This window comes from Pinus tabuliformis, chromosome 6 (assembly GCF_031772625.1).
Source record: "Pinus tabuliformis cultivar Carrire ecotype Pingquan chromosome 6, CPIR1, whole genome shotgun sequence".
NCBI classification, from domain to species: Eukaryota; Viridiplantae; Streptophyta; class Pinopsida; order Pinales; family Pinaceae; genus Pinus; species Pinus tabuliformis.
In genome coordinates this window covers 1,746,183,620-1,746,255,708 of record NC_142292.1, presented here as the reverse complement: position 1 = coordinate 1,746,255,708, position 72,089 = coordinate 1,746,183,620, and the positions used below count along the sequence as shown (strand labels likewise).

The window sequence follows — 72,089 nt, the reverse complement described above, 5'->3', positions numbered from 1 at the left end:
TTTTAACAATGGACATAAAAATAACCATTTTTAACATAAATATTACAAAAAAACTAAACGTTTTGATAATTTTTTGCTAGAATTAACATGTCAAAATCACAATTTTAATACAAAAATATTAACTAAAAATGGTCAAATAATAGTTTTTTTTATGAATTTCATGTCAAAAAAATAATAATAACTTTTTTTTCAAAAAATAATAAGTAACTTAAAAATCAATGCGAAAATCACAAATTACAAATATTGAACACATAACAACTTTAATTCATTGATCATTCTTTTCATGAAATGTCAGAGTCAAAACATTGCAAAGCTTGATTTCTAGGTATAACTTAAATTTAATCAACAATGTCACGTAATCCAAACTCTTCGTCCTCTAGAGTTTCATCATTGTCATCTTCCACAATATTTTCTGCTTCCTTTTGCGCAATTTCCTCTTCTAATGGGTCTTTGATGTCTGCAAATCTCCCAATATATGTCTTTCCAAACATTCCATGTAATGGTGGTTGGGGTTCCTTTGCCTTTTTTGCCACACGTGATTCATTAAAGTCCCCTTTCCTCAACCCAATTTCTTGCATTTCATGTGGAAGAAATTGAAGAGCATTAATTCTTTGCTGAATGAAATTTCATTGTAATGGATCTTTCTCAATTGCAATGCAATTTCTTCCTTTTTGAAGGCAACATGCTAGTGTTGTACCTAATTATCAAGCACAAAAAATAATGAAGTAAATTAGTACAATGACATATTAATTAAAAAAAAGAACATATTGAAATTCAATTCCATGTGGCAAAACCTACCTGAGCCAGAAAATAAATCCAGAACCCAATCTCCTTCATTTGAACATATGTCTATAAGATAGTTAATCGATAATTGTGGTTTCTGATAAATGTTAACTATCTCTCCTTTCGTTTCTTTGTCTTCATATGTTAGTTTTCTCACAACAACATCATAAGTCAGTGTTTGGCTATGACTCTTTCTCTCCACCCGATTAAAAATCATAGACATATGGCTATCATCTTTTGCCCAACTATCAATATGAATGAACTCACAGTCATTTATAAATTGTCGATCTTCATTGTTAAGAAGATTTGACTTTTGCCTGTAACATAAAATAGTAAAAGTTCAATTAACTTGTACATAAATGAATTTTTCAACATTAATCAAATATATGTTTAAACATCTTACCATGTAAGCTGCATCCTTGAATTTGTTTTCCCCTTGAAGCTTGACAATACCATTGCCAATTGTGTGTCTGAATGAAATGTCACAAATCTCCATAATGGTGATGACGTCACTTCCATAAATCCCGCCACCACTTTATTAAAATCTTGATAAGTATAAGGGTCACTATCATAGTAAATGTTTGGAATATTGAAACCATGGGGAATATCTACAATAACCAGGGCATAATCCCTTTTTGGTACGAGTTTAGCAATGTCTTCACAGTCGCCTTGTATTACTTGATATTGAATAGTGTCTAGCCCATTCCAAATGAAATGATTAAGAGTTGGATCAAGTACAACATTCTTAATACGTTGCTTTCTCAGTCTTTCAATCTTTATTTTTTCAATAAAAGTCTTGAAACCGTCTGGTGCTCCATTATCTTCTTTCTTCATCTCTTACCAAACAAACAAATGTATGTGTAAGTTTTAAATTAAAAATAGTACACAGATGATTAAAATTGAATGTATAAATCAAGTTACCTTTTTAAATGCAAGATAAAAAGATTTTAATGTTGATGTAGAACTTGAATATGGATAGTTGCGTACAACATCATCCCAACTATCTTCATTCAACAGTTTAACCATTTGTTCCTGAATTTTCATGTAAACTTTGTGACTGCATAGATAAAGTAAGAAAAAGTTAATATAATGATATGTATAACAAATACTACCAATAAAAACATGTTTTATTTAAAAGATAACTATAATCCTGGAAATAAGTAAAAATAATTCAGCAAACTTACTTTTGAAATTCTTCAGACATTTCTTCCAATGATAATTCCCCTGACCTCACACGAGATAATATTGTTTTGACAATTTTTTCATCTTTCACTCCTTGCATCGCCCTCCAAGTCGTGATGGTCATCTCGTCTGGAAGTTGCTTCAGTTTAGGAGTTGATTTATTGTTGCTACATATCAATGGCTTAGACATTTTGACCCTCTCGTTTTTAATGCCAATGTCTTCCCACATGCTAAAAATGTCATCAATCAAATTCCAAATATCTCAAGTTCTAAATGCCAATTGGAAAATGTTATCAATACCTCTGAATAAATCACTATATCTGCTGTCTTTTCCACCTTTTTAATTGGTTTTCTTTTCAATTTGATAGCCTATTTCCATACAACATTCCTTTCGGAAATCTGCAGTAATATTTATCTTATCCCCACCACATTTTTCTAGGAATTCACTATGAATAAATCTAACCTTTTGGATCAAAGTCATAGACATCCTATATTCATTATCTGAATTATGATCCAATGCCACTAACTTTTCTTCTGTTTCATTTAAACCAGCATAATGACACATTACATTATTTCAAAACGTGGGTTATTAGGATATTCCTCCATCAATTGTCTTTGAGCTTCAACAGAATGGTTCCCCCCAAGCACATAATAATTGTATTCAAAACATTTTGACTTATCAAATGCTTCTTTGTTGGGAACTTGAAGTGGATCAACAAGAAGCACATAACTAACCACATGAGAATATGGATTGTACCTCATCAATGTCTTCAAGTTGTGAACATGCAGATGATGTGGCTTTCTGATTTGATATTGGCATTGTCCTTCACTTGCCTTATAGGTTTGTCTGACATTTAACTGAAATGTACGACCACCATCAATTAAGTTTCTCTTTGTCAAATTCTGTCGAATGGCATTTTGTTTTGTTTTGATTATGCCATCATCTAAATCAGCTCCTAGTGTAATGATTTCTCTGCTTTCTTTTGAAGTTTCACTAGGTTCTTGACTGCTGGTAATGACTACTTCAAGATCTTCAACTCTACTTTTTTTCGTCATAACATTCTCAAGAGATCTATTCTTGGGCATTGTTACTTTTGGTCTTTTACGACCTTCTTCAGTTCCAATGTCATCTTCAGTAATGGCAACATATGCTTCATTGTCAATTTCAACTTCAACGTCCTCAAAAGTAACTTGTTTACCCTTGCTAGATTTATCCACCAGAGGCCTTTTTTTCTGATTCTTTGGATGTAGTTTTGTAGCATCATCAATTACTACATTTTCCATGTTTTCCATATCTTCTTCTGACACTGAGTAAAAATGGCTGACAACTTTCATGATATCATGCTCTATGAAATGAATGCCTCCCAACCTAATTGAACAGCTTTCAACAAAATTCTGCCAAACAAAATATCATATGTTAATATAAACAAAGTTAAAAAGATATAGCGAGATACTTTCAAAACGCAAAATAAAAATACAAATAACAATACTTACGATGTTTTGTGTCATCTCATTTACGATTTGTTTACACAACTTTGTAGATACCTCTCTCGTGTCATATAATGAATACGATAGTCGGTATTTAATCCTTTCATGTGACTTGGGAGCTTTTGTAAGTACGTAAACAACTTCAGTGTTTGGTACCGAACACATATCTATGACTCTTCCCATCACCTCCAAATTTTCATTATTTTGGGGTATATCAATGTATAGATATATATTCACAGTTGTGCTCTCTCTTTCTTTCACATACCAGACTCTTGATGGAAATTTTACCTCTTTTGAACTTTTCCAATCTGAGATTAGCTTCTTATCACTTGAAGCACTTAAAATATTTGTAGGCATGAGCTCAGGTGGAGTTCGTTCACCAATGTTTTTTGAAGATACACCTTTAAGACTCTTTGGTCCAGAAAGATTCACAGAAATTTTCCTTGATGCCATTTTCCTAAAAAAAAACACATAAATTAGTAAATAAAAAAACATATTAACTTAAATTAATAACAAAAATATACCATAAATTTTTTATTTGTATAATCAGAATTGCCCAGCCACCTCTAACGAGCAGGCGGGTCGATGGGCGAGTGGGAGGTCAGGTGAGGGATAATGAGGCTAAGTAGACAGTTAGGCAAGTATGGGTGAGCCCCTACCCACGCCCCCCCACAACCCCCTAAGCTTCCCCCCTCCCCGCCCCCACCCTCACCCACCCCCTACCGTCCCCCACACCCCCACCCCCAAAACCCCCTCCCCCCCATCCCCCACCCCCAAACCCCCTACACCCCCAACACCTCCCCGTGGCCGCCCCTCCCCACTGCGCCCACCACTCCCCCACACCACACGCCCCCCCTACCCCATCCCCCCCCACCATCCCCGCGCCCTACCCCACCCCCCCCCCAACCCTTATGCCCCCCCTACACCCTACCCGCGCCCTACCCTTACCCCCCCCTACCCCCCCTATTCCCCACCCGCGCCCTACCCCATTCCCCCCCCGCCCCCTATCCTACCCCCCCCACCCTACCCCCCTCATCCCCCCCTCCCCACCTTACCCCCCCACCCTACCCCCCTCATCACCCCCCCCCCCCCCCCCCCCCCCCCCCCCCCCCCCCCCCCCCTACCCCCCACCCTACCCATTCCCCCTATCCTACCCCCCCCCCCAACGGCCCCCCCCGGCCCCCCTCCCCCCTATCTACCCCCCCCATCGCCCCACCCTACCCCTACCCCCCCTACCCTACCCCATTCCCCCCCACCCCCCCGCCCCCTATCCTACCCCATCCCCACCCCGCCCTACCCGGCCCATCCACCCGACCCCGCCCACCCGCCCACCCGCCCACCCGGCCCACCCACCCCACCCCGCCTGACCCGGCCCACCCGCCCACCCCACCCACCCGGCCCACCCCGCCCACCCGTCCTACCCCCCTACCCCGCCCACCCGGCCGACCCTCCCCCTCCGCCTCCCCCTCCCCCGCCTCTCCCCGGCCCCCTCCGCCGCCCCTCCCCCTCCCCCTCCCCCACCCCTCCCGGCCCCCTCTGCCGCCCCTCCCCCTCCCCCTCCCCCCGCCCCTCCCTGGCCCCCTCCGCCCACCCCTCCGCCTCCCCCTCCGCCCGCGCAGGGCCACCCCTGGGCCGCCCTGCCCCGCCCGACCGGCGGTGGGTCGATTCCTTGCCTCTAGGGGTCGAGCACACATGTTTAGGAGTTGTTTCAACTAATTCTAAACTGAGAACTAGAAATTAGGCAACAAAATAGCATACCTCTAGAAACAAGGGAACTGATTCATTCAGCTTCAAACAACCTTTAAACTGACGAATCTACCTCTACAAGTGAAAATTTAACATATTTACATCATGATATATAAATTTACATCAAATTACATCACAAATTTTCCATTAGGAAAGTGAAAAAGTCAAACTAGCCAAAGTTGGGCGAAAAACAGAGCAAAACTTGGTCAAACTGGCAATTTTTCCTCTATGCGCCGTGCCTAATTCTCTATGCGTAGCGCCTGTTTGGACCCCCTTTTGGAGGCCTTCCCGGTGTCTAAATTCACTCCGCGTGTTCTTGTTGGAAAGGTTTGTCTCTCTACTTTCCAACCCAAGTGGAATTTGTCAATTTGACCTTCATTTGCCTCTCCAAAAGTCCATTCTCCCAACACTACTTCCTGTGTGTTAAAATAGGAGCAGTGAGGTCATTTTTTGAGTTTTTTTGACCTTCTTGAGGGCTCAAAACCTGCCCAAATTTCTTGGCCATAGGTAGGCAAGCATAATTTTTCATGCCAAATCCAAAAATGTTGAGTTTTTGTGATTTGGAGGCTCCTACCAAAAGCAAGCGCCACGCGGCGTGGCGCATAGAGCAGAAATTCCTGTTTTTTGAGGAAAAAAGTTCCAAAAATGTAAAAAATGCCCAAATTTTTTGGAGTTTGGGTTGAGTCTTCTCCATCAAGCATTGTGTTGAGCCAAGGAAACCTCAGCGAAGATCTGAAGTTTGTCTTGCACTTTTTGCCTCTTTGATGCCTTCTTCAATTTTGCTTTCAAATTCTTGATTCTCGCCTTGCAAACTTTGTTCCTCGCCATGTAATGAACAGCCATGTGTCTCAACAAGTTTTTCTCCTTGTTGGCCTTCTCCAACAATCTCTCTAAGTGGATATTGACTCTCTCGAGCCAAGACTCTCGATTGGCATAGATTTCTTGCTCTAGTGAAGTGAACTCCACCCTCCTCCTTTAAGCAGCTTGGCGATTCTCTCGAATGTTTTGCCACCTTTATGAGGTCTCCTAGGTGCATGTACCTCTGTAGGAGAGTCACTGTGTGTCTCTTCATCATGGTCATATGAAGGATCAGATGCCATCTCTACTAGTGGATGAACTGTCTTGGAGCTGCCTTGATGAGAAGTAAGTGATTGTGATGTTTCTTGAGTTTTGCCACCAAGGGAAGAGTGATGCAAGGGACTGTGGAGGGAGAAAATCGTGAGGGATTTAAGGACTGTTGGGGTAGGGTTTAGTTAAGGGAACAGGGAATTAGAGAATATTTTGGGATTTTTTAGTATAGGACTAGGGTTTGGAAATTTGCATGTGGGATTTTGGGAAATGGGATTTGGGATATGGGATTAGTGAAGTTAGGGGTGTGTGAATTTAGGGAATAGGGAAATCAAAGGAAAAATGGAGTAAGGGAGTGGTAAGTGGATTTGGTAGCCAAAACAGTCAAGACTAACCCTAGGCAGCAATTTCCTTTGAGAAATTTCAAGAGATAGGGTTTGGTTTCTTTTAAACACCATAAGGCAACCACCATCAAACAAGCACCAAAGTTGGATGAAAAACAATAATAGAAGCTGAACTTACTTGTACAAGTGATGATCCACGAGATTAGGCCAATTTAGAGCAATTTTTTGAAGTTTTCGGGCTCGTCGGCTGTATGCGCTTCACATCAAACCCAACGTGTTGTGCCTTCTCTTTGTGCCGCGCCAGTGTATTTTTGCCCTGGAAATTGCAGTCCAATGCATCGCGCCACCACCCAGTGTATAGTGAATTCTGCAGGAGACTTTTGGAGGCCTTCCTGGTGTCAAAATTGGACATGTGTTAGCCCATTCGCAAGGTATTTGAGTCTACTTGCCAAACCAACTAGAATTTGTCAATTTTGAGTTCATTTTCCCTATCAAAAATCAAATCTCCCGAGACTAGTCAAAATGTGCAAAATGAGGTTGCCTAAAGGCAGAGTGCTGTTTCAGTCAACTTTTGAAGGTCCTCCTCAACTCCAAATTGAGCTCATGATATCTCATTGGAAATATATGTGTGTCTAGTTATCATTGGAATCACAAAGTATGTCATTTGTGTTGGCATTATGATTCAAGTGTTGTCCTTGATGGCAACTCACTCAGAGGTTGGTACAGGTGCTCAGAGACTGGTACAGGTGATGACAACTTAACTAATGGACAGATCTCAGTACAGCAGGACAAGAAAGAGATATACGCAGGTTCAGCAAGGCGAATCAGCGTGTACACGCAGATTGGCTTCAGCAAAAGCGCGTGTATGTGGAAACGTACCTTTGGTCCATGGCGGTTAGTCCTTGGAAGTTGTGCCTATGGTTTCGGACCATTGTGTCTCGACGGGCGTGTCGATCCCTAGTATTGAAGTTGATGGTATTGTGTTACTATGGTTTTGGCTCTTGTCATTGAGCAAGGCCTAAGGCTATATAAGGAAAAGATCACTAGGCCAAAGTGTGCAAGTGTGAGCAAGTGTGAGTGATGAAGATCTGAGAAAGTGTGTGATCCAAGTGCTGGTTATGGGTTGGTGATCTGAACCAAGGTTTCACCCATGTGGAGGATGATGAATGATGGAACGAGATCTCAAGGCTTGGAACGATTATCTTCATATGGTTTGACTCTGGATAGACTAGATCTACTGACGCATGTTTATTATTATGATCTGGGTATGCTTTGATGTCTGATATAGCTGCAGAGTTTTAAGGTTGAATTTATAGATCTGTACGCGAGTTGGTTTTGGTAAAAGAGCGTATACACGCAGGTTGGGGTCATCCAAGTAGCGTATACAATGTGAAGTATGATATTTGAAGATGGAGTTGGATCTGGTTGTTGTTATGTTGTCTGGTTGTTGTTGACAGGGTTACAGTGATTCAGAATTGGGTATTTCAGTGATTGATGATGCAGGTTGTACTACAATGATGATTGTCTTATGGATCTAGTATGAAAATGTATGAAACATGGTCCCGGGAAGATCGTAGGCCGGCACCTACGTACTGGTAAACATATCAGCCAGTACAAGAGCCAAGGGGGGTTGTAGCTCCCTTCCAGGAGCAGCTGGAAAACGAGTGAAGGTTGTAGCCTTCTGTAGGGTTGGCACCTACGTACTAGTAAATGGATCGGCTAGTACAAAAGCTATGAGGGTTGTAGCCCTCTGCAGGTTGCAGCCTGCGTGCTGGTAAATGACTGCACCAGTGCATTGTAAAAGAAGTTTCTTATTAAAGAAGAAAGAGACGAATTGCAGCAGGTGGTTTTCACCCACATTGGGTTTCCACCTTATATCATGGTGTTCATGTGTGTGGCTCTTGTGTGATGTTCTGTTCTGTTATTCTGCACCTGTTTACTGTTAATATGCTTAATAATGATCTGATGCATTTACTGAAGATTAAGATAACTGAATTATAAGATCTCTGGATATACGCGGGTTTCATTAGACACAGTAGCGTGTACACGCGGGTTCACTTAATTGAAGTAGCGTATATGTTTCTGAGTATGAAATAGAAAAGTTTGATTGATCTGATAATACTGATTCACCCCCCCTCTCAGTATTATTTCCAACAATTGGTATCAGAGCAGGTCCTTCAGAGAAGCTTGATCGCTTGAAGGAGATTCGTAGAACAATGGGGAAGAAAGCACGTCAAAAGAAGAAGACAGCTCAAAGGAACAATGACAACCTGTCGTTGAGTGGAAGCAAGTATTCAGATCCTGAAGCACCTCAGATTGAAGATGGACAAGCAAATGAAGCATCAGATCAAATCATAGATCAACAAGATCTACCTAGCAAAAGGGAGAATGCCCTCAAGGAAGAAATCATCAGATTAGAAGATCAGTTGGAATGTGCCTCCAGAATTCGAGAAATGCTGCTAGCACTGAATAAAGAGCAAGAAAACGAGATCCTCAAACTAAGGCATCAGTTGGATGAAGAAAGGAAAGTTGGAGAGACCTTGAAGAAGCAATGTCTTGAAAAAGAAGAACAACATCAAGTTGAGGTAAATATCTTGAAAGGTAAACTAGAAGAAAAGGATAAGCTTTTACGATTTCAAGATAGTTCTAAAGTCTTGGATGATATTCTTAATAGTCAAAGATCTCCTGCTATCAAGACTGGTCTTGGTTTTCATGAATATGTTGAAGGTGAATCTAGTTCACAAGGTGAGGCAAGAAACTCTAATGAGAAATCTGAAATGCCCAAAAAGGAACAACCAAGGAAAGAAATTCCTCAAGGAAGATTCTCTACTCCTAACTATGGACGTGATAGACGATTATTTCCTCCACTGAATAATGTTGAATGTTATGTGTGTCATAATCTTGGACATGTTGCAGCCATATGTAGAAGAAGACGGTTTCAAGACCATCATGCAGAAAGATCATCACATTCAAGATACTTTAATGGATATTGCTTTTCTTGCAATATGTTTGGCCACAAAGCTGCTGATTGCTACAAGAGGAATATGAAACATGTAAGATGCTATGCATGTAACAAGTTTGGACATAAAGCAAGAGATTGCAGGAACAAAGCTCATGATAAGAAGAAATCATCAACATGCGTGAAGATATGGAAGAAGAAGGAAGTTCAGTCAGAAAGATGTGGCACAGCACAGGGTACTCAGCACAGCACAGACATAACAGACTCAGGGGGAGCTGAAGGTATAGAACTTCAGTGTTCTGATTCTCATACGCAAGTTTCATGAAGACAAGTCGCGTATATACGCGAGTTACAGGCTGCAAAGTCGCGTATATGGAGAAAGGGGGAGCAGAACAGACTCAGGAAATGGTTCAGACATGGTTGGCTCACACTCAGGGGGAGAATATTCTTCGAATAATGCATTGTTGGCATTATGGTTAGAAGGTGTTGATAAAGTCTATGAAGCTAAATGATACATCTTACTGTTTAGGAATGGTATTGCAGGCTGATGCTTATGGTACAGATCATGATGCTGTTGGTGGCTTTCATAAGTCTTGGTCTAGATATTTCATCACTATGTCATGTATCTCTTTTATGATGTCAAGGTCATGTAACGGCCTATGTTGGTTTCCCCACTATGCCTGGGATGAATGATGAAATGTTCATGTATTATCATGTATCTTCACATGGTTAGGTGAATGAGTCAATATTGGGATATCCCCACTAGGTTGGGTGATGAATGTATGTTGAGTCTTTTGATGATAGGAAGGTCTTCTATGATGTATAAGTCTTTGTTCTTTTTGTAGAACATCTTTTACAGATCTTGCCTACAGTCAAGGGGAGCATGAACAACACAATTCAGCAAGAGCAGGATGGATAGATTGGTACACTTTGGCATACACAAAGGGGGAGCACATTTGGAGATTTCAGCATGTACTCAGGGGGAGTATGGACAGCAGTATGGACAGCAGAAGGTATACCAAGGAAGAGAATATCTTGGTCCACCCTTTGCCCTTGATGTCAAAGGGGGAGAGTGACTTGGTGTGGTGGTTGCCATCAAGTCCAAAGGGGGAGATTGTTGGCATTATGATTCAAGTGTTGTCCTTGATGGCAACTCACTCAGAGGTTGGTACAGGTGCTCAGAGACTGGTACAGGTGATGACAACTTAACTAATGGACAGATCTCAGTACAGCAGGACAAGAAAGAGATATATGCAGGTTCAGCAAGGCGAATCAGCGTGTACACGCAGGTTGGCTTCAGCAAAAGCGCGTGTATGTGGAAACGTACCTTTGGTCCATGGCGGTTAGTCCTTGGAAGTTGTGCCTATGGTTTCGGACCATTGTGTCTCGACGGGCGTGTCGATCCCTAGTATTGAAGTTGATGGTATTGTGTTACTATGGTTTTGGCTCTTGGCATTGAGCAAGGCCTAAGGCTATATAAGGAAAAGATCACTAGGCCAAAGTGTGCAAGTGTGAGCAAGTGTGAGTGATGAAGATCTGAGAAAGTGTGTGATCCAAGTGCTGGTTATGGGTTGGTGATCTGAACCAAGGTTTCACCCATGTGGAGGATGATGAATGATGGAACGAGATCTCAAGGCTTGGAACGATTATCTTCATATGGTTTGACTCTGGATAGACTAGATCTACTGACGCATGTTTATTATTATGATCTGGGTATGCTTTGATGTCTGATATAGCTGCAGAGTTTTAAGGTTGAATTTATAGATCTGTACGCGAGTTGGTTTTGGTAAAAGAGCGTATACACGCAGGTTGGGGTCATCCAAGTAGCGTATACAATGTGAAGTATGATATTTGAAGATGGAGTTGGATCTGGTTGTTGTTATGTTGTCTGGTTGTTGTTGACAGGGTTACAGTGATTCAGAATTGGGTATTTCAGTGATTGATGATGCAGGTTGTACTACAATGATGATTGTCTTATGGATCTAGTATGAAAATGTATGAAACATGGTCCCGGGAAGATCGTAGGCCGGCACCTACGTACTGGTAAACATATCAGCCAGTACAAGAGCCAAGGGGGGTTGTAGCTCCCTTCCAGGAGCAGCTGGAAAACGAGTGAAGGTTGTAGCCTTCTGTAGGGTTGGCACCTACGTACTAGTAAATGGATCGGCTAGTACAAAAGCTATGAGGGTTGTAGCCCTCTGCAGGTTGCAGCCTGCGTGCTGGTAAATGACTGCACCAGTGCATTGTAAAAGAAGTTTCTTATTAAAGAAGAAAGAGACGAATTGCAGCAGGTGGTTTTCACCCACATTGGGTTTCCACCTTATATCATGGTGTTCATGTGTGTGGCTCTTGTGTGATGTTCTGTTCTGTTATTCTGCACCTGTTTACTGTTAATATGCTTAATAATGATCTGATGCATTTACTGAAGATTAAGATAACTGAATTATAAGATCTCTGGATATACGCGGGTTTCATTAGACACAGTAGCGTGTACACGCGGGTTCACTTAATTGAAGTAGCGTATATGTTTCTGAGTATGAAATAGAAAAGTTTGATTGATCTGATAATACTGATTCACCCCCCCTCTCAGTATTATTTCCAACAATTTGGCCAACCACGCTAAGATAAAACTTGATTTTCCCAAGGTCACTTCAGAGGTGCATCAATTCTCCTGAGGCAACTATATTTTTGACATTTCTCTAAAACCATGACACCTGTGTAAAAAGTGAAGGAGGTTTTTCTTCCTTGGCCTATTGTGGAAAGAAACCTCTCTAATTTTTCCCAAATTCATCTTTTATTGCTCAGAAACATCATTTGAGTAATACCTACCACAATGTGTGGAACAAGGGATTTGTCGAAATGAAGCGAAATGAAGGGGATAAGGGGCTTATAAATTCTTGAAAAATTTTTGAGAACTAGGGAGGGATGTTAGGAAGTAGGGGAAAGTATAATTTCAAATATTGAGTGAGGGGAAGGGGTCCAAAAGGGCAAAACACAGGTCTAGCCTAGAAAATTGCCAGGTTGTAGCAAGAAACTAGGGTTTGTGCGAAAATGAGGAATTAGAGGGATATCAGTGATGGAAAGTGTTTAATAAGGTACATGAAGGATAGGGGAAGGTGTATGAACATCTGGATACAATTTTTGCTAATTATTTGATCATCCAAGAGAAATTACCTTCAAAACCCTAGGAGAGGGAAATGAACTTTACCTAGGCGCAACTGAAGCATGAACAAGGTGTAAAATGACCCATTGGACCTTGACATGATGATGAAAACCCTCTGAATGATGGTGCACTCAGCTGAATGGTGACATGGACCGACATTTGGACAACTTTGAAAGGAGTAAAAGTAAACCCTAGACCTAATGCCTAGTGACCAAATTTTGCTTGAAGACTCACTGAAATGAAAAAATTTGACCTTGACACCCTAAAGTCACTTTGTAAGGAAGGCTACAAAGACTGACACTAAGATTGGCTCCAATGGGGATGGTATCTCCTTGTAGGTTCCAAGAATGGCAGATCTTTGGGAGAGCAGACCAATGCCTTATCCGTTGGGAAATGGAGTCAAAAGCGCAAGCTAAAATGCATGATTGAAAACTGATGACTTGACAACACAAACTGACTCTCACTCAACTAAAAACTAACTCGATACTTAAACACAACCAACAAACTAGAAATTATGCTCAAAGTAGAGCTTATTCATCAAAACCTACTCTAGTTGTTCCATTCATCATCTGATCAAGTGAAATGAAACAACCAATGCAACCAAGTAAGCATTCCGGCTACTGTTTGAATTCTCCGCAAGTGCTCGCTTATGAACAACAAGAGAGAAATACTGAAAGGCAACTCCCATGAAAACTTGTGAATAGATCTGTTGAATACTATGGATTCTCTATCCGCCTCCAAAAACACTGCATAAGGATCTTGAAATTCATGCACACTGGGACTTATCCCATCCAATGAATTACTTCTCTTCTCCTCATACCATGAATGCAAACTTTGATCTGAACTTTGTGGCAACACTCCTGCTGAAAATGACAAAGAAACCAGCTACTGGATCAAATTTATATCAGCACACGTTTCAAGCTCACATGTAGTCAATGGAGAAGGACTTTGGCTGAAGACATCATCCAACACATCAGCTATTGGATCGAGAAAAACTTGAAAACACTGTTGCAACCCATTTTATATTGACTCCGATGAGATTACATGACTTCCTACAGGCTGCTCAGCCTTTACTGAAGATGTACTATGCAAATTTTCCTTCAAAAATTGAATTGATTCAAAACAAAAAGGTACGGAATCATCTTGCATCATTTGATCATATGGTCCATCTTCCATGTTTTCATCTGCAACTTGACAATCAATGGGATTTGGGGGCTGCAACTCTAGATATGAAAAGTCTTGAACAAGGTTTTCATTGCTCTCAAGATGGTCCAGACCAAGACTTGTCGACAGTTGATTTCTGATTGCATGGAAGTTGTCTCTGATGAACTGAAACAAATCGAAACAAAAAGGAAAAGATCCTTCACTTACTTCAAAATTTGCTACACTTTCCTCATCACTGTCATAGCTGATATGCATCGGTTGATCACTGTACTCAAGCTGTTGAAAGTGAACTTCTTCCTCCCACAAACTCGCTGTTGGTTTGTCTGCAAGATTAGCTTCTGTGTGGAGAACATAATCATCATCATACTGATCAAACTGAGGCAAATCATCAGTATAAAAAACATCATCAATAATACATCTCATATCAACAGATATATCTTCTACAAGATGATCTATAAAATAATCATTATCAGATCTATGAAAACTGGGGTAAGAAAGAAGATGTTTTGGATCAACAACTTGCTCCTTTTTAATCAGTGAGCCATGATTGTGAACATCATAATGATTCCTTGTGGTGATATTTTGCATCATCTCTTCTACTGCACTTACCAAAATGTCAAGATTTACCTCTAGAGATATCGATTGCTCCAGATCTATATTTTTCATCTCTTCTTCCTTCAACTTTGCCCTTCGGGTCAGCAAATGAGCCTCTACATCTACTGCACTGTTCTGCATCTCTTCAACTTTTGTAGGATTCCTTTCTCTAAGCTGAAACTCCATTTCCAGATCAAAGGCAACCCATTAGTGCAAGAGAGCGGATCCAAGAGGAGGTCTTATATTAACCGGCATTGAATAATAAACTTGGTTAAATCTGGTAGAAAATTGTTGTACTGTCTCCCCTGGCTGTCCTTTCAGCTAGTTATATTGTTCTATAATCAAGAAAGGGTTTTGTCTTACCACCCACCTATCGAGGAAAACTTTGACGAACTGCTGGAAATTTGAGATGCTCGCATCAGGCAGGGTTTTGAACCAACTCTTAACTTTGCCTTGCAGAGAAAGAGCAAAAAGCCTAATACTGACATCTTCTTCATCAACTTCAAAAAGGTCAAGGAAAGACTCAAAATTCAATACATGTCTCTCAACAATGACGTTGTCGCGTTCACCATCAAATCTTGGTAGATATAGGTCATGATTTTTAGGGAAAGCATGGAATATAGGAGGTAAAATCATAGGTTTGTATCGATCTGGAATTTTACAAGGTATAGGGGTATGTACAAATGATGTAGAATCAATCTTGGTCTCTTGAAGCTCATCATTTTTAAGACGGTCATCACAAGATTCAGAAAAAGGGTCTTGATCAAGCTCAAAGGCATGCAAATATTTGGTATTCACAATTTTCAAAGGGAATGAATCAAATGCAGGCTGAGGATCTTTTCTCAAATACAATATACCTTGCAAAGCCTTCTTGACATTCTCAGGAAAAGAGAAGAAATAATTTACAACAAAGAAAAAAATGTCTTGAATGAAATTCCAACTTGAATACCTGATCTTTCCATATTGTCCTTTCATGTTTCTGCTGGTCAGGTTCATCCTCCAGTGGAGTCTTTGGATCTGATCTTGAAAATGATTTGGAATCGCCAGGTGAATGATTTTAGCCTTGCTGTGTTTGATCGTTTTCCACCATCAATAATCAGATCTGAACTTGATACATGTTACTGGGGAAATTTGCAAGTCAGATGTTCAGCTTATAAGACTAGACCGGAGATTGACTGAAGCAGCTTTTATCTACTTGCGCTAATGCAAAGCAAAAGCGTTTCGAAGGCTACCTAGCTAACTTCAGGCTCCATCTGTAGTCTATAAAATGAAGAACACTAAAAAACAAACAATTTCTTCCCCAGTATGGTCGCCACTATGTTAATGCCTAGATTTACCTCAGGCTGAAAAGGTATGATCCAGGGCCAACATCTAACCACACTCAGCCTGGTAGCTAGCCCTACCAGGTCAGGAGAGGGCTCTCTCCAGGTCAATCTCAACAAATTATGGTCGATGAGGGCTTGATATGACTGAAATATCTTCTGATCTTAGGCTAGGTATATGTGCAAGAGAGTTTGATTGGATAAAATAGTATTTTTTTGGCTCAGAGGGAAAGGCACATTTTGGGGTGCAGGGATTGAGGCTCAATTCTGCAGAGATCTCAATGGGGCAAGGTAGGTAATCATTTTGGCACTTAAATTTGAGTGAGATGGAAGTAATAGACAGGTAAGGTGTTGAAGAGGGCAAGATCAATCATGAATCCTCCCCAAACAGCCGAAAACATCAAATAACTAAAGCAAACTTCAATTACAGCACTGCACTTTCAATGGATTCTACTTACACTCTTGTTTGTTTAGTTCAGAAGAAATAAGATAGATAATGGCATACAATCACATAAAAAATTCACAATTACAAAGAGAAGCATTGTACGAAGACAAATTTCCACATGTATCCCATAGAGTGCTGCAAATCCTGGTCTCAATTCCTTAGCCAAAATGAAAATATGAGTGTACAATGAAGCTCAATGCTTTCTCTGGAGTCCAACCATGCTAATGATTGAAAAACAACAAAATATAGACAAACATAGCTCATGCTTGCTTCTATGGGTCAAGCACACATGTTTAGGAGTGGTTTCAACTAATCCTAAACGGAGAACTAGAAATTAGGCAATAGAACATCATGCCTCTACAAACAAGGGAACTGATTCATTCAGTTTCAAACAACATTTAAACTGATGAATCTACCTCTACAAGTGAGCATTTAAAATATTTACATCATCATCCATTAATGTACATCAAATTACATCACAAATTTGCCATTAGGAAAGTGAAAAAGTCAAACTAGCCAAAGCTGGGCAAAAAACAAAGCAAAACTTGGTCAACCTGGCAATTTTTCCTCTATGCGCCATGCCCGATTCTCTATGCGTAGCACCTGTTTGGACCCACTTTTGGGGGCCTTCCCAGTGTTCAAATTTTCTCCAAGTGTGCTTGTTGGAAAGGTCTGCCTGTCTACTTTCCAGCTCGAGTGGAATTCTTCAATTTGACCTCCATTTGTCCCTCCAAAAATCCATTCTCACAACATTGCTCCCTATGTGTCAAAATAGGGGTAGTGAGATCATTTTTTGAGTGTTTTTGACCTTTTTGAGGGCTCAAAACCTACCCAAATTTCTTGGACATAGGTAGGAAACCATAATTTTTCATGCAAAATCCAAAAATGCTGAGTTTTTGTGATTTGGAGGCACCTAGCAAAGCGAGCGCCACGTGGCACAGCGCATAGAGAAAAAATTCCTGTTTTTTGAGCAAAAAATTCAAAAAATGCCCCAATTTTTTTTGTAATTTGGGCTGAGTCTTCTCCATCAAGCATTGTGTTGAGCCAAGGAAACCCCAGCCAAGATCTGAAGTTTATCTTGTGCTTTTTTCCTCTTTGATGCCTTCTTCAATTTTTCTTTCAAATTCTTGATTTTGGCCTTACAAACTTTGTTCCTCGCCATGTAATGAACAACCATGTGTCTCAACAAGTTTTTCTCCTTGTTGGCCTTCTCCAACAATCTCTCGAAGTGGATATTGACTCTCTCAAGCTAAGACTCTCGACTGGCATTGATTTCTTGCTCTAGTGAAGTGAACTTCACCCTCCTCCTTTGAGCAGCTTAGCGATTCTCCCGAATGTTTTGCCACCTTTATGAGGTCTCCTAGGTGCATGTACCTCTGTAGGAGAGTCACTGTGTGTCTCTTCATCATGGTCATATGAAGGATCAGATGCCATCTCTGCTAGTGGATGAACTGTCTTGGAGCTGCCTTGATGAGAAGTAAGTGATTGTGATGTTTCTTGACTTTTGCCACCAAGGGAAGAGTGATACAAGGGACTGTGGAGGGAGAAAATAGTGAGGGATTTAGGGACTATTGGGGTAGGGTTTAGTTAAGGGAACAGGGAATTAGAGAATATTTTGGGAGTTTCTAGTATAGGACTAGGGTTTGGGAATTTGCATGTGGGATTTTGGGAAATGGGATTTGGGATATGGGATTAGTGAAGTTAGGGGTGTGTGAATTTAGGGAATAGGGAAATCAAAGGAGAAATGGAGTAAGGGAGTAGTAAGTGGTTTGGTAGCCAAAAAAGTCAAGACTAACCCTAGGCAGCAATTTCCTTTGAGAAATTTCAAGAAATAGGGTTTGGTTTGTTTTAAACACCATCAGGCAACCACCATCAAACAAGCACAAAAGTTGGATGAAAAACAATAATAGAAGCTCAACTTACTTGTACAAGTGATGATCCACGAGATTAGGGCGATTTAGAGCAAGTTTTTGGAGTTTTCAGGCTTGCTGGCTATATGTGCCACGCATCAAACCCAATGCACCACGCCTTCTCTATGTGCCGCGCCAACGTATTTTTGCACTGGAAATTGCAGCCCAATGCACCGCGCGAGTTATGTGCATCGCACCAGTTGCCCAATGCGCCGCGCCACCACCCAGTGTGTAGTTCTTTTTGCAGGAGACTTTTGGAGGCCTTCGAGGTGTCCAAATTTGGCGTAGGATAGCTTGTTGGAAGCATATTTGAGTCTAATTTCCAACCCAGCTATAATTTTTTAATTTGGATTTCATTTTCCCTATCAAAAATCAAATCTCCCAAGACTGGTCAAAATGTGCAAAATGAGGCTGCCTAAAGGCAGAGTGCTATTGCAGTCAACATTTGAAGGTCTTCCTCAACTCCAAATTGAGATGATGATAGCTCATTTCAAATATATTTGAGTCTATTTATCATTGGAATCACAACGTAAGTCATTTGGCCAACCAAGCTAGGAGAAAACTTGAATTTCCCAAGGTCACTTCAGAGGTGCATCAATTCTCCCAAGACAACTGTATTTTTGACATTTCTCTAAAACCATGACACCTGTGTAAAAAGTGAAGGAGGTTTTTCTTCCTTGGCCTATTTTGGACAAAAAAATCTCTCATTTTTCCTAAATTCATCTTTTATTGCTCAAAAACATCATTTGATTAAAACCTACCCCGATGTGTGGAACAGGGGATTTGTCGAAATGAAGCGAAATGAAGGGGATAAGTGGCTTCCAAATTCTTGAGAAACTTTTGGGAAGTAGGGAGGGATGTTAGGAAGTAGGGGAAAGCATAATTTTAAAGATTGAGTGAGGGGAAAGGGTACAAAAGGGCAAAACACAGGTCTAGCCTAGAAAATTGCCAAGTTGTAGCAAGAAACTAAGGTTTGTGCGAAAATGAGGAATTAGAGGGATATAAGTGATGGGAAGTGTTTAATAAGGTATATTAAGGATAGGGGAAGGTGTATGAACATCCAGATACAATTTTTTCTAATGATTTGATCATCCAAGAGAAATTACCTTCAAAACCCTAGGAGAGGGAAATGAATTTTACCTAGGCGCAACTAAAGCATGAACAAGGTGTAAAATGACCCATTGGACCTTGACATGATGATGACAACCCTCTAAATCATGGTGCACTCAGCTGAATGGTGACATGGACTGAAATTTGGACAACTTTGAAAGGAGTAAAAGCAAACCCTAGACCTAATGCCTAGTGACCAAATTTTGCTTCAAGACTCACTGAAATGACAAAATTTGACCTTGACACCTTAAAATCACTTTGTAAGAGAATGTTTGATCACTGGAGGAAGGCTGCAAAGACTGACACTAACATATCTGAAGTGTAAGAAACAACAAACTCTTGTTAGGGTCACGTGTCACCTAGTGACTTAAGTGAAGTGTTTGTGGTACACTTTCCAAGAAATTTCACACTAACAATTTACCTCATTGTTTTCAAACTATTAGGCAATTTCAAGTTTACATTGTTCAAGTTCATGATATTTTTTTTCATATATAACATCTTTGTTGGCTTGTGTTATATTCTTTCCACGACTATCCCACGTAGTTAACTGGGGAGTTAGAAGGGGGACGGAGCCCCCCCTTCGTTTCATTGATTGCGTAGCGGGGGGAGTCGCAGGGGTTTTGAGGGGTGCAGGTAGCCCCACTCTATGGCATTCGAGGCAGTGCCCTAGAAAATTTTGGTTTGGACCCTATGTTAGGTTGGGCGGACCTACCTATGGTTTTGTGCATGATTTTCGCATGTAGTTTTGGACGTGATGATTTTCGGTCCATGGTTTTGGACGCGATAGTTTTCGGTCCATGGTATTGGATGATTCGACATGTATAAATATGTATTATAACATTGAAAGGAACATAATGAAAAATCAAACTGGTAGTCCCAGTTTTGGGATCCAGGCGAAAATCTTTGTGTATATGTGTTTTATGTGTTATGCTCTCACATTGTTTATTTTCTTTTTTTTTAGAATTCGTATGCAGGTAATTTTTGTACCTGTGTAAAACCTACATTTGGTATCAGAGTTGTTTTGGCTTCAAGGGGATGCCTTTGTTGTTGAGGGGTTTCGCTCAAGCCTATGGTAGACCCTATTTAGTGGGTGTTCTGTGAGATCGATTCTGGTGGTGAAAGAATATGGTGAGGAGTGGAAAGATAGAGATCGAGAAATTTGTTGGTCAGAGTTTTGATTTTTGTAAACTCAAAATGGAGGATCTGTTGGTGGATAAAGATCAGTGGATCACGGTAGATCCGGATACTAAACCAACATGAGTGTCTGATGAAGAATGGAAGAAGTTGGATCAGAGGAAAAGAGCACAATACAATTGTGTGTCTCAGATTTAATATTATTGAATGTATCAAGGGAAGCTACGGCGAAGCCTTTGTGGGACAAGTTAGGGACTTTGTACCAATCTAAGTCTCTGGTGAATAAATTGTTCCTACGAAGAAAGTTGTATAACCTAAGGATGAAATATGGAAACTCTATGATAGAGCATCTGAACGCATTTAATATTGTGGTAAGTCAGTTATTATCTGTTTATATTAAAATTTTAGATGAAGAAAAGTGCATCAGTTTGTTGTGTTCTCTACCATATTCGTGGGATAGTCTAGTTATTGTAATAGGTAGCAATACAACTGCCTTGCAGTTTGATGAAATTGTCTCATCCTTGTTGACGGAGGAGATGAGACAGAAAAATATGGAGAGCTAGAATGGTGACACCTTGTCTGTACAAGGATGGTCCTAGAACAGAAACAAAAATAAGTCATCGAGTAGGAGATATAAATATAGAGGGAGATCTAAATCTCCAGGAAAACCTATAAAGGTGGTGTGCTGGAAATGCGGAAAGGAAGGGCACTACAGAAGGGACTGTAAATCTAAAGCTCCTGACAAAAGAAAGGGATCTGATGATGCTCCTTTTGTAGAGGCGAAAACCACCTCAGATGAAGGTTGGGATGTGTACTTGTCTTCTTCAAGTACACATGTAGATCATGAGGCATGGTTGATTGACTCAGGTACATACTTTCAAATCGCTACGCATAGAGAGTGGTTCTGCGAGTATGAGAAATATGATGGTGGTGATGTCTTCTTAGGGGATGATAGGAATGCTAGAATCGTTGGTCACAGAAAAGTAAAGTTGAAGTTTCAAGGTGGAAGGGTTAGAACACTTCCGGATGTTCTACATATTCCTGCATTGGCCAGAAATCTGATTTCTATAAGCAAGCTGGACGATGTAGGTGTAAAAATAGTGTTTGAGAAGGATACCTACATGATGGTTCGGGGAGCATTGGTATTGATGCTGGGAGTTCAGATTGGAACTCTATACAAGCTGCAAGATAACACTGTTGTTAATGGGTGCAACAATTCTGTGGTTCCTGAAAGTGGAGCAGAAAATCTAGTGGTCTCTGGAGAGAAGACCATGTTGTGGCATCAAAGGCTTGGTCATATTGGAGAGAAGGGTCTTCCAATACTTCATGGTAAAAGTACGGTAGAAGGTATAAGTAATATCTCTTTGGATTTTGATTTCTGTGAAAATTGTGTATATGGGAAGCAAAATCGTGTGAGTTTCCCCTCTGGTGGTAAGATGGGGAAACAAATATTAGAGCTTGTGCACAATGATGTGTTTGGACCCGTGAAGGTTCCATCACTAGGTAAGTCTGTGTACTATGTATCATTTATAGATGACTTCTCAAGGAATACATGGATATATTTCCTTAAGAAGAAACTTGAAGTCTTTGATAGGTTTAAAGAATTTAAGGCTTTGGTATAAAACCAAATAGAGAAGAAGATAAAGGTGTTGAGGACAGATAATGGTGGAGAGTTTTGTAGTAAGGAATTTCAAGAATTCCGTAAGAAGTGTGGTATAACATGGTAGAAGAATATCCATATACACCTCAGCAAAATGGAGTTGCAGAAAGAATGAACAAGAAATTGATGGAAAGGACAAGAAGCATGCTCAGTGGTGCCGAGTTAGGACAGGAATTCTGGGTAGAGGCAGTGGAGATATCATTTTACCTGGTCAATAGATCACCTTCACCAGTGTTGGAGGATAAGACTGCACAAGAGATATGGACTGGTAAGAAACCCTCTCTTTCACATTTGAGGGTATTTGGATGTGATGCATATGTACATGTTCCAAAGGAGAAATGAACCAAGTTGGATAGTAAATCTGAAAAGTGCATCGTTATTGGGTATAAGGATGGTTTAAAGGGTTATAAGCTTTGGAACACAGTAAAAAGGAAGGTTGTGTATAGCCGAGATGTGGTGTTCAAAGATATGAAAGATGTTATTAAACATGAAGTCCAACCAAAGGAACCTGAGAATATGGAGTTTGATCTAAAGGAGGAAGAATCAGACTCTACAACAGAGGAGGAATTAGAAGATGAAGAGCCACAAACTCTGGGTGTGAGAAGATCAGTTCGAGAAAGAAGGCAGCCAGAAAGGTATAGTCCATCTACTTTCTATTAAAAATTTTCTTTATCTATTACTGATGATGATCCCAGAACTGTGAAGGAAGAAGTAGATTCAGAGGATGGAAAACTCTGGAAAGAGGCCATGGTTGATGAAATGGCATCTCAGCACAAAAATGAGGCTTGGGATTTGGTGGAGTTGCCTACTGGAAGGAAACCCATTGGTAGAAAATGGGTGTTCAAGAAGAAGACAAATGCAAAAGGAAAGGTGGAGAAATACAAAGCTTGATTGGTAGGAAATGGTTATTCCCAGGTGACGGGAATTGATTTTGGTGATATTTTTTCTCCTGCTGCCAAGGTAACTTCTATTAGATTACTTTTATATGTTGCTGGTGCTTTTGATTTTGAGGTATAACAAATGGATGTGAAGACATCATTTCTTCATGGGGATCTAGAAGAGGAGATCTACATGAAGCAACCTGAAGGCTTTGTGGTGAAGGGTAAGAAAGAACTAGTATGCAAGTTAAAGAAGTATTTGTATGGGTTAAAATGGTCACCAAGGATGTGGTATCAGAAATTTGATACATTTATACAGGGACTTGGCTTCAGCAGAAGCAAAGCAGATCACTATGTGTATTTTAAATTAATTGGTGACCGTGTTATTTATCTGGTCTGGTATGTGGATGATATGTTGCTAGTTGAAAATGACAAAGAAATTATCCAGGATTTGAAGACCCATTTGTCTTCCAAATTCGACATGAAAGGTCTTGGTGCTGCAAACTATATTTTGGGCATGGAAATTAAAAGGGATCAAACAAAGAGGAAGCTCTGGTTAAGCCAAAGGAAGTATGTCAAGACAATATTACAGAGGTTTAATATGCAGGATAGTAAACTGGTGAAGGTGCCTATTCTTGTAGGTGTAAACTTATTTGTTGAACACTATCCCAATACACAAGAAGAGGAAGAGGACATGTCCTGTGTTCCATATGCAAGTGAAATCGGTAGCCTGATGTATGTGATGGTCTGTACTAGACTAGACATTGCACATGTAGTGGGAGTATTGAGCAGGTTTATGTCAAAACCAGGGAAGGAGCACTGGACAGCAGTGAAGCGGGTTTTCAGGTATTTGCATGGCACTTGTGATTATGGTTTGTGCTACCAAGGGAGACCAAGACTGGACAGAGGGTTGGATATTCGTGGCTTTGTTGATGCAGACTAGGCTAGAGATTTGGATCGGAGAAGATTTACAAGTGGGTATGTGTTTAACCTATTTGGAGGTGCAGTCAGTTGGATGAATAAGAAACAATCTGTAGTGGCACTATCAACTACAGATGTCGAATACATGGAAGCCACTCATGCAAGTAAGGAAGCAGTTTGGTTGTAGAGATTGTGTTCAAGTATGGGGTTAGTACAGGGAGTTATAAGGATAGAATGTGACATCCGAAGTGCAATATTCTTGGCAAAGAACCCTGCATATCATTCAAAGACAAAGCACATTGATGTTTAGTATCACTTTGTGAGGGATATGATAGAAGAGAAAAAGGTGTTGTTGGTAAAGGTGGACACTTTGAATAATACTGCAGATGCATTGACAAAATCTGTGAGCTCTGAGAAGTTCTCTTGGTGTAGAGAAACAATGGATGCTGCAGGGTTGGATAAATGACTAAGCTTTCTTGTGGCCCCCTATGGAAAGAAAACAACAAGTGAGAGAATGTTAGGTTGTGTTATATTCTTTCCATGACTAGCCCACGTAGTTAACCAAGGGGTTAGAAGGGGGGCGGAGCCCCCCCTTTGTTGCACCGATTGCGTAGCGAGGGGAGTCACAGGGGATTTGAGGGGTGCAGGTAATCCCACTCTATGGGGTCCAGGGCAGCATCTCAGAAAATTTTGGTTTTGGACACTATGTTAGGTTGGGCGGACCTACCTATGGTTTTGTGCATGATTTTTGCACATGGTTTTGGATGTGATGGTTTTTGGTCCATGGCTTTGGATGCCATAATTTTTCGGTCCATGGTATTGGATGCTTCGGCATGTATAAATATGTATTGTAACATTGAAAGGAACATAATGAAAAATCAAGCTGGTAATCCTGGTTTTGGGATCCAAGGGAATATATCTGTGTATATGTGTTTTATGTGTTATGTGTTCGCATTGTTTATTTTCTGTGTTTTAGAATTCATATGCAGGTAATTTTTGTATGGGGTTAAAACCTACAATCTTAATGATTTTATTATCCTGTTCTTAGTATTATTAGTCATTTCCTTCGACTGCACAGGGACTATAGTGATTGATAGATGTTGACCCAATATTAATTTATGTTGACTTATCACTCTATTTGAGTTCTAGCCATTGTTTTAATAAAAATATTTTGGCAAACAAACATTTTTCCAAAGTTTCAACTTGAACCTCTTGTTGTCGGAAAAAATGTATGATTTTCATGATACATATGATAAACAGTTTTGAATTTTTATTTGATGTAGTTTAATGCTAGCTTGGAGTTAGCATTAATTAAAAAATATTTAATGTTCAGATACTTCCCATTAAAACATAAACCAAACTTTCCTCTCATGTCGTGATCCAAAGGGTGTCATCTAAGGGTGTCGGTTGTTGGCATGTTAGCCATTTTTTAGGCTTCTCATAGCTACTAAAAAGACACAAGATCTTCAACAACCCCGCATGGCATACAAGAATCACTCTTCACAATTGCGGAGAGCATCATTAGTACAACACCATACACTACATCATCAATACCCTAGCATTGTGTTTAACTTTTTTTTAGGAAACTCTTTCTCTGGTGTGCTTTCTACAACCTTGAGCGATATATATTACATGTATCATGAAAAACTAGTAAAAAATTATCTTTGGTAAGATTTCTACAACCTTGAGCAATATACAATGAATATGACGATATAATCAATAAATAGATATTTTTCCTCACATGTCTAAGAAGTGCAATACATTCCAAGTTACAAATTGTTGTTTCTCTTGGACTTATACATTTAATATCTTTTTTTCATAGGTTAGAAGATTCGATGGTTCCCATATTTTGCTTCCTCCTTTTTATGTTACATGTATCCTGTTGTAAAAAAATGTAGGAAAATTCATTTAATTTTGGATAAGGCATTCATTTGAAATTGCATTTAAATGGCATTTAATTTCACATTAATCAAACTTCAAATCCATAAATGGAATTGTGTACCTTGAAGATATTACTAATCTTGCATTGAGTTGTATCTGTGGCACTTGCAGGTTTCCAATGAATCCCTATCCACCCACCAATGAAACTTATGTAGAATCATTGACTTCCTATCCTAGTATTGAACCAAAACCACCATATGACTATAATACCTATTAGAGAGACCACTTTTCTCCAGCCAACCCTTGGAAGGAAGGCCCCATCAATAAATCAATGGCAAGAGATGTTCTCCACCCTTTTCGCCCTTCCTACTACCAACATAAATTACCAAAAATATTCACATAATAGAATCATTTCCCAAAATCTGCTATGAAAGCTAGACCGAGAAACACGCTAAACACACCAAGAAGCTTCTAAGCTTCCAAAATATAAAAACAAAGCTTTTGTGCCATGGCTCTAAGTACATGGAAAAAGCACATGCATTAGGAAAAATAACACCATTACTCTTTTCGTTCATGTATTAATTGAAATTATCTCTTGAATACCAAAAGAAGTTGTGTAATGAGCATTATCGAGATGAAGAACTTGAAGGATACTTGTTACTTTCTTTTATTACTTGAAAAGACATGTTCCTAAATGAGATAACCCAAGAAGGGCACCCACTATACTATACTCGTTGTGACAAACATTGGATGCCTTATTCATTGACCTTGCAATATGATGATGAATTTACATAGGGAAACTAACTCCAGAAGAGCTTGCCACAAAGAACACTTCATTCAAAGAAAAGTTGTTAAAAATCCCCTCATGAAACGCCCTCATATAAATTAGGAATTATGAATGTCTAGCCTGAAGTATGAACCAAATCCACTCTTTTTAACCTTTGCATTCATTCCATCGACAAGCAACTCGAATCCCGGCCTAAATTTTTTCACTGTTATTGCAAAGAAGCAGGGTGCCTGCCAATGTTTGGCTTATATGTGTGCCCTGCATTGACACTGAAATCCTTTAGGAATCCTGCACTCCAGGAATAGCTGGGATGCTTATTTAAAGAATTGGTTATCTTGTTCCCTACTTTCAACCTCACAAATTGATTCTGTCATTAAAATAGATTGAGGGGTATCATGCTTTCCAGTTTGAACATCATAAATTGACACTTTCATTACTGACAACTAGTTTCAGATTCATACATTTCAGTCATGCATATCAAAAACGTAGGGGTAAGAGAATAGGTACCCATAGTGAGAACACACACATCAAAGGACAAAGCAGGACGAGTGCAACTACCCCGTAAGCGACCTCGAGTCTAAAATCTATACGATGCACTCGGTGCCAGTGATCGACTGACTACATCGAAGAAAAGAGAAAAACAAGTGCAGCTTCATCATATGTGATCCAGGTCCAAAAGTGATATGATGCACTCGATGCAAATGATCAACAAAATCGGGTTAGCTTTCGAATGATGTGTGGCTGAATGGGGTGACGGCATGTGGGCTACATGAAAACCTACCCTACACGTTATGGTTTTTTTTTTTTTTTTTTTATTATTATTATTATTATTATTATTATTATTTATTTTATTAATTTTCATTAATTTTTTTGTTTTTTCCTATGTTCTTAGCTACGTGGTAATGAGCAACACCGGTGTCATTCATAGTGTCTGACTTCTAGTCCCTAAGCTGGTGGAGGTCATCCCAGGCCTGGAAATTTCTCTTCATTTTTATCTCTGGTCCTTATTGATCTCCATTTTTATGTGTAGCATTGTGGGGATCGATATTAGCCCTCTCGCAATGGGAGTTTGGGAGTTTATTAGCCTCACCAATGCAGTTATAACTTAAATTTTCGTGCCTGGGAAGCATTCAACCTTCATGAACGAGATCATCTAGCTGATCGTCATTTAGTTTTCCTTTGTGTCAGGCTTTGTGAAAAGGGGATTGGGGGTTCGAGTAGCATGCAATAAGCTACACCAGGTTCATGGCAAGGATACATTTTGGGCAGAGATGAACAAAAAAATAAAAAGTCATTGGAGACAATGTAACCCATTTCCTTTAGTCTTGTTCATTTTGATTACTTTATACTTTCATTTGGCCAATTTTCGCATGATTACTCTACTTCCATAAAAAATCACTGAGATATGAGAAACTATATTCTTTGTTTCATACTGGTGCATTATTACGAGGATGAAACAAAACCAAATCCAACATGTGATATTCTTGTGGTTCGGAAAACAAAACGAGAAACGACAACAGTACGAGAAACAGAGTTTGGAGGTTTCGCACTCAAGAAACGAGGAGAGAGAAAATTAAAATAAAAGTGAAAATTACAGAGTTAGTTTCAATTTTCAATATAGTTTCAACTAAATTTCCAGCGAAAATTTTTATTAAAAAAATAAATAATTTGAATACCAAACTAATGTTTAGCAAATTGACTATTAAATATATACATTCTTATGCTTCTTAGTCAATTAAGTGTATACATTCTTATGCATTTTGGGCCTTCCACTAATTATTATTTCTTTAAAAAAAATCCAAATAATATATATATATAAACAATAAATAAAATTTGCAATTAAATGTGAACTTTTTGAGCCACATATAAAATAGTGTTTAAACTATGAATTTTAACAATATACATATTAGAGGAAAACAAATCAACTTAAAAAAAGGAACAATAGTACAAAAATGATCAACTTTCATGCATGAAATCTACAATAAATAGTGAAAATATAGGGCTGAGAACGACCTGCAAAAGAACCAACTAAGACCTGTAAAAATATTTCCCATAAAATATATGCACCCTTTAACTAATAAAATATATACACACCGTAGAAAATGGCGTTTCCGTCTCGTCTGGTTTCTTACACGTTTTTTTACGGAGAACGGTGGCAACCGTCCCGTTTCTGGTAACATAGGGTTGGGATGAAAATTCTATCAAAAGTTAAAATAACTCTAAAATCCAGAAGAAAGAATGTGTTAACACATACTGTAGAACAATGTAAAATGAACTTAATATATGACTATCTAACCCTGTTACTTCTTTTCAATAATTTTGAACATGAAAAACGTGCTACAGGGAAAGCCTTAAACTGTTAACTCAGGCCTTCATGCCCTAAACTGTTAACTCAGGCCTTCATGAATGATGATGACTGTCAGAACCTGTCACTATTGTTCATTAATTCTGAACATGAAATGTCATTATTGTTCATTAATTATCGACATGAAAAATATGCTATAGGAAAGCCTCTAAAGTGCTAACTACTAACTCAAGACTCATTGAATTTTCTGTAACTTTCCCCGCTTTTTTTAGAGTTGAGAAAGGCATACCGTGGTTTACAAAGAATATATGAGAATCCTTTTTGGTAGCAATATAACATTAATCTGTGTGCTTAAAATGGTCCATAGGAAATACTAATTTCAAAACTAATCTCAAAAATAATATAGGATTTGTCAACGTTTGGCTTTAGATTTTGTAAACCTCTTGTAGTGACTCTTCATAGATAATTCAAACTCCTTGAAAATGATGGACAAGTGTAGGCTGACGATGGTAAAATAAATACATGAACCGACTTGGTTACCAAAATTATGTTCATATCATAGTGATATGATTACTAATGAGTTTTGCAAAGAAAAATCGCTTCTCTCCATACTATATTCCCAAAGATTGTAATTAATCCTATCAAGTTGCTAAATGTGTGTTATCATATCACTTCTTCATTGTGGACTTCTAAAAATTCAATAAATAGACTCAGAGGAGTTAACCTTATTTTTTTCCATGATTAATCAACATGGACATCTCTTGTTCAAAAATCTCCTATGAAAATTATTAATCATTTAGCTTTATATATACAACCCACAAAACTAGGATTAATCTGTCTTTTGTATCTCTTGGATTATTTTCTAAATCTTCAACAGCCACTTGAGAGTAGGCTTATTTTTTAAATGTTCAACTCTCACTTGACAGCACGGTCTTGTAAGAGACCAACATTTTCACATTCTCTTGATTGTTGTTTCATATTCCTTTATTTGTGTTTTAAACTATGGACTATGCTTGTGTCTAAGATACATACTAGGATTGTTTCCATATCTACTTTAGAGTTAATATTAAAATTTCACAATGTACTATCTTGTAGGTCTTCATTGTTATGCTCTTCTAACAATTTAAAGTTATTTATAGTTTAAATCGGTCTTTTTTCCTTATAATAATGAGAACCATTAATTTGGCAAGGATTACTATGACATCCGGCACTTGTTTTACTTCTTACATCTAACTGTATTTTCCATTGTGTCATATTTAAAGAATTTTGATTAGTATTGAATCCCATATTAAGGTTATCTTGTGGTCCACTAGAAAAATACTATGTTAAATATCTACATTAGAAATCTATTTTCTTTTTCAATGAATTGGTTTATTCATAAGAAGAATTGTATACAACATACAATTATTGATCATGCAAGTAGTTTTTTGGAATGTATAATATTATTTTCTAGTGGCTTGTTGTAATATTTTATTTAGTGCCATAAAAATGATCATTACAAAATCATTTGCGGGGCACTTATACATGTGACTATGCCTCACTATACTTTTGTAACATTGCACATGTGCATGTGGAGATAGTTTTTGGGGGTTTGTTGATCCAGAATTCTTTTTGCTTATAGATGCATCATAATTATATGAAACAGAGAACTTAAAAACCATGTAATATAAGCATATAAAATGAATATAAAAGGGACATAATCACAGATGAGATCTAGACACAGAGATTTGAGTACAGAGTTCATCCAACTTGGACTACATCTCAAGGTCGTGCTCAATAGTGGGGAGGCCTTTATTCATTAAATGGCATGGAAAGGGAGAAGTACAAGTAGATTTTTACATAACATCTTTAAACCTCCAATCTGGAAGATAGATAGAAAATGGAGAGCCCATCTTTAGAGACAGACAACACCATTAACTTTTTGCTGAAAAATCGTGCAAAAATGCCTATCCAAACACCCAATTTGGATAATCGGGCCTTCTGCACCTCCTCAGAACCTCCCTATTGCTCACACGAGGTCCCGACCTACTCCCAAGTCAAGGTCTGCTACACAATGTATTTTGAATTGATTGGCCAATCCTCTCCCTTTCCCCAATGCAGACAGTCCATTAAATAATTGGGTGGCTACTCCTCAATTCTTGGGAAATTCTCAATCGATGACAAGTATAGACACAAGTTTGTTTTTAGGCAAAGATTCTTTGGCCCCTACGACAACTATCCCTATCAAAGATAGGAAAACCTCTATCAAACGGTTCATAGACTATTTTCACATTTAAACCTCAAATGACGAGATTTAAACCTCAAACGATGAGATACTACAAAGAATAGGTGTTGTCCTAAACTCAATGATTTCAATATAGTGAATCAGTGTTTTAAACCAATGGACAGATCAACGCATTAATCCTTAACCGGTGGCTTTAATATCGACGCTTCTCATCGGTGTTTCAAATCAGCGAACAAACCAAAGCCCGTACTTTTAGTGCCCTACGATAACCATGGACCCGACCAACCATTAACCATGATATATATTCTATCAGGTTCTGGAGTCCATATCACATATCGTAATTGGCGCAAACCAAAGTTATTACAACATGCAATTGCTTCCATTTGAGAACTGCGATTGTGATATCGCATATCGCAACTATTGGGGCTGACAACTGCATTGCCTCTACCGGGGCCAATCACTGCATCACCTCTGCCAAGGCCGCTAACTTGCATCGCAACCTCATTTGCTCCCCAGGCCAATTATTTAACTCTTACAGCCTTTGATTTGTGATTTTGATATCGCAATCACACCCGGTAGTGTTGGGGACCAATTTTCTTAAGAGGCAACCTCTTCCTTCGCGATCTACAATATGTGAGACCAATGGAGGCCTACCACTTGGTGCTTCCCCATTCACTAAGAATTTTTCCATGTCATCTCCTCCTACCACCTGGAAAAGTCAATCATAAACTTTGACATGCTCTAACTTCTTCATATGAACTTGGATACGAGTGTCGTTCGCACCACTGGAATCAGGGTGATAGGCACTTTGATATGATGCTAAGTTTGTCCATATTCTTCCACTTTGAGTGTTGATCCTTTTACCATGCCACTGGTAGTTTTTTGAAAATCCACCTAGATCAATCATCCAGGATCCTCCTAAATCCTCCTAGATCAATCCACCCCTCTAATAGAAGCTTTTGGTCCTCCAAAATAATTAAATAATATGAAACTAATCTATACTTTGTTTACACCGCCAGTGTCCTAATAGGTCATCCTTCCTTCTCCTTCACCTTTTTCCTTCAGAACCATAAGCGATGAGTTGACACCTGCATCCCCTGCAAAATTGTAGTACAATATCTTGCATATTACATATTTCTATATGTGACCAAAAAATGAGCCAAGCGTCCCATACTTACCACGAGTTTATAACACATGCTCTATGGTGAATTTTACATAAAAATGAAAACAATACTCAACCTATCATTACAAGGCCAAACATTGTTGTTGCTTCAACAAGTGATGGAAAAAACATCACCGTTACAACACATGATTTACAAAAATAAGGTTGTGACGCTATGGTTCCTTCACCAAGTGATGGAAACACATCATCACTTTCACAATTTAAAATGCAACACAAAATAAGGCTAAACATCATTGTTTCTGCGATAAGTGATGAAAAACACATCATCGCTTTTACAATTTAAAATGCAACACATGATTTTCAAAATAAGGCCATGACATTCTACCACACCTAGAAGAATCATCTCTCACTTATCAAAGTGACTGGGTCATCTCCTTGTTGCACCTTCGTTGGTCGAACAACGGTTTCACCTGGTTCATGCATGAATTCTTTATCCTTGTGACACTACGCTAGATGGATCCTCCAACATGTGGTTCTTTTATGACCACATTTGTGACAATGAATACAATAAGCCTTCTTCCTTAAAATCTGCCTTACCTTCTTCTTCGTCTGTTGTTGAGAGGGTCTTTCATGCCTCACCTTTTTCCGTGAAGCTATTATTTTCCATCACTCAGTAAACATATGGTTATGAAATCCACAAAAATTACAAGTTCTTTTGTGCCATGATTTTCATTCATTATTAACAATACGACTGTAATTAAAATGAACATTACATTACCGAGATTGTCTATACCTTTCTTGTTGGTCTCTGGCATGACCATGGGAACAAGAGATTGCCTCGGCTCTTTCTTTGCATGCACGCTGCCATATATTGATGGTCATGTGTTCCCATCATCCTCTTTCCTCGACAATTTCAACAATGTCATGGAAGTTTTTGACATATTTCAGAATTGACCTTCAGTGCACCCCAGCCTTGTGAATTGAGGCCTTTGCTCAACCTCCAATGGATGATTTATGCCTTGGATTTTAAAATGAAGTCCTTCTTGTTTCTTTTACCTCGTCCTGGTAAGGAGTCACATGTTTGTCCCTGTAATTGGTATCTTTGCATTTCCAACAGAAATTATACTATGTGAAGATGAAACTGAAGGGAAATCAACATATTTTACCTCCACTTTCAAGTTTGAAAGAACTAATGAGGGCTTCTCATCATTTTTCAATGGTTGTTCGCTGGATGTTTTACTGCATTCTCGAACTTCCTTCCTGACATACCCAAGTCTTACCTGGCGTGGTAATTCCTCTACTTTGATGGGGTTTATGATACCTTGGCCATTAATGTCGAGGCCCTTTCCCTCATACTCCATTCTCCTTAACAGTTGTAGTCAATTCACGTGGTATGATTTTCAAAAATAGTGAAATCATCATCAGGAAACATACACGAAGTCAAAAAATTACTTTTTGCCTCACAGGGATCATGCTGCATCTTTTTCAAGGTCTCATCCTTAGCTTGTAGTTGGTGTAACAGCCTCTATTTTTCCTCTTCCTCTTCCTCTTCCTGTAGAAGCCTCCTTAACCCAACAAAATCTTCTTGAATACTCTGGTCACTGGGCTTCAAATATTCCAATGTTGTCTTTGCAGGTTGCAATTGAAGCTTCAACCATTGCCTCTCCTCTTTCTCTTCTCACAGTAGCCTTCTTAATTCAACATTCTCTTCTTCACGCTTTTGATTAATCCCCTCATTTGAGGAAGGGAAGGAATAAAATCCATAAGCTCTGAAAAATGTGGATGACACATCACTCTCCAATCTCTCTATCTCCTCCTCTCTTCTTTTCTCATATGCTTCATACATGATGTCCACCATGTTGGACATTCGCAGGAAGGTCTCATGCATTTCTTTATCATCCTCCATGGTTTCACACTTGGTCATTCACCCTCGCAATTCTTAACATCCACAAGACCACTTCTCTTCCCACCAAGCTTCAACATCCTCCATGTCTCCTCTTCATGATGCACGTCCCCTGAGGTTGATTTCTGGTTAGCGCACTCATGCAATGTGCATCAACTAGGCCCTGCTTTGATACTACTTGATCCAAGTTTTTTTTTTTCTTATAGATGTATCAGAATTACATGAAACAAAGCACTTAAAAACCATGGAACATAGGCATATAAAATGAAGATAAAAAATACATAATCACACATGATATCAAGACACAAAGATTTGATTATAGAGTTCATTCAACTTAGACTACATCTCCAAGCCTTGCTCAATAGTGGGGAGGCCTTCATTCATTAAATGGAATGGAAAGAGAGCAATACAAGCAGATTACATAACATCCTTACACCTCCAACCTGGAAGATAGCTGGAAAATGGGGAGCCAACTTTAGAGACAGATAGGACCGCTGATGTCCTAGCAAAAAAACGTGCAAAAATGCTTATCCAAACACACAATTTTGATAATTGGGCCTTCTACACCTCCTTGAAACCTCCCTGCTACTCAAGTGAGGTCCCGACCTGCTACCAAGTTAAGGTTTACTACACAATGGATTCTGAATTAATCATCTAGTCCTCTCCCTTTCTTTGATGTGGGTATTCCATTAAATAATCGGGTGGCTACTCCTCAATTCCTGGGCAGTTCTTGACCAATGGCAAGTATAGCCACAGGTTTGTTTTTCAGGAAGAGATTCTCGGGCCCCTGCCGCAATAATCCCTGTCAAATATAGGAAGTTCGCTATCAAACCATTCATGGACTGTTTTCACATTTAAACATCAAATGGCGGGATACTACAAAGAATCAGCATGGTCCTGAACCTGGTGGTTTCAACATAGCAGATTGGTGTTTTAAACTGGAAAACAAATCGATGCATTAATCCTTAATGACGGGCTTTCATATCGGTGCTTCCCATCGGTGTTTCCAATCAGGGGACATACCAAATCCCATAATTTTAGCACCCTATGATAACCATGGACCTGACGAACTATTAACCATGATATATAATATATTAGGTCCGAGAGTCCATATTGCAAATTGCAATTGGCGCAAATCAAAGTTAGTATAACATGCGACTACTTCCCTTTACGAATTGTGATTGCGATATCGCATTTCACAACTATTGTGGCTGATAACTGCATCACATTTGTAAGGGATAATAATTGAATCGCATCTACCAAGGTCGATATATCGCATCGCAACCTGGCTTGCTCCCAGGGCCTATTCTTTAACTCTTACAGCCTCCGATTTGCGATTGTAATATCGCCATCGAACCGGTAGTGCTGAGGGCTGATTTTCTTAAGCAGCGACCTCTTCCTTCTATGATCTACAATATGCGATACTAATGGCAGCCTGCCACTTAGTGCTCCCCCATTCACTGAGACTTTTTCCACATCATCTCCTTGTGCCACCTGGACAAGTCAATCATAAACTTTGACTTGCTCTAACTTCTTCATATGAACTCGGATTCGAGTGTCGTTCACACCATTGGAATCAAGGTGACCAGCACTGTTATCCAATACTAAGTTTATCCAAATTATGCCACTTGATTTTTAATACTTTTACCATGCGAATGGTACTTTTTATTGAAGTTCCACCTGAATCAATCCTCCAAGATCCTCCAAGATCCTCCTGGATCCTCCTGAATCATTGGTGGTGACTTTTTTTTCAAGTAATGGTGACCTGCACTATCAAGTCATTCTTGTCTACCAGTTCTCTCATAGCTCAAGATGATCTTGATGTTCACCATTGTGATTGTACATTTATTCATTCTTGATTATACCTTACGATCAATCGTTTTAGTTTATCTTAGTTACAATAAATTAAGGTCAATAGGTCTTGAATTGATGCAGGCCCAAATTAGACATGTCGGCCAATAGTGCCTAGTTCTTTGTTGTTTCCAAAAAGGCACTTCCTTCAACCTTTTCTTGTTGTCTTTTTTTGGGATAATAAATCTCTTTATCTAAATTGCAGTGGGAGATTTAAATATAAGTAGGAGGGTTACACATTCAAACCCATATATATAACATTAATGTAGACCCATTTTTAACATTATGTTAATATAAAACCTATCATTTCCTGTTAGTAGCCACCAAAGCCAAGGTGTTTCCAATGCAAGGTGTATCATGTAGCCCTTACCTCCTATCAATTCCTTTGTAGCCATACAAAATGCGACCCAACTATGTAGGTGATAATTTCTACCAACTTCGGCCAACACGACTCTTCTCCTGGAATTACATATACATAAATTCACTAGAGTTGATCCTGGCCACCTGGATGCCCGAGTCTCTTTTTAAATGCACTCTTCAAAACTCTAGGGTTATGGGCTTCTGGCCTGACTCACTTCTATCTTTCGTTACTTATAATTCCCAACTCTTTATTAAAATAGATTTTGGGCTTGCGGGGTTCTAGTCTGGTCCACTTACTGTCACCGCATTAGTGCTTCCAAATACTTCCACTTCTCTACACATATGGAACCTCTAACTAATCCACGTATGCATATATTGGCCCCACTAGTAATGTGAGACGCTCAATCAAAATTACTTCTGGGTTTTAAACCTTCCTATTAAGTTTTGTTATATGAAATGAAACATTCCTCGTGAACTATTAGACTTCGTCAATTCCTATTTTTGCTAGCTTGGTGCCTAACTCTTGAAATATATTAATTAATGAAACTCGCGAGCTTCAAGGGGCCCGAATTGGCACTATTATATGACACCTCTTCTTAGGTTTTATCTCTCACACCATCAATTGAAAGACTCCCGCGAATGTTACCCAAGTAGGTGTTGAAGTCTTCTGGTCTCGTACTGTTAATTGGCGGTTCTGTTTCTTAGAGATGTGAACTAGTGGGTTCTTGTCAATCCAAAACGCTCAAGTATTTCGCTCCTTTGTGCTTCGATTCCACCTCCACTTTGATTCTATTTCTCCTATATCCTTTGTGATCCTAATTAACTCATAATCATTGATCATAAAATTGATCAATGATTGAAAATATCACTCCTTCCATTATGAAAAGGGTTCTCACTTGAACTGTAATGAATCATTTGACCCTCTTAACAATCTCCATGCTTCCTCTGCATTAATTTGATCCTCCAAAAGATATATATATATATATATATATATATATATATATATATATAATCCTTCTTGAGCTTAATACTTTCAATATCAAATAAATATGCACACATATATATCAGGCTAGCAATTAAATAACAATAACTCACATTATGGTTCCATACACTCCAACAAAGTCTCAATACATATACAATAATTTACAAAAGGCCCTTGACCTAAAAATACATCATTTGGCCCTACTTATCCCTTAATTCCTCTCTACTTTTCTCAAATCCCCTCTATCTATTGGTCACTATTTCATGAAATTGATTACCTAATTATACAAATGGGATTCTAAAATAATTCAAGTTCAGATCCACTATTTTCTCACCTAAACTAGATCCTTTAGATCCACACTTCTCTCAAGAGATCTAACTAATCCCCAAATCTCTCTATCTCTCTCAATATTCCCGAGAATTCTCCCAAAGAATAGATTTTATTACAATTGTATTTCTAAATACATATTTTTTCTAGAACTCTCTAAAACATAGGAAATAAAATAATTAAATAGTTACATTGGATTAGGAAACCAACTTCCTTGGTAAATGAAAACCCCTATGTCTAGCCAAAATACAAGTTTTACTTCGGCATTTGAATGCTCTTGCATCATTAATCCAAGAGCGTAGATAGTGGCTTATGGTATTGATCATTAGCCTAGACCCTATGGGTCCTTAAGTTAGTTTATAATTCATATGCTCGAAAGTTATATGAATCCCATTTAAACTCCTTAAATGTGTGTGCTCTAGCAATTGTAATTGGGAAGGTTATATAAAGAACGTAATTCCTTGATATTTTGGATGTTTTCCCACATTAGGGCTTTACCACATAAACTCTTTTGTCTAACACACTCACTTGGCATTTACTGATGGTACTCTTAACATTTGAAAATGTTGGAACTAATGTGTCCATGTTGATATATTGTTGAAATTTTGAAGTGTAATATATTGGTATTGTGATACACATGAATACTATTGGAATTGTTGAAATATTCCATGTGGAACCATATATGTATTCAGTTGTAAAAATTGTAACAATTCAATGTCTATATCTTGACATAAATAAAGAATATTGGAATTGTTAAAATATTTCACATATACTATATTGTTTTAGAACTTTACTTTTAAAACATTAATGATATAATGTCGAAGTCGTGACAGAATATCATCATTCATGAGTTTGATTTGTATCAATTTAATGTTGATTTTTTGATGAAATTTTTTCACTTATGTGTCAAAATTACAACACCCTCGAAGGCTATTAAAATTTTTAGGCTATTAAAATTTTTCAGACATTACAAACATTACATGTGTTACTAAATATAAGTTTTAAGTCTAATGATTATAATTAGAACCATGAAAATTAGTATTTGAATATTTGATTTCATTTCATTATTAATATGAAAACATGAACATTGATTCCAAATGTGTAACCCAAATTTTGTATTGGAGCGCTAGAAAGTCTAAAAAAGTTCTTATCTTTCATATATTAGTGTGATTAAATTATTGGTCAATTAAAATTAATTTATCATTGCTCTGCGTAACTCTCCATTACATTCAAGCATCAGACCTTTTCTTCGAGAATAGTCTCAACATAAGGCACCTCATGTAACATAATTCCAACTTGAAGACAATAAGGTCCAAGAATCGAGATACCATAGGTAAATTATATGTGGAGTGATGGGAAAGTTTATTTTATTAAAGGGGACGAGAAAAGGATAAGGATGGAAAATTATCCAATGCTGAGTATGTCATACAATCTTGATTACCTAATATAACATGGTTCAAAAGATAAAATTTATATTTTTCTATTTTTATTTTTTTTGGTAATATCTTCATGCAATTTCAGATACAGGTAGATGATATTAAAAGGTACTCCACTAACTTAACCTACATGAAAAAACAAATATATTTCGTTTTATCTATTACACACAAATAGATGGTGATGGTGATATGCGAACAAAATGAATTTGTCCCTAAATTCATTCATGCTCTTTGTCCTGTTTTTAACCATATGTATTTTATCTTATTTTTTACCCATATCTTACGTAGGTTATGCCTTCCTTTATAATTATAGACTTGACAATTATAGACTTAACATGTCAAGTGATTGCAATAACTTAGAAATAATGATAAATTATATAAGATTTATCATTCTCTAGTTACACCATAAGTTCTCTATGTGGAGAGAATCCATACATAACATTTATATCAGAGAAATATATAATATACAAGATATTTATATCATTTAAACAATGCATAGAAACATAAAGCACGTTTTTAAAAACTTAATAAATAACCATGTAATTATTCATTTATTTACCTAATATAATAAAATATTTACTAGTAATCAAAACTAAGGTATTATAATTAATAAAATAATTTCCTAAATGGTACATGATAAGAGTGGGTCATATGGGATAAGTTGTAGTTTTTACCGAGTTGTGGATTTTTTACTCTCATACTTGTGAAGTATTAAATTTATTGAAATTTTGTACGAGACTTTAAACCATAATGAGTATGATTGATAGACTTTGCCTTGCAAGAAGAATGTTAGAATAATTTTTCAGATTAAGTACTATTAAGGTGACTATTATGTGGCAAGCCAAGTTTGGAAACCCAAATGTAATAAAACTACTCTTATATTCAAAATTCATGTGCAAAGCCTTGAGCCATGATATAGGTCACGTTATGGTGTTTACAATCCCCATAAGTATAAAAAATTAATTTTATAGGATTAGGTATGATAGGAATGTCCTTGTACTCTAAAGCCATGATTTTGGTATTTAAGTTTGATGTTTTCTATTTAATACATTTTTTTATGCTCACAATATATGTTCAATATCGAAAATAATGATTTTAAGTCTTAAATATGGAATTAATTTCTTACGATAACATTAAGGGTTTCAAGCTAATTTAGAGGCCTAAACTTGATCCCGGTCTGGGTGTGATGTGTTAAATTGCATTTTTAAAAGAACATAAATGAATACATCTGCATATTGTAAAGAAGAGGAACATGTCAATCATCAGCAACATAAAAACATAAGTTGTTGATAATGGAGTTTGTCTAGGAGGGATTACGTCTCCAAGCCCCAGTGTCAAGATGGTGTAGGCGCTACATTAAGTGTTGTCAATAATGGTGATGTACATAGAGGTGATGTCGATATCATACAAGGAAAAGTTCCCTCATGCAAGAGTGGCTCTAAGAGATGTTCCGCTACAGGAACTTTCAATCAAAATACTCCTATCAGTATGACATAAAACTCATGCATGATGAGCATCGTGCCAACATGGCGTAAAAGGGATCTAAATGCAAAAACATGAATGATGACAAGAAGAGTATCCCAGCAACATACAACAAAGGAATCTCAAAATATAACATGACGAATCATGACTACAAGTATATCACATACATGATTCCAGATCACATCAAGCAAGGAATCGTGAAAAAATATAAGAAACAAGATCTTGCATCAACATCAATCAAGGATTTGTGCAGCATAATGCATAAAGAAGAAGTACATGAACACATCATATACCTCACAACCAGCGATCATCTAAAGAAGTGGATTTGAAACTGCTGAAGATGTTCAGACCATCGATCTCACGACATCGATCACATGGAAATGACTGCTCGAACATGAATGTGGACATCTGCACTGGCACTTAGAAAAGTGGCAGGAAAATGAAATGAGAAAATGACAAATCTGAATGCACCATCAGATTTTTGGCATCAATTAGTGCAAAATCGACTATGCAAAATCTGAATTCTGAGAATTTGAGAATCTGGGGCTTAAGGAATCTTTTAGATTCCCCCTAGATTCCTCAAAGATTCTTCTCCATGGGTGGACTGGAAATTTGCAACTCAAATGGAAAATCTGACCTTACCATTGTGATCCCCGTGGAAAACCATGGAAAATGGGTATAAACTTGACTCATGGTTATGCTCCCTTTCTCTGCAGTGATCATGGTTCCACCTTCATCTTGAAAATGGTCGAAAAATGCAGAACTTTGATGGAGACACGGATAGCGCCATTGTGTTAATGGTGACAAGAAGTGTTGAATCTATATAAAATTTGTCAAAATCTAAGAACATGAAATTTCACCCCTCCTGCAAAATGTTGCCTCGAATTGCGTACACAGTGTCCTCCTATCTCGAAATTTGTGCCTACTCTTGGTTCCTCCATTTGCTGGGTGCATTGAAAAATGTGATTTATATAAATTTGTTGGCAAAGATTACAAGACAACCGGTTGACGTTATGGTAAAAATAGTGGTTTGTTGAGGAGGGGTTGTGTGGTCAAACCCTGCCCCTCCCTTTTTTTCTACACATTACAGTTAAAAAAAAATGCATATTCTTAGTTGGGGTCGGGTTCGCATTGGGCGGCCCACCCCATAACGCCCACAGGTGTATTAGCGCACGACATTTGGTTGTTTATTATTAAATGGGGGTGTAATGGTTATGGTGTTAGTTACATGCTTTAATGGTGGTTGGTTATGGGGCTGCCCGATGGGTCGGCCCACATGGCCAGGCGGGTTGAACTCCCGTCGGCCTGACTATTAATAGAGTGTTGTTTCATGTGGGTGGTGGGGTTGGTGGACCCACCCCCTTTTATTATACTTTTTTTGTTTTTTTTAATAACAAAACACATTTGTTTGAAATTCAAATTTTAGGGGTAGGAGTGATTTTAACGACCCCACAATTTCATCGGAAAAATTCCAAATTGTCGCCTCCTTAAGCCTGCCCAGTCATCAAAAAGTCAACCCAACTTTGACTACTTTTAACTTTCGCATACGGACTCGGATTAAGGAACCACTCACACCTCCGCAATCAGGTCGACGAGATCTACACTCTGGTCCTGGTTCAAAAGAATTATGATCACTTTGATTTTTGAGCTCCCCTGAGTCCTCCTTCTCTTGTGTGTGTCTCTGGAGCCACCTAGATCAATCCTCCCCACTGAGGAGCTTTGGATCCTCCAAAAGTATGAACAATAATCTGCAACTTTTTTGTACCCTATCTGCATCACAAGAATCTTGAAAAGGTCTCGCTTCCATCTCCTTCACCTTTGTTCTTTGGAGCCTTAAGTGATGAGCTGACACTTGCTACCTCTGCAACCTGTAGTACATTGTTTTACAAATTACATGCTTGATTGTCATGACCAACTAATGACCCAAATGTCCCACACTTGCCACGAGTTTATAACACATACTCGATGGTGAATTTTACATCAAGATGGGCGGAAGACCTCAGCTATGACAACAAGGCCAACCTATCATTGCTGCTTCAACAAGTGATAGAAAACACATCATCACTACAACACGTGATTTACAAACATAAGACCAAACACTATTGTTTTGACAAGTGATGGAAACATGACATCACTTTCACAGTTTAACATGCGACACCCAATAAGACCAGACCTCATTGTTGCTAAACAAGTGATGGAAAACACATCATCACTTTTACATTTTAAAATGCAGCAAATGATTTACAAAAGAATGACCATGAAAAGCTAACATATCTAGAAACCATTTTTCACTTATCGAGGTGAATGGGTCACCTCCTTGTGGTGGTTTTGCTTGTCAAACACTACCTCACCTGGTTCATGCACCGACGCTTTGTCTTTAAGGCACTGCTTTGGATGCAGCCTCCAACAAGTGGCTCTTTGATGGCCATTTCTATTTCAATGACTGCAATAAATCTTCTTCCTCTAGATTTTCTTGACCTATTTCTTTACATGTCGTTGAGAGGGTCTTTCACGCCTCATCCATTTGTGTGTTGCCATTCTTTTCCAACACTTAGAAAATGTATGGTTATGTAATCCCAAAAAGGTACATGTTTTTTGATGCCATGTTTTACGTTCGTCATTAACAACATGATCATAATCGACGTGAACATTCGAATGTCAAAAGTGGTTATACCTTTCCTTCTTGTCTTTGGTGTAAATATGGTGATGAGAGCTTGCCTCAGCTCTTTCCCTGCAATGGGAGTTGTCGTGGGATGATGGGAATGTGTTCCCATCATTCTCTTTCCTCGACTATTTCAACGATGTCTCAAATGACTTTGACATCTTCGAGCACCCTCCTTTAGTGTATCTCGAGCCTGCAAATTGATGTTTGTGCACAACCTCCAAAGGTTGAGTTATGCCTTCATTATTAACACCAAGTTCTTCTTCCTCCTCATGCCTCATCCTTGTAAGGAGTCTCATGTTTGTCCCTGTAATTGGGATCTCCACATCTCCAACAGAAATCCTACTATATGAAGATGAAACTAAAACGAAATCAGCATATTTTACCTCCTCTTTCGATTTGGAAAGAATTAATGAGGGTTTCTCATCATCCGTTGTTGGTGATTCGCTAGCTGTCTCAGTGCACTCCCCAACTTATTTTCTAACATACCCAAGTCCTACCTGATGGGGTAATTCTTTTACTTTTATGGGGTTGATAATTCCTTGGCCATTGATGCCTAAGCCCTTTCCTTCATACCCCATTGTCTTCAAGAGTTTGGAACCAATTCATGTGGTATGATTTTCAAAAATAGAAAAATCATCATCAGGAAACATACATGAAGATGGACAACTCCTTTTTACCTCACATGAGTCCCGATGTAGCTTTCCAAGGCCTTGTCCTTTGCTTGCCGCTGTCATAGCAAACTTTGTTTTTCCTCCTTCTCTTCTTGTAGACGCATCTTCAATTCAACATTCTCTGTTTGAAGACATTGCTTGTTGTGCTTCAGTTCTTCCAGGGCCTCTTCTATGGCTTGCAACTGAAGCTGCAATCGCTCCTTTTCCTCTGTCTCTTTCTGTATAGTTTCATACATTATTTCTACCATTTTAGAAATTTTGAGCATGGTCTCGTACATTGCTTTTTCATCATCTGTCGCTGCACATTCCATTGTTCACACTGCAATTCACATCAACACAAAGACCTCTCTGATACCACTTGATCCCAGTCCGGGTGTGACGAAGGACCCTTACAAGAACTTTTACTTTCTTGTTGTGTTAAATTTCATTTTTGAAAGAACATAAATGAACACATATGCATGTTGTAAGGAAGAGGAACATGTCAATCATCAACAACATAAAAACATAAGTCGTTGATAACAGAGTTCATCTAGGAGGGACTACGTCTCCGAGCCCTAGTGGCAAGATGGTGTAGGCCACTGCATTAAGTGTTGTCAATAGTGGTGATGTACATAGAGGTGGCGTCGATATCATACAAGGAAAAATGCCCTCACGCAAGACTGGCTCTAAGAGATGTTTCGCTATAGGAACTCTCAATCAAAAGACTCCTATTAGTATGACATAAAACTCATGCATGATGAGCATCCTTCCAACATGGCATGAAAGGGATCTCAATGCAAAAACATGCACGACGACAACAAGAGTGTCCCATCAACATAAAACAAAGGGATCTCAAAACATAACATCACGAATCATGACAGCAGGTACATCACATAGATGATTCCACATCACATCAAGCAAGGAATCATGAAAACATGTAAGAAACAAAATCTCGCATCAAAATCAATCAAGGATCTATGCAACATAATGCATAAAGAAGAAGTACATGAACACATCATATACCTCACAACCAGGGGCCATCTGAAGAAGCAGATGTTAAACCGCTGAATTTGTTTGGACCATTGATCTCATAGCATCGATCGCATCAAAGTGACTACTCGCACATGAATGTGGACATCTGCATTGACACTTAGAAAAGTGGCTAGAAAATGAAATGAGAGAATAACAAATCTGAATGCACCATCATATTTGTGGCATCGAGTAGTGCAAAATCGACTGTCTAAAATCTGAATTCCAAGAAATTGAGAATCTGTTGCTCAAGGAATCTTTTAGATTCCCCCTAGATTCCTCAAAGATTCTGCTCCATAGGTGGATTGGAAATCTGCAACTCAAATGGTGAATCTAACCTTGTCATTGTGATCCCTACAGAAAACCGTGAAAAACAAGTATAAACTTGACTATATTCTGACATGAAGAGAATTTACCTCCTCAGGAAAATTTCAAGGCTCATGGTTCCGCTCCCTATTTTCGCAGTGATCATGGTTCCACCTTCATCCCAAAAATGGCTGAAAAATGTAGAACTCTGATGGAGACATGAAAAAAACCATTGCATTCGTAGGTGATGAGAAGTGCTGAATCCATATAAAACTTGTCAAAATCAGACAACATGAAATTTCACCCCTCCTGCAAAACGCTACCTTGAACTGCGTGCACAGTGTCCTCTTATCTCGAAATTTGTGCCTGCTCTTGGTTCCTGCATCTGTTGGGTGCACTAAAAAATGTGATTTATATAAATTTGTTGGCAGAGTTTACAAGACAACCGGTTGGCGTGATAGTAAAAATAATGGTTTGTTGAAGAGGTGTCGGGTGGTCAAACCCTGCCTCTCCCTTTTTTTCTACACATTACAGTTTGAAAAAAAAAACCACATGCATATTCTAGGTTAGGGTTGGGTTCGCATTGGGCAGCCGCCCCATAACTCCCGAAGGTGTATTAGTGCAAGAAATTTGGTTGTTTGTTAGTAAATGGGGGTGTAATGGTTATGGTGTTAGTTACATGCTTTAATGGTGGTTGGTTATGGGGCCGCCCAATGGGCCGGCCCACGTGGCCGAGTGGGTTCAACTCCCACCGGCCTCACTATTAATAGAGCGTTGTTTCATGGGGGTGGTGGGGTTGGTGGCCCCCACCCCCTTTAATTATATTTTTTTTTGTTTCTTCTTAATAACAAAACACATTTTTTGAAATTCAAATTTTAGACATAGGAGTGATGTTGATGACCTCACAATTTCACCCAGAATCCAGTGGCTAGAAAAAGTCCAAATTGTGGCCTCCTTTAGCCTGCTAAGTCATCAAAAAGTCAACCCAACTTTGACTACTTCTTACTTTCGCATATAGACTCGAATTGACGAACCATTCACACCTTCGTGATCAGGATGATGACATCTACGCTCTAGTCTTGGTTCGAAAGCATTCTGATCACTTTGATTTTTGAGCTTCCCTGAATCCTCCTTGTCCTATGTATGTCTCTGGAGCGACCTGGATCAAAACTAGGACAAAATATTCATATCAATCTAGTGTTTGTAAAATTAGAAGTACACTACAATATGTAATGTGTTAGATCAGATTAATTATCATTAATAATTTGAATTAAAATAAAAATTCAAAACTACAAACTATTTCAAGGAGACATAAAACAAAACTCTATTCTAATTACACAAGCTTGAAAAGAAAAAAAAACTTGCTCGATTTATGAACACTTCAGACTCGAGATATATCGAGACTTCTCACACAAATCAAAGTTCTCGACATAATCATGTTCAAAATTTTACGTTTACACTCAAATGATTGAAAATGAAGATAGTCAAGGGGCTTTTAATCCAAGGGATTGATTAATGCACTAGCCTGACTTTCCTACCAGTGAAGGAAAATGAACGCACTTGTAAAAAAAATAATTCAATCTAATATATTTTGACCCAATAATAATTAACAGATTAAGAATGTACTACGGTCTTTCCCATTTATGAGATTTAAAATGGCAAGTCACTCGTAATCTTCTACTTATCCTTTTAACGAGTATGATCCCAAACTATTAATCTAATATAAGGAAACTAGTAAATAAAAATGGGAAACTATGGTGTTTGTTATCCCAATTCTTAGTGTAACCTCTATCAAATAGTTGGGGCTTTATTCCTTGAGAAATATGGGGAATGGTACTCCTGGTTCCTGGGTAAACATTGCCAGATATTCTATGATTAATAAGAATTATAAACACACTTAAATCTACAACAAAATATATATTTTCATTATGGAATGTTGAATAAATATTACCACCAATGCAATATGGTGATATTTAGTGATATGTGGCTTATGATGTCAAGTGAGGTTAGAGCGATAATTGACTCATATGATTAAATCAAAATATTATTGGGAACACTAAAATTAGATGATATAACCATGTTATAACGAGAGAAAATTTCCTATAAGCAAAGGATTTAAGACTAGTGGAAAATGAATTGGAAAATCCATCTATATCTTAAGAGGTGTTTCAGGTGGGGTGAGTAGAAATCTCACCATCTTGAAACATCTATGAGCAAAATCTGTCTTAGGATTTACCCTAATCTTGACAAATATCATAACCAAGGAATATTTATTAATTTACTGAAATCTATAATCTTATTTCACATTATAATTAATTGCATGAATTCTTATATGAGAGAGATGTTGGAATGTCTTTAACTCATTGTAAACTTTTAATTTTCGATCAATTAATAATAAGTTTAAAGTAATAAAAATAAAAAAATTCAATTTGTTATATTGTAATTTTATTTGTATCAATAAAATTACAAACAAATTTTTAAATAAAAGAAAATCTTAATTTACATATCACATTAAAATATATAACATATACATAATAACTATAAATTAAGATCTATTTTATCATATAAATTGAAATAATGATTTTTTAATTATGTTTAAATTTTATTAATAAATACATAAAAGCCTCATGCTTATAATAAAATTAAAAATGTGAATACTTTTATATGTAGAGATGATAAATTTATATAATATAAATAATATTATTAATAACTAACATAGATACATCATAACTAAGAATATACCAGGTTTTGAGATGGATTAAATATTTTGAGGTACAAATATTTGGTGAAATTTTACACTCAAAAAGAAATTTGCCTCTTGAGAAATTTGATCATCTTAACATTTAAGAGATTTAAGATTAAAATTAATATATACGGAACAACAGATGGACTCTTGTTCCTCCACGACCTGGCTTCAACATCGTTGGCTGCAAATGGGTCTATAAGACCAAACGCAAGGCAGATGGCTCCATTGAGTAAGGCTCGTCTTGTTGCCAAGGGGTTCCATCAACAGCAAGGCATTTACGACGAACACCAATGAACCATGTTCGATATTAAAAATTTATGAGAAAAATATTATTATAAATGATCGAGGAAAAAATAATAAAATAAAATCTAAAATCTAATATAAATAATATATTTAAACTATACTTAAAGATACTAAACATTATACCCATATTAGTTAAACTTAATGAATTATTGGCTCTTTTATAGGAAAAGAGGGTTGATATCTTGGATCATGCATAAAAGGTATCTTGTGCTTGTTACGAGAACGATGATCTTATCTTTAATTGTGAATTTTTTTAATAAAAAATATATAATTTCTAAAATTAAATTGTAGTGAGTAAACCTTACAAACCTATGAATCCTTCATATATTAGGTTTAAATTTTTCATACATCAGGTTTTAAATTTATATAAAATAATGTAAACATAATATTGAAAGTAAAGATTTATTTTGGTTAAAAAATACCAACCCCATAATATTAACAATACAAATAAATTTTATTAATACAAAAACCCAAATCCCGTTACAAAGATTAAACTATAATTTGAGCTCTCAAATTTTTTTTATTGTTAAACCATGATATTTTTCCCTAAAATATTTAGAACACCACTCATACATCCATGAATTCTAAAACTATAAATTTACCCTCATAAATCCATGTGGATAGGAGGATGGATCATGGTATTAATCCCAAAGAATTACTCATTGACCTATAAGATCTTAGCGCAACTGATCATGGTATGAATCCTAAAGAATTGACTTATAAGAGAATTAGCTTCAATTTTATATACTATGGTTAACATATTATATTATTTACATTACTTTAAACCATAAACATAATATTATGGAATTATTTTAGCTTTGATGTGATGTTGAATAAAATAAAAAAATTTAAAATAAATATAAACAATAACAAAGTATAATTTGAATCGAAGCATGATTTGAACAACAATGTATGTTTGTTATTTTTTAATGTAAAATAATTACTCTATTTTTCAAATATAATGTAAGTTTATTATTTTTTAATATAAAATAATTACTTCATAAAAATTCTGTTTTCATCCTATCATGTATTCAAACCTATAAACAAAATGAAAATAAGATCTTGCCATTAAAAATAAAAATTATCAAACCTAATGTAAAAATACCGCATATTCGAATACAGTCAGAGGGAAAATTCACTCTCAATGTAAAAGCTGTCAAACCTAATTACATTTAAGTAAGAATGGTATAAGCCGTCCGTATACACAATTTTTCTAAACTTGAAATAAATTACTCCACATATTATCAGAGGCTTCTAGTGTCGTGCCACGATTTTTAGTCCAACTGTATCTATGGTGCCTTCTCAGCCGCTGGTATTTTTGTGGGTCCATTGTCTTCTACAAATCTTTTCCAATACCAGTGTTGCTTCCACACAATGCCCATCTCCTCAATCGGCACATTTTTGGTCTCAGGGAGCAGCCAATAAACGAAAGCTGTCATCACCGCCACTCCGCCTCCAAAGAAGATAAACAGCCAGTACTTCATGTGGCAGAGCATTGCGAGGAATCCCTGGGCAATGACGAAGGTGAAGAATAGGCCTACTGTCACGGTGATGCTCTGCCCGGCGGAGCGTATCTCCAGAGGGAAGATCTCGCTGGGAACCAGCACTGCCACAGGACCCCATGACCAGTCAAAGGCGATGACGTAGATGCAAATGAGAAGCACCATTACTATGGAGAATCCCTTGGACAGACTGCCTTCCCCAGAGTTTCCAAAGTTAATGGCTAAAATTACTGCAATAGCCACCTGCATAGAACAAAATTAAGTGAACCCAAATAAGAATTTGACCTTTACAAAATAGGTGGCATGGAAACAATTCATGCTCTGTGTAGTGAAACTGTAGCAGAATTCAATTAGTGGATAGAACATGAAGTACTGACTTGAGGTTTCTCAAAAAAGATAAAGACTTGCCTGACAGACGAGCATGACAATTCCTCCCGTGATGAATAGAAACCTTCTGCCAACCTTATCAACCGTGAAAAGGGCTACCAAAACTCCTACCCCACCCACGATCCCTATTAAGAAGGTAGAAAACAACGCAGCATTGGTGCCGAGGCCGAGCGTCTTGAACAGAACGGGCGCATAGAACGTGATGACATTGATCCCCGTCAGTTGCTGGAAGAAGAAAATGGTGAGGGCCATAACCAGATGAGGTCTGTATCTCCTCTCTAATATCGTGCGGAAGGGATGCTTCACGCTCCTTGATACCTCGCTCGCCTCTATCAGGTCCTGGAATTCCTCCTGAACGTCGGGAGTCCCGCGGATCTTCTCCAGCATGGCCCTCGCCTTCTCGTGATGCCCTCTTTCGAGCAAGCTGTTGGGCGTTTCGGGAAGCCCCACCGATCCTATCGTCATTATGCCCGCCGGAACGGCTGCCAAACCCAGAGAGAGGCGCCATCCCCAGCCGTCGAGTTTCTGGGTGCAGAAATTTATCAGGGCAGCCATTATGTACCCCACAAGGAGGAACATCTGGTAAAATATGTTTAGCGTTCCCCGGTGTCTGGGAGGAGCCATTTCCGATAGATACACAGGAACAGCCTGCAATATCAAATTCCCGTTAGATAAGCAATAAGTTTTTTTTGGAGAGGGGATCTTATGAATCACATCAGAATTTGGCGAGGAATATTTTTTAGGGATCTTGTGAATCACATCAGAATTTGGCCAAGAATGAGCTGAATCTTATAAGGGTCTATGATACGAGATATTTTACTTTATTTTCTATGGAATGAATTTTTTGAAAATTCCTTAAAAAAAACGAGTTTTAATTTATTTATTGTTTTTTTAATAGATTCATTTTTGCAAAATTCAATTAAAGCTTTAAATCAATATGAATTTTGACTTAAATCGGTTGATGACTTAAATCGATAAAAATTTAAATGGAACATGAATAAGAATTCATAAGAATTTACATTTATATTCATAAGACTTTTCATTTTTAAAATAGTTAGATTTCAGTAATAAAATGTTTAGTTTGGTTTTAGTCAGCAAAGAGAAGTTTGGAACAAACTCTAACTAGATATGGAAGTCTATCAATTTGTCTATCATAAGAGTGAGCAGTATGGTTGACATCAATTTATAATATAAGTTAAGAGAAGTTTGGAACAAACACTAAATAGATAGGGAACTCTACCAATTTGTATATCATAAGAGTGAACAGTATGGCTGACATCAATTTATCACACTTATATTAAAAATCAATCTGTAGGCTGCAATTTCTCACATTTATATTATAACTTAATCTGTAAGCTGCAATGGGGGTATTTTAAGTCAATAAGGTATTTTTGGTTGGGTTATTTGTTAGAATTATAAATTTGTTCAAAATCTAATATAAATTGGTCAGAATTATAAATTTGAGTTATCAATTCTATAATTTAAATTTCCTCAAATTTTTCTAAGTGCTGAATTTTATAGTCAATAAAAAAATGCCAATTTTAAACAACATTAGCCCAAAAAAATTTTCACACATTCAAAAAAAAATATCTGCAAAATATATAATATTTAGACAACCCCAGAAATTACACCGAGAGAGATACAGCTGCCTATCTGTATCCTGATTGTGTATGTGATGCACTGACCTGATTGGCGAAACCGATGCCTATACCCAGACATATGCGGCCTAGGATGAGCATGGCCACATTTGCGGCGGCGCCGTTGAGGGCGGCTCCGATAAGGAAAAGCAAGCCACCGAACAACATCGACGTCTTCCGCCCCAGCAGCCTTGTGCTGGTCGATGCAAAGATGGAGGCGATGAGGCCAGCTATGTACAGTGACGACGTGAATGTCGTGAGCAGCTGGTCGTCGAATTTACAGTAAGCGTTGGTGTGCGCCAGCTTCTGCTTTCGAAAAACATTTGGGAAGAATTTCTTCAGAAAAGGATCCATGGACGTCACTCCTCCTGCAATACATACGAGAAACACCTAGTCTAAGAAAGTTGTTGAACAGATTCATACTAAATCTGACTATGTGAGGGCTATGCCAATCAACATTTATATTAATCTGGAATTGAAATTTGGCACCTCTAGGGGTTTGAGAGGAGAATCATTGGAGCCACTAACGCACCTGAAATCCCGAGGTCATAACCGAAAATGAGGCCTCCGGTGGCCGACACCAAGCAGGCCACGACCACGAACGCTGTAACTCGTCCAGCATACTGCTTTTTCGGACCAGTGGGGGCCACGAATCCCCCCGCCATTGCTACTGTTTCTGCTTCTTCTCCTCTAGGCTGGAAACCCTAATGCATGCAAAACCCTAATGCATGCAAAAAGAGTAGAATTTGTTTATTTCAAGACAGCCGCTCTTCACTCCTCTGCAGCGAGGCAAAGGTTGAGTCGATGCAGAGTGGAAGAAGCGCTAGTTATTGTACTACGTTTTTGCTCTTTCTTCTACGATAAGATCCCTATGGCCGCCTTAAATTGTCAAAAAAAAGATACCTATGGCCCCCTTGAGCGCAAAATCTTGACACGGCTACATAATGTTTGACTTGTATACCCACGTTTTAGTACGATTTAGAAAAATCAGTGAGCAGATGCTTTTTCATTTTCAAGTGTAGTATTTTGTTTTTTAAAGTGCAGTACCGAACGGGAAAATATCTGTTCATGAAAACCTAATGAAAACCAAAGTCCATACACATGAACTCAACAAAACCTAATAAATTTTAAACCTCATAAAATAGTGAGCATGACTGACAACAATAGCCATCAACACGCAGAAAGACGGGAAAATATAAATTGCTACATTTAGCGATAAGTATACATCGAAAGGAGCTCGTACTGGTACTGTTATCATCATGACATTGAGTGGGTTGAAAAAAAAATCGTCGCAGTTGATACTTCCAAAAAAGAGTAGGACAAACTGAGTGATCGAAGTGGGCTATGCTTGCCGCAATATCATACTTGTGATTCGCAATTTTAGTACAATGAACTGAAGTTAATCATGTAAGAAAGTGATTTATTCTTTTGAAATAAATTCATATTTACACGGATAGGCTTGTTTTATATTGGAATTGAGCTTGAAAATTTTATACTCTCAATAAAATGGATGGCTAAAATTTCACGCCGAGAAAATACTTTTTTTTTGTCCAATATTGAGACGGAGGGATGGCAGCTCATGTCTATCGTTATCTTCTACGTTAGGGTGTGATAGGCGTATCTTTGTATTTATTTTTGAATTGGGTTGGCAGATTTTTAATTATATTATGAAAGAAAATTAGGTGTAGGGTATATATTTGAAGTTCAAGATATTTTTAGTCAAATATAATAGACAATTTATATTTATTATTTAATCATAATTTTGTGTATTTTTATTTTTTTTAATTAAATTTATTCAATATTGTAGTTTCAAAAAGACAACTTAATTGGTGATCAAAGTAACGTAAGTTTATGGTAACTAAGTGATCTATGGTAACTAAGTAATCTATAACGTTCAAATCTCCGGATTGTGACCCGGTTTACAGAGGGCAAGTCTTAGACTTGAGAGGTTTATTGGTAGCCCCATGTCACCCGAGATACCAAGTTTGTATGGGTTATATCCAATACCTACGTCACTACAATTTCTACTAGACCATGACTGTCATGGCCCCACGTTGTGGTGACTTCAGTCCACCATGGGGGCTGTGCGGCACCACAATAATTTCACTTTTAAAATTACTCTCACCGAGACTATGCGTACTTACAACACTTACTCAATTTTTTGTTAAGTGTTCACTTCTTCAATTGTTCAATATACAACTGAAATTCATTTACTTCTCTTACATTTAACATTTATATAATTCTGTGATAGCAATGTGCGTTATTGTAAAATCAATCATGTGCGATGAACAGGAACCATATACAACCTAAGGGGCCAACACCAAAATAATTTCGCCCCTTATCTTTTATTAACTATTGCAACAAGTATTTACAATATGGCAATGGTGTGGCAGTTGTGTCGCCAAGGCCAGCATATTCGTCTACCCAAATTATGTAGCTTGCCTACATATTCCACCCAAGTCGTGCAACTTGCCTCCACATTCTTCCCAAGTCGTACAAGTTGCCTACATGTTCTACCCAAGTCATGCAACTCACCTACATGTTCTTTACAACCTACCATGGAAGAAATAACCAAACAGAACTTTGCCCACCCTTTCCCTCCCAGGGATGGCACATGGGCACCACCTGTTACTTCCTGCATGCAAGTTGCCCCTTTCGTGCCTATAGGTCATAACTTCTTGCCCACGCTACCTCAGAACCACTGTACCCTTAGAATTCACACTTTTCTCCTTATTCTGCAATCCTCCTTTGTTTCCATTTCGTCAAACACCTCTTTTGAATATATAGTATCCAAACCTTCATAATTTCCATGAGTTTCCCTTTCATTTAATTCTTGATCCGGCTGGTCAATTTTCGTGGACACACATGCTTATGGGCGTGTCCCATGGGCCGACGTGCCTCTAGGTAGGCAGGTGTCCCTTCATGGTCGGGCACACCCGTGGGCCAACCTACCTATGGGTAGGCCCCCTACTCAGACATGTCGCCTTGCCTTGTCGCACACAATGCCTTATTGCTTTCTCGCCTATTGTTCATTCCATATAGCACGTTGCTGCTTCGCGCCCCCTCTCACTTACCTCCACCCATGATGTCGCACTTTCCCGTTATGCCATCACATCGTGTGGGTGCCCTACCTTGGGGCGGGCGCACCCATGGGCATATATCCACCAAGTCATGCATGCTCTCTACTCGATATATGTGGGTGCCCTCAGCAATAAAGTTCCCGCACCCATCAAATTTCCCTCCAATGTTCGCTTATTGCCAAGTTGTCACCAATTCGCCCTCATCGCATAGGTGGGTGCCCTGCCTTTGTTCTAGCGCACCTCACCATGTGATCCCTCCAACTTTGTCCCAACTTCAGTTTTTTGACTGTCCAAGTGAGCATGGCCCATCATGGGTGCCCGTTGGTCTTGCTGGTAACTCAAGGCCCTAACATCCTTGCCCACTTCAAAAATTTTGTCTCTCTTGATAGCCCCATCTCAGCAAACTCTATCGCCAAGACCAATTGTCGCAAAGAGTCATCAGCTACAACGTTAATCGCATACTGCATGAACCCCTTGCCTTCATCACATGAACCCTCATCAAGTCTCATGAATTTATGTGGGTAAGACTCATCAATCTCATGGTCATTAGCCATAACTCATCATAATCCTCCACACTCTCCCACCATGTTCCAAAGATCGATATGAGGAAGTTTGATGGAAAGGATCCTGCAACATGGATACTACAAACAGAGCAATATTTCAATCTCCATAATGTGCAAAACACACAAAAGGTACGATTGCAACTTTATATTTGGAACCAAATCAGTTTGTATGGTATTGATGGCTTTTCTCTCGTAAACAAATTGTCACTTAGGCAATTTTTACAGATGAAATGATAGCACATTATGAGGATACAAAAAGAAACATTTTTTTTAGCCAATTGATAAATCTCAAATAAAAGGGTTCAATGATGGAGCACATTGAGGACATCCAAAAATAGAATATAAGGGTAAAAGATATTGTAGAGGAACATAGGATTGTTGTGTTCATAGGGACTTTAAAGAATAACATCCAACATGACATTCGCCTTTGGAGACCTGGTTCATTGGAGAAGGCATTCAGGTTGGCAAGAAAAATGGAAAGCAAAATTATGGCAACAAGGAAGCCTACCACTCATAACTATAAAGATGGAAGTGTGGTTGCCCCTAGCCTTCCACAACCTACAAGGTTGACACCACAACAATTAGGATAAAAAAGAGCGAAAGGGCCTTGTTACAGTTGTGATAACAAATGCACTAAAGGTCATAAGTGTGCTGAGAAGAAATTATTTTACATAGATTGTGAAGAGGAAGAATAAAAGGAACAAGAAACATCAAAAGAAGAGGATATACACCAAGAAAAAACCCTAGAGAAATAAGAAATGAATCTGCCCATATCTTGTAATGCATTGGCCCGAATTACCACTCCTCAAACTATCAAGATAGAAGGATATATCAAGAATAAAAAGGTAATAGTGTTGATTGATTTGGGAAGTACCCATAATTTTATTCATTGTAATATAGCCAAGGAATTGAATTGCTTCCTATATCCAACACTAGCATGTCAAGTGATGGTTGCAAGTGGAGGAACCATAAATTGTTCTGGAAAGTGCCATAATATCATGTTATCAATGGGAGAATATGTATTGAATAGCCCAATGCTTTCCATTCCAATGGGTGGTGTTGATGTTGTACTAGGAGTCCAATGGCTACAATCCTTGGGTACACTAGCTTTAATTTTCAAGAATTTTTCATGAAATTTTCTTCGGAAGGAAAGGAAGTTAAATTAAAGGATATCATAGGGAAATTGGAAAAGATAATCAGCTCTAACAGAATGACAAAGCTTCTAAAGAAGGAACAACGAGGTGTAATTGAAAAATTATGTTTGCTAGAGGTTCCCACATCGAAATCATCTATTTCTCCAGATCTCTAAAAAGTCTTAGACAATCATTCCAAGGTATTTGAGACTCCCAAAGGCCTTCCACCTATTCGTGATCATGATCATGTTATTCATTTGATTCCAGGAAGAATTCCTCCAAACATCAGGCCTTACAGATATCCCTATTCCCAAAAGAGTGAAATTTAATGTATGATTGCAGAAATTCTAGAGATTTGTATAATTCAACCTAGTCAAAGTTCTTTCTCTGCTCCAGTAGTATTGGTGCACAAGAAGGATGGGTCATGGTGCATGTGTCTAGATTATAGGGAGCTCAACAAGCTCACTATTAAAGATAAATTTCCCATTCTTGTCATTGATGAATTACTAGATCAACTTACTTCACCAAGTTGGATCTTCGTTCAAGATATCATCAAATCGGAATGAAGACTGAAGACATTCCGAAAATAGCATTTAGAACTCATGAGGGTCATTATGAATTTTTGGTCATGCCTTTTGGCCTTACCAATGCGCCTTCTACATTTCAAGGTTTGATGAATTCCATTTTCAAACTCTTCCTAATTTCTGTTAGTTTTTTTTTTATGATTTACTAATCTACAACAAGTCTTGCAAGGATCATGTTCAACTTGTTGATAGGGTGCTCAAACTATTCAAGGAGAAACAATTATATGCAAAAATTTCCCAATGTTTCTTTGGAGTACAAGAGGTGGAATATCTGGGTCATATTGTATCTGATGAAGATGTTGAGGTAGACCATAGAAAAGTTAAAGCCATTAAGGAATGGAAAATCCCCACATCCATAAAGCATCTGCGAGGATTTCTCGGGTTGACAGGGTATTATCGCAAGTCTGTTAAGAATTATGGGACAATAGCAGCACCTCTAACAACATTATTGAAGAAAGATGCATTTTCATGGACTCTATAAGCAACGAAGGCCTTTGAACATCTTAAAGATGCAATGTCCCAAGCACTGGTCTTAGCTACACTGGACTTCAAAAAAATATTTAATGTGGAATGTGATGCCTCAGGAAATGGAATTGGTGCTATTTTAATGTTGGAAGAAAGACCCAATGATTTCAAAAGTTGTCCAATCAAAGGAAAGTATTTACATAAATCTATTTATGAGAAGGAAAGTGTAATAGATCTGACCTGCAAATATATGATAATAGAAATATACCTAGAAATAACAAGACCTAAATATAGAAATGCTTCTCTTTGTTGATCAAACCCTTGAGGTAGGGCAGCTCCATGCAACCACTCCTCAAGGAAGGAGAACACTCCACAAGTCATATGCTTGCCAATACAATAATCCTTGACATATCTCAATGGGGAGTCTCTAGCCTCTATATAGGATTCATACATACAATACCATGTGTCATTACCATGGTTCTCCCAATACCATACATCTAATACCATGGGCTTATCACATTATTTCTAACTACTTGTGGTCCCTTACATGATGCGGGTTAACCACTTTATTTATTAACTATGGCCCATCCCATTATTAGATTATTCCCTTGGGTACCTCCCTCTATACCCCATACTATCTCCCCTAGGTATACTATAGAAATATTGGCAATACTACATGCACATAAGAAATGGCGACCCTACCTAATGGGAATACACTTCGGGGTAGAAACGGATCATGATAGTCTTAAATGCTTTTTAGAACAAAGATTATCTTCAGAAGAGAAGAAAAAATGGGTCACAAAGATGTTGGGTTATGACTTTGAAATCATCTACAAAAAAGGGAAGCAAAATGTTGTGGCAGATGAACTTTCAAGATAGGATGAGGATGTGGAAGCATTGCTCTGAACCATTTCTATTATCCAACCAAATTGGATAAATGAAGCAAGGGATGAATAGAAGAATGACGAATAAGTGTGGGAACTCATTAAAAATATACAATAAGATCCCAGTGCATTTGATATATTTAGTTGGAAAAATGATTTAGTATAGTACAAAGATCGCTTATACCTAGGTAAGAATTCCCAACTCAAACAAATGATTCTTATGGAATTGCACACTTCTCCCTTAGGATGGAACTCTGGATTTTTAAAAACTTACCACAAGGTTAAGAAGGAATTTTTTTGGGATGGCCTTAATTCGGATATTCAAAAGTTTGTTGTGGAATGTTTGGTTTTCCAACAAAATGAAATTGAAACAATTAAGAACTTGGATCTATTACAACCTTTATCCATTCCAAGCTAATGTATGGAGGAGGTTTCGTTGGACTTTATCATAGTTTTACCCAAGTCCGAAGGAAAGAGTTTTATCATGGTGGTAGTTGACAAACTTACCAAGTATGCATGCTTTTGTGCATTATCTCATCCATTTAAATCGAATGCAGTTTCTACTGCATTTATGGAAACAATTCAAAAGCTACATGGAAACCCAAAGATTATTGTAAGTGACAGAGATCCCATTTTCACTGGAAAATTCTGGACATAATTATTTTCTTGTCTTGGTAAACAGTTAGCTCATAGCTCATCTTATCATTCTCAATCTGATGGGAAACCTAATATAGTAAATGAATGTTTGGAAGGATATCTTCGTTTTTTTGTCTCTGATAAAAAAACACAACGGGTGAAATGGTTGCCTCTGGCTAAATGGTTGTATAACACTTTCTTCCATACTGCAACAAAAATGGCCCCATTTATGGCACTTTCTGGATATCATCCACCATCCATCACATCATATTTAAGAGAAAATTCTAAGGTTCAGGTAGTGGAAGATCACATCGAGCATCAACAAGAAGTTCTCCAACTCTTAAAGGATAACCTCACTTTGGCGCAGAGTAGAATGAAACAACATGCAGATCAACATTGCACCAAAAGAAGTTTTGATGTAGGTGACTAGGTATTCCTGTGACTACAGCCATATAAACAAATGTCCCTCAAGAAAGATAATAAGAATAATAAATTATCACCAAATTATTATGCTCCATACAAGGTGTTGCAAAATATTAGTACTATGGCATACAAATTGGAGCTTCCTATAGCTTCCCGAGTGCACCCAGTTTTCCATGTTTCATGCTTAAATAAGGTTATAGGTGACAAGCTTCTAGTTCAAAAAATATTGCCACAACTTGACGAGGAAGGAAAAATCATATTGGAACCTGAAGCAGTCACAAAAACAAGAACTCGTCAGCTACAAAATCAATCAATTTTGGTGTATCTCATCGTAGAAGAACTTACGCACTGAAGACTCCACATGGGAAATGAGAAATTTATATAGAAGCATCCAAAACTACTCAAGAATTGAGGACAACACGTTTTTGAAGGAGAGGGGCATGTTAGGTCCCTATAATACTAGTGATTGCCCCATTACTATTGTCATTGTAGGCCTTATTGTTATTATTGTGCCCCTATTGTCCCCATATTGTTATCATTGTGCCCCATATAAGCCCATTACTGTTATTATTGTGCCCTTATATTATTATTATTATGCCGGCTTTAATTACATTGTGACCCCTTAGACTCCTATATATAGAAAGGAGGTTTTGTCATTTGTATCATCCAAGAATTGTTCATTTGTGTAATGTAAAGGAGGTTTCCACCTCGAAGAGGCTGATTTTGAATTCGTTGATCTATCTTTTCTATCTTTTGTGAGTTGGTTTCATAACATTTCCCTAACATTTTTTCACATCTTCAACTTCAATCAAGAACTCTTCCCATATGCCCTTCAACCAATGCTCATCATGCCATATCCATGTCCATGAAGAAAACTCCATCTCATCTACGATATATTTGCCATCAACATTGTTAAAGGGGAAAGTCTCCACTTGCCTCGTTGTCTCATTCATGTGTTTCCCATGTTCATAGACCAAAGGCCTCCATGTTCATAAAAAATGGCTAAGTCTCAGCAAAGTCAACCCATGCATAAGTGATCCCACCAAGGAACCTTTGTCACTACTACCACCATCCAACTCCAAGGAGTTTCCTCTTATCACGTCCATCAAGTGACTCCTCATGGATACATCCCATATTGTGCCCAATGTATGTGTCCCATACTGCATCAAATTGAAGTCTAAAGATGACCTTAGCTCGTCAATGGATTAGATACTCCAAGACAACCATAGCATGAAGTATCCATCAGTCGCAACTCTCTTCAAGTCATCATAAGGTCCTATGAATCAACTTCAACTAACACGTCAGGAAATAACACTTGTCTTAGTTGCAAATCTTATCTCAAGTTTCCTCTACCTTCTTTGTCACATGAGTGATGTCATAGGCTTCTGTTGGCTTAGTGGTTCCTGACCCAGGTTCAGAGTGAGTTGCACCAAACAAATCCCTAGACAATTGGCCCTTTTGGCATCAATCCACGGAATCCAGACTGATGTGTCACCCGAAGCAGTATGGGGGGATGCTGGAACCAAGTTTCCGCACCAAGAGATTAGTGTAATGTCGTTTTATGCCCTAAATCTTCCTTCGTGAAGATCGATAAGGCTTTAAGGCTTATCGATGTAACTTCCATAATCAGCCTCTACACCCCCGTGAAGGTCTACGACTATCTTTCATAGATGTTGAATCGATGAATCTACTACTTACGCACACCAAAGATTACTTATAACCCAGTAATTACTCATTAGCGTAAGTGTTCGATAACTTCAACATACAACAAGATAATCTTCGTGTAAACAGTTAACAGTAATTGTGTTCATATAATAGTATAAGTCATGTAAAGTCATGCATCAATGCATCATTATTCCATAAACCCATTATAACATAAGGCGCATTAATATAAATAGAAGTAAAGAGATAAACACAAGTATTTCTGCAACAATGTTCTTTATTAATACTTAGTTCTACTTATAGAATCAAGACTTCCCTACGCACAATGCTGCAGAATCTACTCTAGGATTCTACGCACATAACTATAGAGTATATCTTCCTAATATTTTCCACTAACTCTTTAAACTTCCCCCATACACCAAACTTCATTTAGTTTCCTTAGAAATCCTAAGACACACCTATTTATACAATCCCATGGTCCGCAGACCATGGGTAGATCTTCAAAAGTCAACTCAACTTACATATATGAAGGCTAAAACCCTTTATGAATCTTTAATTATCTACGTGCTCCGCGACCACAACTTGCCGAGACTTTACATCTTTATAAAACAAAACTTGGGCTTTTACCCCAAAATTGACCCTAGGGGACCCCATCCCAATAGGCCCCCAACACAAAGATCATGACTCACCCTCGAGTCACTTTTCTCACACGAAGATATTACTGTGAAGATTGCCCATCTCTACTCGCACCACTACTACCTCATCCGTGCTCTGTGTGGCTTCCTATTTGATCTATTCCATCAGTTGCTCTTTGGCTGGTCTTACACTGTCTTGTTGGATTTTCTACTGCATACTCTCCAAGTTCGCTAATTTCTCCTAAATTTTGGCAGAGACGATGTAAGCCTCATCCAACCAAGGCCCAAATCTAGCCTTGAGGACTTCTTCTTTATTTTGCATTTTTTCCACCTATTTAAGAAGCTGCTTCACCTCCTGCAACTTAGCAAGGTGTTGCATGGTAGCAATGGTGCATGCAATTGCCCTTTCTTCATCAAAATGTGTCTGGAGATCACACACTTTTTTATTCAAGAGTTGCAGGGCAGGATCTTCCTAAATAGTCATGACTACCTCCATTTCTTGCTCAAAAAGTCTGGTGTAGTCTACCACCTCGACATCCACTGTCGCGACTCCATCCTTCATAGCGGCTTCGTGTTGTTCCCTGACCTTTGGTGGAGTTGAAGGTTGTGACTTCAACTCCAATTCTATTATCTTCAGGTTCAGCTCGAACTGAACTCTGGCCACTTCCGTCTTGGCATTGTGCACACCTGTAGCCAATTTTCTAATCTTTGCCTCCAAGGGCGCTTCCTCTGGTATATGTAGTTCAGGGACTATTCGACAGGCTTCTGTGACCGCGGCTGCAGGCTGAGTGTTTTGCACTTGAATTTTCTTTTCTGCCTCTAGCACCTCTGACTTCTCAGCAAGCATCGGTTCTTTGTTCACTCTATACTCACTAAGAAGGCTAAGCACGTGCTGCTCCTAAGCTCTGAACTCTTCTATCACCCATGCCTGTAGCGTGTGCAACTACTCATTAGGGAGCGTGGCCAGGTTGAGGCTCACTTTCTTCAAGGAACTCACTATGGCCTTGTTAGTAGCCACCTCTACGCTCAAAGAGCCATTTGGTAGCGCGGCTACCCGAAGATCCAACGATCGAACCATCTCTGCTACTTGAGTGGTCCCCAATGCCAAACTTGGTGATGCAGCGTTGATATGTCCTATGTCTGCCTGGATCTTAGTCATCTGAATCTGCAGCTCACGCAGATCCTTCTGAATGTTGCTCAATGCCTGTTGTTGTTGTTGCTCAAGCTACTGCAGTAGTTCTGACGTGGTATCCCACACCTTGTCACCTATCTCATCCAGGCCATCTGTCAATGTAATAAGATCTAATGATGGCTTGGTCCATTTCAATTTCTTCTGCAACCCTTCCTTTCCTTGTTCCATGTACCGTTTGACCCAGAAGGAAGTGCTCTCCTACTCCTTCTGACCACCTCTACCCTGTTCTCACTGCTCCTCCTCCTCTATTTGGGGCGAAGGAGACTTACCACTGCGCTTGGAGTTGTGTTCCTCCTGTTCATCCTCTTGCTTCACTGTGCACTCCACTTCCACCCGTGCCTTCTCCTCAACCTATTTTTTCCATTTCTCAGCCAACTGTTGAACCTTCTACTTGGCAACTTCCTTCTTTTTCTTCTCCGAGGACTTGCTTGTACCTGTGGCCAAATCAGATGAAGAGTGCCACTTTGTCAGCCAGCGAACTTCCTCAATAGAATCATTTGTAGTGAGGTAGAGCAAGTCAAACCATTTCTTATGTAGATCCTTTCGCGCCCAGATGTATACGCGGCGAAAGTCAGCTTTAAACTCTGCGTACCATGACAGCTGCTCAAACACGGTTGGAGACAACTGTGGCTTCTAGTTGATGGCCATGCAAATGCTCACCTCCATTAGTGCCAAGAAGACTGTGATCTCTGTGATGTGCACGACGTCGTTTGTTGCCCATAGGGAGGAAAATTATGCAGCCTATGGAAAATCCTTATCCACAGGAGGAAACTTATTGTCCTCCATCAGATCCCAAGCGATGAGCACAAGGGAGAGAGACAACCACGAATAATAGAATGTTTTATTCTCATCCTGTGCCTCTCGATAGTTTGCAAGGAACTCGCTACAAAGGTAGCACGCCTAGTTGAACTGTATGCCCTTCGCGCACTGGGTAGCCAAAGAAACCACTAGCATGAGAACCTCGTCCGTGCGACATTTTCTCATAACTTTTCCCACAAGGATCCATGTGGCAACCTTCACCACGGGGTCGGTGATTGAGGTTATAGAGTACCTGCATGGCTTATTCTCGAGCTTGAATTTATCCTTCATTTTCACTGTGAGGTCGTGCTTGCTCGTCCTTCCACCAAACTCCTTGGTCGGGTTCAATCCTGAGTGCGACAACAACATGATCTAATGGATCAGTATATCAATGATGGGGATTGGCACGCTCATCCACAAACAGCCGTCATGCACCAAGGTTAGCAATTACTTGATCACAACCACATTAATGTTTGAGTGGTGGTAGTGGGGCACCCATAAATAGTTCAACAACCCCAACTGATTCACTCCATGAATCCACTCCACCGGCTCCAACGCGGTGACACCTGATTCTTTGTAGAAGACCCTCTTCATGTAATTTTCTGTTACCAAGTGGGGGAACCTCTCATGGTTCACCAAATCCCAATCTTCTAGCTTGGGATGGGGAATCCGTGCTAAGCACGAACCTTCAAAAGTGATGCTCTTTGGGAGCACGAGTGTATGAGGAGTAATTTTCCTACATCTGGGTCCTTAGGGACCTTCACTTTTCCCTTGCGTAGAGGAATATAATGTAGCATCTTGGATATTGGATCCACCCTCTCGGTGTCGGTGTCCTTTGCGCCCTCTTCAACCTCCAAATCCACTGCCTTCCCCTTCTCTTTTGCACTTGGTTTGTATTTTTTTTGGGCCTGGGTAGTTGCATGCTTTCTCGGTGACTCACGCACTGACATGGACTTCTTCTGCTTGTCCTTCTTTGGTTTTGGGACTTCCCACATCAGCGTAGGCTTCGGCCTAGGCATCCTCGGCATGGTAGGCACTGTAGCTAGAGTCTCCATCCTCATCACCTCTGGAACAGCTCACTCAGAGGCAACAACTACTCCAGTACTAATAGTCTCTCTTAGTCCAAACATGATGCTGAGGATAAACCTCTAAGTTTCCTTAGGTAACTTAGCAAATATAGAACTAGTGACCAAATCAGTGTAAACCTGAGGATTCATAAACTACTAACAGCTGAAAATTGAAATTCTAAGGATGCAAAGTGTTTTTCCTTGGAAGACCATGTGTAATTTATAGGTAAATTCAAAATTCATATTCGACCGTTCCCCCCAAAATCTGTCCACAAATGTTGAATTGGTGGAAAATTTCCAAAGATTTCACTCTTAAATTTAGCCTTAAATGCCTTAAATTCCACCCCCCTACTCCTCTTAACCATCTTATGGCAGTCAAATCATGAACAATGATTGTAATCATTACTTTCTAGTTGCATTGCGTGGTCTCTCCCCCTGTAGCGCAACTCCCATTGCGCTTCTTCTGGTACTGTGACAACATTCATTTTCGCGCAAACCCACTGTCTCGTAGATCTATCAACCGAGCAGTGTAGTTTATAGTCCCGTCCCTCCTTATAGCTTCCTAGAGTGCTAAGACTGTGCTACCATCATGTAGTCATTGGGTCGAATCCTTGGTGTATGGCTTCAATCAACTTCCATTTACCCTTCCCAGAAATGGGTCTCCATTCAACTTCACGAGCTGAACTACTCCACCATCTGTAATTCCTTTGATAACATATGGCACTAGCTAGTGGATATGAAATTTTCCTTGAAACTTTGTTAAACTTACTGCCATATAATAAAACCAATCATTTACTTTGAAGTTGCGCAGTTTGATGTGCCGATCGTGCAAAGCTTTTTAACATACCTTCTGAACCTGTTGATGGAATTCAACCAAAAACCTATCTTCCTTGAGCTTTGTTGGCTGCGCGAGCCTTTTTTCTAAGGCTCTGTAGTCTACCATTCCTATGAAAGCCACTATGCATAGACTAGGCACAATGTATTCCATAGGCATTACAGCTTCTACACCATAGACCAACCTAAAAGTTGTCTAACCAGTAATACCTTTATAAGTAGTTCTGTAGGCCCATAACACTACTGGTACATGCACATCCCAATCATTCCATTGCGCGTTGCAAACCTTCGTCAGTGCATTCTCCAATATCTTATTAAAAGCCTCAACCATTCCATTGGCCTGAGTATGGTATGGCATACTCTTTTGATGGTAAACCTGGAACTCTTTTGTCAACGCGCTGATCGTTTCGTTGAGAAAATGGGTACCACGATCGCTCATCAATACCTTTAGGAAACCAAACCTAGTCAACACATATTAAAGCACAAATTTCACTGTTGTTGAACCTGTATATTCTTTCATAGGCTATGCCTCCACCCATCTCATCAAATATTCAGTCGCAGTGATGATATATTGTGCACCTATTTTCTTTCCTGGAAGGTGAATCGGTCCTACAAAATTAATTTCCCACTTCTCAAATGGTTGCAATGACACTTGTGGATTCAAAGGAAGCTCATCCCTTTGCGATGACCTTACTGTCCTCTAACATGGGTCGCATTCCCTACAATATGCTTTAGAATCCTTATGCAGCTTTAGCCACCACAATCTGGCGTAAAAAATCTTCTGTGCTATTGCTTTTCCTACATAATGCCCTCCCGCAACTCCTCCATGAGCTTCAACAAGGATAATGTTTCTTTAAAATTTGGGCACATAGCATCGAAGTATTTCGTCTGAGCCCATTTGATATAAATGGCCTGCAATTACAGAAAATTCTATCGTCTGCACCACCAATTCTTTCTTTTGTTGACTAGTGTATCCCTCTGGTGTCGTCCCTGTGGTCAGAGAGTGGATAATGTCCACAAAGTGATTATCCATTATGCGCACCACAAAGATCTACACGTCACGCAGTCTTTCCTCCAAATTGGTAGGCTCCTTTCTCATTTCAATGTGCAACGGGTGTTCTGGCCCTGCATTCAACCTTCCTGGCTTCACAATCACCTCAAAATCATACTTCTGAAACAACAACATCCATTTTCATATTCCCCCCCCCCCAAATACAGGCTTATTGATTAAATATTTCAACGCAGAATGGTTTGTGTACATCTTAAAATGTCTGCCTAGCAGGTAATGTCTAAACTTCTGGAGCGCATACACCATTGCCAAGCCTTCGTGCTTTGTCGTAGAATAAGTATTTTCAGCCTTATACAATGTCCTGCTCACAAATGCTATAGGGTGATTCAGTTCTCCCTTGCTAGCCTATGTCAGCACTTCTCCTAGCACAATACATGAGGCAGCTACAATGCACATGGAACTCCTTCTTCCAATGCGGAAGACTAAGATCAGCGCAATGACCATTTTCTCCTTCAGTACATCCAGGCTATGCTAACATCCTTCATCCCAACAGAATGTAGCGTCCTTCTTCAATAGCTTTTCCATAGGCGCGGTAATATGAGCATAACCTTTGATGAATTTCTAATAATACCTAGTGTGGCCTAGTGTTGTATGAAACTGTTTAAAACTTATTGGCACCTCCAAATTAATTATTATCATGATCTTAGCAAGGTCCACCATCATTCCTTGTCTGCATACCACATGAACTACAAAGATCCCAAAAGGGACACAAAACAATAATTTCTTCAAGTTTAGCTCAATCTGATACGTTCAGCATATATCCAACGTTAAGCGCAGATTGTCTACATGGCGCTTGACTAGCCCGAACATTATCTAGTCATCAAAATAGATCTCCAAGAACTTGTGAAGGAACTCCTTGAACATCGTGATGACCACACGCAAGAAGATCATCAGGACATTCTTAAGTATGAAAGGCATTACTGCATATTAGAAACATCCCCATTCTGTCACGATGGTGGTCTTACTCCTGTCTTCTAGTGTGATCTTTATTTGATGGTATCCATAGAACCCATTAGTGAATGAATATGCCTCCTGCCCACCAACATTATCCAGTACTTCATCTGTGAAGTGAGTTGGAAAAGGATCATGAACGCAACAATTGTTGATCTTCTTGGGATCTACGCAAATCCTTATTTCATCCTTCTACTTCTTTTCCTCGACGACCATTCGAGTCACCCAATCATATTCCTCCACTGGTTCAATAATACCTGTTGCAAGCATCTTGTCCAACTCCAAGTGGACCTTTTCCTTGTATTTGCGATTAAGGCGATATGGACTCTACTTAACAGGCTTCATGTCTTGTTTCAAAGTTATTTTCATCTCTCCCAAATCGCCTATGATGCCTTTTAAGTCAGAAATTTTTTTGGGAAATAAATCTTGATATTTATAGAGCAACTCAGTGAATTTATCGACTGTAGCATCTTCATAGTAATCCCAAACCTTCACAAACTTCATTTTTTCTTCTCTACCATTATTTCCTTGCTTAGTTTTCGGTGGCGCGGTCATGTTGGGGTTCTCTATCTATGGTCCCTCTATTTCGTGTTGGCCTTCTGCTTCAGGAATGTTAATATTCGTTAGATCCTCATCCTCTCCTTCAGCAGTCATATTATAGCATTCTAGCGCATGGCATGGCTGGGTGCTCCAATCCAGTTGAATCAATTCCAAGGGATCTTGTGGAATTCTAAAGATTGACGCCTTAACCTCCTATAGTGCTTCATCAATACTTTTGAATCCATCTTCAAAGTTGAATGTCCTCACGAACCCCTCTCTTAAGATATCCCATTCTGCGGTGTGATGGTGGAGCTCTGTTTCCAAACACCAGTTTATAGGGATGATGTCCAAAGAGTGATAGAAAATATTCACCCACTCTAGCTATGGCTCTATTCCATAAACCTTAGTCCACTTTGCCAAATGGTTGCGTAAATCATTTCTCCTGTAATAATTCTTAGTCAACCGTAACTTGGGGTGACCAAATTGCATCCTCATCATCTTCCTATAGTTGTGCCATTCGTCAAAACTTTCTTTATGCATACCCCACCACCATGCAGGCATAGCACTTGGAAGCGATGCTTCTCAAGCAATTCCCTTTCAAATGCATCATGAAATTTATCTACATTAGTTAGATTATGATAATAAGGAAAACTTCTTACCTCAAATAATACACATCACGATGATTTAGTTGTCATATTACTTCACAACGTAGATATTTCTTGTAACCTATTCTTCTAGTGCTCCAATTCTTCGTCTGAATCTGATGTATAGGAGATTTTATGGTCCCATGCAATTCATCCATCGACTATTGGATTAACCTAATATTGGTCTCGCGTTGTTATCTTATATATCTGGTCCAAACCATCATCGCTTTCCTCATAGTCACGGACCAGTTCAGTATAGCGTGGTCCTTTTGTGGGATGCAATGGGACTACCACACAGAGTGTTTTTCTTTCAAACGACATTGTCCACTTCTTCAAATTGATGACCCCATTCATGTCCATAGCCCAATAAATTCCAAGGAACGCGAGATATGGATTGCTGTCATGAACAATCTATATTACTTCAAAGTCATCCAACGCACTGCACATTCTATATCTACGGTTAACCCCTGCAATCTACATAGGGATAATATTCTGCTGATTTTCCATTCTTAATTGAATTAGAGACCATTGCATTGCAGGCCTTCCCAATTTTTCCCAAGTCTATTTAGGAAAAACATTCGCATCTGAGCCCAGATCCAAAATAAATTGATCCATCTCATATTCTCCTATTTGCATGGTGAGCCTCATATCGCGTCCTATTCTCGTCTTATGCCTGCCGATCTTTGTGACCACGTGGTGCCCATCAAAAGCATTATCCATACCATGACATTTTTTTATCAACTCCTGTAATCCTTTCACAACCCTGTTGTCACACAACAGTTTCATGCAAGTCTCTAAGAAAGTAGTAACAATGGAGGGGTAAAATTCTTCGAATAGCCTATCCTCACTTCCTGAGGTAGAGGCTTAAGCGAAGCTTTTCTTTTCTTCCATGAATGTTTCCTTTGCATGCTCTAGATCAAACCCAACCTCTTTTTCTGTAGCCTTATGGACCCATCCACCCTCTTCAGGTTGTTTTCCCTTATCATCACCAGTTGTCATACCACTTCAGAGCATGATATTGACATTGGTATCCTCTTTGCGAGGCTTTACCCTCATCATCTGCAGGTTCTAGGTAGGCTGTTAAGGCTATGCCTTGTTTTCCTGCATTTTAGATATCAATATACGACATTCTTTTACCACGTGGTCAAACTGAGTACAATACTAGCATGACAGGCATTTCTGGCCTGTACACTCCCATGCGTAGTGCCCTGGAACTCCACAATTATAACAAATAACTTTGCTTCGACCTCTCCCAAGTCCTCCTCCTCCTCGGCCTCATCTGCATCCTTGATATGCTCCGCGTGCTCCCTTGGTGCCTTGATCCAAAGGCCGAGTTTCTATTTTCATTCGATATACGGGCGTTCTTTCCATCATCAATTCGTATCTATGCCAGTTACGTTCATCATGGCCCACTAATTTACAGAAATGGCAAAATAGTTGTTATGGTGTCTGCACAATTTTTTGCAACAAGTGGTAGTTGTCTGTTACATGTTTTCCTACTACCGGACAGGTAGCGCCCCACAGCACGGGCCCTATACTTGGTCTAGCTTGAGCTTCCTGCCTCATGGGCATCGACCCTCCTCTTGTCATATAATTTGCAAAAATAGGGAAGTGATACTTATCATGCCCCTAGCTTTTAAACTTGAGGCACCAAAACTTCTTCATGCACTTCCTGTCGAGCCACTTTTTCCTTCTGCAAGCTCTGAAACTCCAAGCAGAGGTTCTGCAACTCCACATGAATATGTTGAACTCCCAACATTGCATCCTCGAAAGGTGTCTCATGTACTCTAATTGTGATCTCCAATTCTTCTGCCTGAGTCCCTATCTTTTGTTGTGACAAAAAAATGCTTAGGTGAGGCAGGAGCATGGCTATAAACCAATCACAGTGCTGATTGTCTGTGAGTTTCATATTGGCTTCACAGATTCCTCACTTCAGTCTCTGATCTAGCTTCATATTGCACAAAATTTTGTCACTATCCCTATACTCCCCTTCCATGATCCTGGACCACCTCTACAGTGAACCCTACATGCTTTCCCATCATGTCCCTCTTGATGGGGAGAACAATTCCCTTTTGCATCATTTCCCAAGAATCTTCCTTTTAACCCAGTTTACAAGACCGGCTCTACTGACCAGTTTCCTCCATGTTCTGATCTGTAGAGTTTAACACTAGGACTAGCACCAATAAATGCTACTAAGCCTTGTCTCAGTCACGCCGATCCTCTTTTGGCATGTTTTTTAAATATGGAGTCAAAGCTTGTAGGTCTAGAAGCCTCGTAAAGGAAGTTTGGTAGATGGTTGGGCTAGATGGAGTCGAGGAAGTCAGTTTGGGATCCTTTCCCCTATTAGGATGGAACAAACCCAAGATATAAGGCCTTCTCCCATGACGAGAGGATCCATCTCCCCCCCATCCAAGCTATATAAACCTCTCTTTTCCCAAGATAAACTAGAACTTGGAGTGAGTTTGAATGATCAGCAAGACATCTATAGCTTGTAGCTTTCTAGTGTATGTATGAGGGAGAATAGTTTGTTTTGGTTTGGTTTGAGACTAGAGGGAAGAAGCCTTAAAACTTCCATTTTTGGGGATATCCATGAAGTTCTCACAAAAGTGTGGGAACCCGGATATGTCAGAGGAGAATGGCAACGTCAAGGCATATGTTGCAATCTCTTTCTGATTTATATGAATACCACTATTGATTGATTTCCTACATGAAGTTTTATTTTACATCTTTATGGCTTAATGTTCCTTGACCTATTAAGTGGGCTAAATACAATATTGTATGCTTTCATGTTTGTTTTTGTTGTTTGTTTGCTTGTTTCAGGTATTCAAAGGAAGGAAACAGAAGATTGTTGGAGTAAGGAAGCTGGATCATCACCAAGCGGAATAGCATTCTTAGAGGTAGGCCCTCTTAATTGATTCTAGCTTAAGGAGATTTTCCATAGATTGTTTGTTTGTGGCTAGACCCGCTCTCTCGAGCTAGAGGAACTATTTTTGTCCGCATTGAGAATTTACCTGAACCACAAATTGGCGACTCCACTCGAGAGTCAATCCTTCTATTTGATTGATTTCCATTTTATGGTTTTGTGTGAAATTTTATAATATCACCGTTTCCCTTTAGTGTTCTCTGCTTTGCCTAGTTTACTGCTCTGAACCTAAAATTCACAGTGGCAAGT

General features: G+C 38.7%; 1 protein-coding gene across 1 annotated transcript; it reads right to left on the bottom strand.

The window, feature by feature from the left end:
- Positions 1–49,271: 49,271 nt before the first annotated feature.
- Positions 49,272–52,645, bottom strand: LOC149265886 (sugar transport protein MST3-like). The gene is made up of 4 exons (XM_089429828.1): positions 52,290–52,645; positions 51,806–52,125; positions 50,142–50,768; positions 49,272–49,976 (listed from the first exon to the last, which is right to left on the bottom strand). The coding sequence occupies exons 1-4, from the start codon at positions 52,420–52,422 to the stop codon at positions 49,521–49,523; spliced, it is 1,536 nt and encodes a 511-aa protein (XP_089285954.1). The 5' UTR covers positions 52,423–52,645; the 3' UTR covers positions 49,272–49,520.
- Positions 52,646–72,089: the final 19,444 nt, after the last annotated feature.

Coding starts and splice junctions, on each gene's coding strand:
- LOC149265886 (XM_089429828.1), bottom strand. CDS start 52,422: ATGGCGGGGGGATTCGTGGCCCCCACTGGTCCGAAAAAGCAGTATGCT. Junction 50,769..51,805: donor GCATCGGTTTCGCCAATCAG/GTCAGTGCATCA, acceptor TTGATATTGCAG/GCTGTTCCTGTGTATCTATC. Junction 49,977..50,141: donor TTGTCATGCTCGTCTGTCAG/GCAAGTCTTTAT, acceptor TGTTCTATGCAG/GTGGCTATTGCAGTAATTTT.